The following is a 72,089-nucleotide window of genomic DNA, read 5'->3' as shown; positions in this document are numbered from 1 at the left end:
GAAGACCACATTCAATCTTCAGCGCAGGCATATAAATGAGATCCCAGCACCCTCTGTTGCTGATTTGCAAATGCAGTGGCCTAACCTATTTACTCAAAAGGGAATCTATTCTCATTTTGAGTTACTGATTGATGTGCCTGTCCTCCGTGCCTTGGAGTTGGCGATTTGAGAAATGCAATTGTGGAATATTTCCAAACAAAAGTGAAGAGAAATGATATCCAGGCTGTCTTGCAGAGAGAAAATGGTGATTTGACACTGCATGTCATTCAACTCTTGGTGGCCCACTTCAAGGAGTCACCTGAGGGACTGATACTCAGTGCCGATGTAAGTTAATTGCTAAAGTATTTATAACTTTTTTCTATTATGATTATATGCACAGTGCTTCTCTAATGTTGAATGCCATTGTATATGCTTAATAGGAGTTTGCCACTGCAGCAGACATTGAAGCCACCCTGACTTTGCCAGCCAGCCCTCGTCAGATACTGCGTAAGTGAAGAATGGAGTAGGAAGGTATTAGCCTAAGTGTTGCAGAATATTCATGCACATGTTGTAGTCATGGACTCTGATGGAGTACATAATAGATCCTTCATTTGAATGTTATTTGTGATTACACAGAAGAGAAGACCTGAAAAAATATATACATTGTTCCAGTGAGGAATTTTTTGGAAAAAGTAGAAAGTTTACTTATGTATACTAAAGACAATTATTGTGTCCATAAAAAACGTGTTATATGTGTACAATACAAGATACCTATGTGTTTTAACTAAACTATCTCTGTTTGCAACAGGCGGCACTGAGCAAGTCATCACTGGATGGATGGTTAGCACTGAATGCAAAATTATCTGTGAGGGGGTCCAGCCAACCTTTATCACAGGGCTTGCTGCAGTGTTTGCCACTTTTTATATTTTCAACCTACAGTACCAAGATGAGGCGGCTCAGACACTGGAGTTCATTCAGAGGTAAGGCCTCTGGAATATATATTCCTATGATGGGATTCCAAACTAACCTGAATATGAATATAACCTGAATATAATGCTCATGAGCATGTTTTATTGCGCTCACGACTTTTGACATAAATCTGACGCCATACCTGAAGAGTAATTTTAAAAGTAGTTGTCAATAGATAACAAGTCTGTTTATGATTTATTCATTAGGCCTAAGTGTCAGCTATTCAGGTACCTTTAAAGTTTTTAAATTTACATTCTACTAAAATGTAAATTGTATTCAAAGGATTTATTGTTTTGAACTAAAATGACATTCTGTGCGTTCTTGCATTCCCTGATCTTGGGTTTGTTTGTTTTAGGCGCTTCATTGGGATTAACCCAGAGAGGGGAACAAAGGCCAGCCGTGGAAAGATAATGTCTAAAAAGACAGGCAAGATGGTCCAAACGAAGACACAGACAGTAAATCAACATGTTGCCACTCTATTAAAAAACCTGATGGATTTTGAGTGGCACTTCATTAAGGTTAGTATAAGTGTCCCTTCGTGTTTGAAATGTTTCTCTGCCCTTCAATTGTTTCATTTCTCTTGCACTCTCTCTCTCTCTCTCTCGCCTATATCTCATGCAATAAGCAGTCAGCTGGGACACCCGTTTACCAATCAACACACTGAAGCCATTCATTTTGATATTACTGTATAATTTTTTGGGTTTTGTTTTATTTAACAAAAGGCACAGTTTACATTGACACGAGACATTTTCATAATGTTTTTTAACTTTAAAGTGACAATTTTCTCTTTGTTTCAAAAACATATTTTGCTACCTTTTAATAAATGTTCCATGCAATAAAAATATCACTTGCCTTATCCTCTTTTGTGTTAGTTTTAGTGGTTATGCATTTTTAAGACCGCAGAGCTGATCATTTTTAAATCTCAACATGTTATTTACAGTAGATGTCTGTAATTCACAGTAGTTATTATACATTAATACAAAGAGAACCTTTAAGTAGTTTACAGTAAACTACAGTTAGAAACTGTTATGTGTTATTATCTATGACTGTTGTGTACGGTCATATTACTGGAAAATCTACATTATTTAATGGTACACCTCATAATCTACTGTAAAGTACTGTAATACATTTTACAGTAATTAACTGTTGATATAAATTACAGTAGTGACACTGTAAAAATACAGTAAAATGCTGGCGACCACAGCTGCCAGTACTTTACTGTAATTTTACAGGATTTTTTTTTACAGTGTAGGATGTTTTGATGTCTGTGACATGCCATTTTTCAACTTTGACAGAAACACAGCTTGGTCTCTGTCGGCTCTATCATCTCCAGAGTGTTCTTGATAGGCTTGGTAGGCTGTGAATGTTCTTTTGGCATAATCTATTACTGACTCGCCTTGATTTTGTTTAATGCCTACTACTATTCCCCAATTCCCCTTACTTTGTCCTAGGGCTTGCTTTACGTCCTCGCCAAATGTCTCGATCAAAGCTGCGCATTCTTGCAGATCTTTTGTTTCCACACAAGCCCAGTCCCCAGCCCTATGTCTGAGTTTTTCTAATTGAAGCCATACATTGGAAGGGCTTAGGCTTTCACTATGACGTGAACATCTCTCAGGTGAAGAAGATGAATCAACCTCATTTCATTCAGGTTTTCCCAAAATTCTGTATTACCTTGTTTTATTTTCAATTTAGGTAATGAAGCGCAAATCATTTACTTTTCCCCTGGGTAAGGGAGTATGTACTCGGGAGGTATATTCTGTGGTTTTACCGTCCTTGTCTCTTTTAGTGCGGGTTTTAACCTGTATCGGAGCGGCAGGCACTGTTTTCACATCTGGCCGGGTTGGAAATTCGACAGGTCTGGATATAATCCCGAATGACCTGGTGGGGGTGCCGCGCCAAACCCTCCGCTATTATTATTTCACTCATATTCCCATGCTTTGCGTTCTAAATCTGAATCTAGGGATTAAAAAAACTCTTCATTGTGGAACTCATAGCTACCAAATGACCACATTTTAATTTCCTAGAGTATTTGGTTTTCTATGTATTCCTATCTTCACCACATTTTCTGAAAGACTATAATATGTCACTAAACAGGTAACATTCTCCTGCTTGGATTTTACATCAGGCTGTCTGTCTCATGTGTAGCCTTTTGTTTCCTTTAAATTGACTTTAGAGGACTTGTCCATAACATGATGTTTAACAAACAAATTCTGGTTCTTCTGAGGGGACACCATGACTATATATGTATTATTATTATTATTGATCTGTTTATTCATAATACATTTGGTATTAACATTTTTCTTGTAGAATCATATTATTTATTTCTTATTTCTGATGCCTGAGACACTGTATATAGTTAAAAGTCCTCATGGTGAGATCCTCATGAATCTGATAAATCTGTTGTGGCATTTTTAAATATAATTCTAAAGTACTGGTTACTTCAGTTGTTAGCCTTATTCTGGACTATGGACAATATTAAAAATACAACACATACAAAATGTAGACATTTACTTTATATCACCTTCAAAATATACAAATATATATAAACACATAAAGTACATACACATTGATATCCAAAGATAATTCAGATATCCGATCTGTGGCATGTTTTATTGACCCTGCAGTGTCTCAAACAGCCCTTTAACCTCTTTATGATGGTATTTGTTTATTTATGAAGCTTCTTATTATTTAGAATAAAATGTCAAATAATCCCACTTGATTATTTAATTATTTCACTGCCTCAGTTTTCTTGATCCATTGTGATCAAGTTAGTCTCTAAATTCTTATTATTCTGACAAAGGCTTTTGAAAACTTTGTCGGTTTTATCTTGTATTTCCTTGATTTCACCAGTCTCTATGATTCTGGGGGACCAGTCCTGTGACTGCATGCATTATCTAACATCTGTTTCTCTACCTTCTAATGTTTTCCCCTCAAAAATTCAATCTCACTTTCGTCAGACATGATTTGAAATAGTCCAGTCCGAATGTTTAAGCCAGTATTCTCCTGCAGAGACTCACCCGGGCCAACCAAGTGTCAGAATTCGGAAAGTCAATACAAATATGTCAATCAATCATCCAGTATGAGACAGTCTGCACAGACCTGCCCAGGGCAACCGGGTGCAAAACACACAAATATCTATGCAAACTAATCCAAGCTGCACAGACCCGCCCGGGGCAACCGGGCGCAAAACACACAAATATCTGCGCCACCTAATCCAAGCTGCACAGACCCGCTCGGGGGAATGCCCAAAACCGAATGCACACAATATCTGCGGCAGACACTCAGGCTGCGCAGACCCGCTCGGGGGAATGCCCAAAACCGAACGCACACAATATCTGCGCCAGACACTCAGGCTGCGCAGATCCGCTCGGGGGAATGCCCAAAACCGAATGCACAAAACACAATATCTCGAGATCACAACCAGTTCTGTATAAAACAATCACTACAACAGCCTGTCTGATGTTTTGGTTTCGTTTTGATATCGCGTCTGTGCGGATTCTCTGGGTCTCCCCAACTACGTCTCTCTTAATCTATATAGGTGGTAAATTAACCTACTCGCCCATTTGGAGACGGTTTTCCAGCGATATCCTGTTCATGATGCCAACTGAAGAATCCCCTTTTTGCTTTCAGAAAATCAGACTGTAGAGTAGATTGAATCAAACAGAGTCTTTATTCAAGCTGCTTGGAGAAAAGTAATACACACAGACATGCAGGTCTCTGGCCTTACTTCCATAAAATCATAGAGCTTACATGATGTTATATACATACTGCGATATACTGGACAGGGTGAGTTTGAACCAATAAGGGGGAGACAACTCCCTATCTTATGATATCCTCACTATCTTCCTGATTAAGCTTAAACACAATGTTTTCTATTTTATGCCCAAATATGGAGACATATGTAGCCATTTCATTATTTATATTCCACACGTATCAAACGCATGTCTAGATAGGCAAAGGGGGGCTGTGTGCCCACAACGTACGTTCTGTACTAAATTTGTATTGTGTGTCTGCAGAGGGAGGCATCTGATACAAACTGGTAGAAGCTGGTCTCATTATGTGCTCTTTGGTAACCTCATGTACGGATGAGGTATTTGGGGCCCCTTCACTGCCATGTTAAAAGACTTGTTTGACTGAATTCTTGGTATGCGCTATGAATGAATAAAATAAAATAAAATGACTGGAGGAGGAGCACAAGCACTCCAATGGTCTCGAAACACTCACGAGACATGTTCGCCCCTCACTCGCGAGCTCTTCATGCTTAACTGTCTCCCCGCATAAGGTTTAAGTTTATTTTTTCTTAAAGTATGTCTCCTTTGCCTGCAATGTAAAACCAATATTTTTTGGTAGACCATGATTCACGATTGACAGAAAATATCTGTATTTTGCCCCCTCAGATAGTTTTTTGTGTGTGTTTGTCAGACAAAAGTAAGTGTCACTAGCGATTTCATTTTTTTTTGTTTTGTTTAGATGGTGTACTGTATAAGCCTGTGTGCCCTATTGTAAAAGACATTTTTTTTGTCGATTATGATTCATGACTGACAGAGAATATCTTTAATTTGCCCTCCTCAGATTGTCTTTTCTATTCAGACAAGATAGACCTCACACAAAAGTGTCACTGCATAGCCTTTTTAGTTTATTAATCTCCATAAGTTGTGGTTTGAAATATCAAGCATTTCATGACAGGTTACAGGTGTACATTGATATTGTAGTAATGCACTGTTTTCACAAATTACTTTTGTGTAACAATTCACAACCAATACAGCTAATTTAAAAACGAGTATGAAACCTACTTAGGTATAAGAGGAACATTAGGTCTTGTTGAAAATATATTATCTGATGGGAAATATGTACATTGTTTTCAAACAATTTAAACATTTGGAATCCCTAAACAGACACTCAATAGATTCCGCAACAATTGGCATTTTTAAAGCAAGGGAACTTGAGCAAAAGCACACAAACTACAAAGTTTCTGAAATTGAAAAGAAATATATTTTAATACCTTGTGGTAACGTGAGTAGTAATATATGGTACTTTTTCGGAAGGGGGGGTGCGGGGTATTTGACCTTTGACCTGAACTTGAGTTGAACTTGAGTTGAACTTGGGGGGGGGCCTTCCTAGGTTGGGCGGGGGTGCTTGTACCGCGTCACATAATAATTACCATATTGATGAGTTGACAGAGCACCGAAGGAATGTACAGGGTGGTGGGGGTCTTCAACTGTTTTTCAAACCCTCCAAAAGATTTGTCTTTAAGCCAGACTGATTCTTTAGTAAAATAGCTATTTTTCTCTATATGTGTGAAGCTCCAAAAGAGCGCTATGTATACCCTTCAGATTCTTTAGAAAACATAGATATTTTTCCCTACGCTAGTGAAGCTCCAAAAGAGTTGTATTTAAGTCCTCCTGATTTATTTAGTAGAATAGCTATTTTTCCCTATGCGAGTGAAGCTCCAAAAGAGCTCTATTAAAGCCCTCCTGATTCTTTAGTAACATAGATATTTCTACTTAAGTGAGATCCGCAAGGCTGTCTCTTCAACAGGGCCAAAGGGGTTACCTCTTTCAAATGGACAAGGGTTATGTCAGTCTGGAGCTTTTTGAGCTAGTGGGGGTGGCGAGGAGATGTCTACCTCTTTAGTAACCTCGGATCGGTGAAGAATTCGTATATTTGGGGGCGGAGTTGACAGGACACTGAAGAAATAGCCTATCACGTTAGAGTTTGTTTTGAATAATTTAAATATTTGGAGGCGTGGTTAACAGGGCACTGATGACAGGTGGGGTCTGTTTTCAATTTAAGAAGCGGCTCTGTTTACATTTGAGGTGATGTGACTGGGCCCCCCCCTAACTCCCGGATATTGGAATGTGGCAAGAGATAGCGATCTGTAGAAGCGGTGGGGGCTGTGGGTAGACACAAGATGGACTGAACTTTAGAAAATCCTTAATATGAGCAAAATTTAAATAAATGTAATACAGACTTTCAGTAATCAGCATAATCTCAGTAAATACTACACCTACCCAAGACCAATATTTTCTTGCATTTCAGAATATATCAAACATATTATTTAAAGAACAGATACAATGTAAAGATTGAATAAATACAATTATTAAGTTTTAAAGGTGTATGTGTGTGTGTGTGTGTATTCACAACAGCGTGCAATGTAAATGAAATGTAACGTTACTAAATTAAGTTAAGAAATCCTTCAATATAGAAGAATTATAGAATATATATGTTATATAAGAAGCATAGACTATATATGTAGAAACTGGGAAATTTCAATACAACTCAATAAAATCAGCATTTGTAATAATATTAGTAACAAAACATCAAATTACTTTAAATAAATATGTAATATAATCCATTCATGCATTAAGATTAAGTAAATACACTCAATACGATCTAAGCACAAACCTATGTGTGTATGTATATTTATATAATTTACACATTACAATAGCTTGGGGGTGCAGTCTGAAGACCTTAATGGTCTTGGTTGTATTGACAGTAAGACATTTGAACAACCTTCAGTACAACTAACTAGTAACATTCTACCAGACATAAAGAACGAAAACACAATTTTAATGACAGTAAGTAAATGAAACTAAACCACACTTATTTAACTTAAGAAATACAGTATATAACTGACATTTAACTGAGCACAGCTCTCTTTGCTAGTTAGATAACTCAAACAGAAGCCTTATAGTAGTAACTTTCTTACAGAAATAAAGAATATATAAATAAAAAATACTAAAGTAACTTTAGACATATTAAATATGTATCATTCATTAAGTATGTGTCTATTAAAACAGTAGATTTATACTTTTTCTAGAAAAATAATCTCCAGTCTCAGCATCTCAGCGAGTGAGACCTACCTAGCAGCACATAAACAGAATACAGACAGAGGCAAGAAGGAGCAGCAACCTTAGAGACCACAGCGAAAGAAAAGCGCAGGGAGACACAGTCACACTAGAGTCACACCGGATCATGCGTGAATCAAGCAGGTCTGTAGTGAGATAGGGTTAACACAAAACAATCAGACACAGAAAAAGAGAGATTGGCTAGAAATAGAGAAAACCGATAAAAAATAAAAAAATACATATATAAATAAATAAATAACCATAATAACAAGGTGAGTTATAAAGACCAAACCGACACATTTGAATATTTGAACGTTTTATTAAGAATTTGCTTCACCAAAACAGTTTACACAGTCATTCCACTGAGGCCCCTGACAGGATCACACTGCAGTGGAGGGGCTTCACAAGCAAGCACGTCCTGCTCTCAGCACCGCAGTGGGGGTTTGCAGGGAGCGGCACGGTTCCATCAACAACACAAAACTAGACCCCCTAACGACTGAGAATTTATCACCAGAAATCCTGTACAAATCCAGCGGTCACGCATTTCTACCCTGTCTGAGTAGTGATTCAGTAACATCTCTAAATTATATTCTGTATAAATTCTATGAAGTTCTTATCTGGGTGTCTGATTTTAAGTCTTCCTTTTTATGCAAAATTTATGCACATCAACCCGTTCGATGTGTCCCTGTATACAAATTAAAGAAGTATTGTTTTAATTACCTCCTTGACTCCTGTACACTCTGAGTCATCCAACGTTTTACTAAAAAGGGCTGATCTGACCGCACTGGGGAGAAATTGGTTGGGGAGGAGAGTCCAGCTAAAAAAAAAATGCTCCGGCCTCTGTGGAGAGCCGCCTGAAAAGCTGCGAGGAATGCGGCCCGTACATTCACAGCCCCTCTCTTATCTTAACCCCCTGACACAGATCCTCCAGAGCAGACCAGACAGCACAATGTAACATTACAAATTGCATTGCAAATGCAGGGTGTCTGTCTAGTTAGTTAGATAGTTGTATGAATTATCAGCATTGACACTGTTAAGGCTGTACAGAAACGCATGAGAACTGCAAGGTCTTGATGTTTTTATTTTTCCTTACTAAGGTATTATCATTTCCAGACAGGATCAGTAAACTAAAGGAAAATAAAATTAAATGTTTGTGCTTTAAAAGATTAATCTCACTTTACATTTGTATTGATTTGTATTACAAATAACTTCAAAAATAACTAAACTGACCACCCACCACCGCCTGTCTGTGAGCGCACTAAAGACAAATTAAACTTTCCAAATAGTGACATTAAAAATACACTAACTTGAAAGTGTAAAGATTGCATCTAAGAGGGGTTTAAAATTAAATGATTGAGATTTAACAGATTAGTAATTGTAAGAATAAGTAGCATCTTAATGGTTACCTTGAATTCAGGGCAACACATTTAATGAACGGGCAGGGCTATTAAGCCTGGTTGAACATTATTCAAAAAACAACACTAGTGATCGTCTGGAGCGTTACACAAATTGGGGGACAGGATTTCTCAGGCTTTAAGGGGATTGAACCACCGTCACACGTTCCACAGCGTAGGACACTGACTCTTGTACCCTGTCATCTGTCTGCATTACCCCTGAAATGAAAAGTAGAGCCTCAACCACATCAGTTTTTCTGGTCTGTCAAGAAGTATGGTGCCATGTGTATCACCTTTTAGCAGCATGTTTAATAAAATCGTATTGATTTGTTGTTTTATTCAGCACATGTATTTTAAATCATATGAACACAGTTTTTATACTGGTGGACATATTTGGCTTTTGGGCCCGATGTAAAAGCAATTTTTAAGCGGGGTTTGACTTAAATACAGTAAAATACAGGCTAAAGACAAAGGTTCATTTTAACAAAGATCAAGATTTTTTTTTTTTAATTTATTCAACCTTAATCAAATGCGTTATTATAAATCACAATGCTGAATACAAACAGGGAGCCTATAACACATACTCAGGGGGAATCTGCTTTAGATTAGTATGTAATTTCAAATAACTAGACCAAATACCTCAAACACATCAGAAATAACTGTTTACAAAGACTTTCTGTCTTTATGACATTAGTCGGCTGAAAAAGGTTTTCAAAGTAAGATAAAAGAAACAAATGTGTAACTTTAAATAAAAAAAACAACATTTTACTCATTTGTGACAATAAAGAAAACTAAGTTGAGGCCCTAAAACAGAGACCTAATAAATGTTTAGAAACAACAACACATTTGTGTCGTTCAAATAAGAAAACTGAATAGCGGGTGACCACAGCCCGGGTGGAAGGGATCTAACTGTGTCTGTGTGTTAAAAAGTCACGAAACATGATTGTGAAAACTCTGACTCATTACATAAGTTTGAATTACTATTCATGTATTTGTTTTCTTTACAGTTTTCTTTCTGGTTGAACATCCTGAAAAGAACTGCACATTTATATCAGGGGTTTGAAATGAGAGAGCTCTGAACACAGCGATCGGTAATAAGCATCAGTCACAGGCAAGGGGACACTCGATATCCGTAAAAGAAAATTAGGTATATACCTAGGTCCACAGTCTGTGCTACCAACCAGAGGAGCTCTTAGAGGCGCCTGCTCTGCCCCTGCAGGGGTTTTGGTAAGTGGCTCCACCCCGGGCTGGGGCCCCTAGCCTGTGACTGATGGGTATACATAGCACTCTTTTGGAGCTTCACACGTATAGAGAAAAATAGCTATTTTACTAAAGAATCAGTCTGGCTTAAAGACAAATCTTTTGGAGGGTTTGAAAAACAGTTGAAGACCTCCACCACCCTGTACATTCCTTCGGTGCCCTGTCAACTCCACCCATCAATATGGTAATTATTATGTGACGCGGTACAAGCACCCCCGCCCTCCTAGGAAGGGCCCACCCCCTAGGAAGGGGCCCTCCCGAGTTCAACTCAAGTTCAAGGTCAAAAGGTCAAATCCCCCCTTAACCCCCCTAGGAAGGCCCCCCCCTGAGTTCAACTCAAGTTCAGGTCAAAGGTCAAATCCCCCGCAGCCCCCCTTCCAAAAAAGTTCCCTATATTATATACTATATACCATATACTACTCACGTTACCACAAGGTATTAAAATATATTTCTTTTCAATTTCAGAAACTTTGTAGTTTGTGTGCTTTTGCTCAAGTTCCCTTGCTTTAAAAATGCCAATTGTTGCTGAATCTATTGGGTGTCTGTATAGGGATTACAAATGTTTAAATTGTTTGAAAACAATGTACGAATCTTTCCCATCAGATAATATATTTTCAACAAGACCTAATGCTTCTCTTATCATGACACAATTATCTCCTATTGAAGTCTTAACACAAAAGTCAGGTAAAAATAGTTCTTTGTACTGTGACATCATAGGAATATTTGGACCCCCAGAGTGTTCACGTCTCAATCCCTGATGATTTCTTTTACTTCTTTTCCGACCAATAAAGTGCCTTTCTTTAGAAAGACACTGAATGAGTTGCTGTAGAATAAATTGTGGTTTTCACACCAATTTTTTTAGCTGTTTCATGTAGTTTTCAAAAGGGAAAGCAGAAACCGAATCCAAAGCACCACATTTTCTGACATCATCTGCTAGGTGTGTTAAAGAGTGAACATTGTACACAAGTTGGTGTGCTCCAAACACTGTCATGAATTGATTCACAAAAAAATGTATAAAACTGTCTGCATAATCACAATAATAAGCGCAGATTTCCGGGCAAAGCATTAAATAAATGGCTAATGACAAGCAAAGAAAGTTTTCATAATAAGGGGAAGCAAGATGATCTTTTAATGCAACTGGTCCTGTATATAACAAAAACTGTCTAAACTCGGTAGCTTTCCATCTATCAACTTCTGACAGACCTCTTGGCTTCCTTGCAAATTCCACAGGTATATATTGCCTATAGCTTGTTAAGCATTGGGAAATGGCTGTAACTGAATGTGAACCTAACCAACATAAGAAAGGACCTTTCAACCATAACATCAGCAGACGCCTTATTACCCCTAGACAAGATGCATGTAATCCAAAACAAACTGGGTTACTAAACCCATGTTTAAACCATGTAATGGAGAGCAACCATGGTGATTTTCTTCATTACGCATTTCATCAAAGTGTTCATTGGTGCATGGTTGGGCATTTAACTCAGGAAAGGTCATACGTCGATTGACATATGTACCTTCCTGCATGCATCGGTCACATTCATAGTAGCCTGAATGGCCCTTGGTTCTCTTTAAGAAGGACCGAGCTGGGGCATCACATACAAAGCACGATATGCACAGTTTCAATCTTTTCCCATTGACCTCAAAACCATGTTCCAGTCCTTTAGTTTCCTCCACAAAATCCAACATATATTCGTCTACATCTTTTGGTTTGCCCTCACCACAGAATAGACCAATCACAAATGGCTCTTTTTCCACAGAAATCCTCCCTAAAATTGGCCACAGTTGTAAATTTGAACTTTTAGAAAGTGGCAGGCCATCCACATTGACCAAAACTGCAATGCAATACCCAGCTGTCATGCTTGTGACTCGTTACAGTCTGCATTGAGCTGTATTCGATGGAATCGGTTCAGAACGCTCGCCAGCCATTTGTACAGCATCTGATGCATAAAACATGAAACATTAAAAGATTATAAAGAAACATTACACAATTATTACATTCATTATAAAGCACTTCTATGATGAGCGGTGGTTCCTGAAGTGTAGTTGGGAGTGAACACGTCCACTGCCCCTGAAGCAGTGGAAGTGGCAGAAGGTTGAAAAGCTGTCCTTCCATGGGCATTAAGATGTGTTCACAATAGTACTGGCTGGGACCCAGGCATGGACACATAACTGCAGGCAAAAAGGTGAACGGGATTGGGGTGTGTATTTTGCTAGGAATTCATTGGGAAGAGGTTGCTAGCACTTAATTCCCTTCAAGACTTCTCAGTGGTCTTTTTCCCTATACAAATTCAAAATGATTGATGATCTTCGCGCTGGTGTGCACCAACCTGAAAATAAAAGTGTTAATGGAGGGGTATGACTAGTCACCAGGGGCACCGTCCCACTATCAAAAATTAAAGAGTGCAATAAGTCCACAGAGATTTCTATGTTTCCAAGTCAGAAGGTCCCGGGTTTGTAGGGCTTTATGCCTTGGGTCGCCAAAATCCTGCGGGAATCGGTGAGGTCAAGTTGCGGACATTCTGCTGCCGTATGTGGTTAGGGCACTGCAGTTGGGATACAGAAACTGCAGTGTGGTTGCAGGTGCCCAAGTCTGCAATCCAGAGCTATAATAATTGCATGTTATACTGACCCGGCGCATGCCACTGACGTGCAAGTATTTTTTTGTTTTCCTTGCAGTATGACTACAGTACTGTAGCTGGTACAGGGTGTAGTGTATTGATTTAATATGCATATTATATCAACGAAGTGTTACTTGGATAATTAGGGTCTGCAAGTTGGGTGTTAGGGTAGTTACAGCTGTCATTGTTAAATCACTGAGGTGTTACTCGTATAGCATGGGTCTGAGGTGGATTGCATATTTTGCAGTTGGGTTGACCATCCGATGTGGACAGCCATAGGACAACACCGAAGTATAAAACTAGAACACCTGAAAGTTTAAAAGGAAGTGGTTATATACTTCAGGTCACAGGTCTGTGGGAAGAAGAGATAGGGTTAACATTCTTGTCATATAGCTTTACTTGAGACCAGTGTTTCCAGCCGGCCCCACCCCCCACATCCAGCCATGCAGACAGATGAGGTGGAAGTGAAAAGGACAGTGTGAGGGCCTGGACGCGGAGGAAGAGATTTAATCATAACAAGACACCCAGGGGGTAAGGAGGGTGGGTGAAGAAGAAAGAGAGGATTCTAGATCTTGAATACATTTGTTGGTCCCGAGCATCATGAAGGAGTGAAGAGAGATGCGTAGAGGGGGCACGGGCATAGTCAGGGAGGTAGACTTTAAACAGGGCAGAGTCGGCAGGGCCCAAAAGATCAGCAGGAAGTTGCATCGCATGGCCCTAAGGTACACTTATACATTTCGGTTAAAGAAGTGAATTTAAGTATCACCTTATCAAGAATCCTAGAATCTTGTAGAACTCAATTTCTGCAATGATTGGACACAGACACCAATTCCAAACATATACATTCTCAAATTTATTAAAAACAAAGATAAAATGTAACACTACACTAGTTATACAAAAAGGGGAAAACTAATTAAAATTCACTCAAGATCAACAAATCAAAGACATATCACTTCTGTGACCAAATCAAAGAACATGGAATCGCATATGATAACACACAAATCATTAAACAAAATTACAAACACATTGATTACAATATCGGTTAGTAAGACGAAGGTGAGTCTCTCATTAGTATTATTAGTCGGACATCAAAATAACTATGCAGGTTAGTATTTATGTCAAATAACTTCTCGTTATATATATCAGTCTCATTTACGTTTGGGTGCCGAGAAAGATTCTATCATTTCTTGTTACCACAATTCTCCCTAATTGATTACTGTTCAATGATTAAGGATAGGCAGGGCCACCTATAATCTAGTGTCTATTAACATGTGTCAATTTCAGACTAAACTGTTAAACAGGAATGAGAAGATATATTTCTTGGCGTTGACAGATTTTATTTTTAAAATTGTCAAACAAAACAGTTTAATGCAGCACTCATTTATATTAAAGAAAATACTAAATGATATTACTCATTCTAAAGTTTATGACTCACAGAATAACATTTCTAATTGATTTCTCAAATGTCATGAATAATAAACTCCAACTGTTAAACTTATCTGAACTTCATCGCAGAGAGGCCTCTCTGCCTTCGGGATCATATAAAAGCACACGGCACGAGGTTCCACAGGGTGGGATGAGAGGTCCGTGTGGTTTGGAACAAAGGCAGTCCGGTTTGGCTTTGTCCAATAACTTCCTAAGTCGATGCCCCTGGAAGTTGGGGTTTCGCGAAAGTACAGTCTTTTCCAAACTGGTTTGAATGCTCCAAGGTTGTGGAGGAGGGGGAGGGGGGGCAAGGAGGGAGGAGAAGGTGGAGAAGAGTTTGTGAGGGTTGTTGATAGTGGATTCGAAGAGAGATTGGAAGTAAGACTTCTTGGCTGAGGTGAGAGAGGACGAGAATGTGGACAGTAGGGAGCGGTAGAGTTCGAGGGTGGCTGGGAGTTTGGTCCTTTCCTCAGGAGGGATTTTGTCCCACTCCTCTTTGCAGATCCTCTCCAAGTCATTAAGGTTTCGGGGCTGACGTTTGACAACTCGAACCTTCAGCTCCCTCCACAGATTTTCTATGGGATTAAGGTCTGGAGACTGGCTAGGCCACTCCAGGACCTTAATGTGCTTCTTCTTGAGCCACTCCTTTGTTGCCTTGGCTGTGTGTTTTGGGTCATTGTCATGCTGGAATACCCATCCACGACCCATTTTCAATGCCCTGGCTGAGGGAAGGAGGTTCTCACCCAAGATTTGACGGTACATGGCCCCGTCCATCGTCCCTTTGATGCGGTGCAGTTGTCCTGTCCCCTTAGCAGAAAAACACCCCCAAAGCATAATGTTTCCACCTCCATGTTTGACGGTGGGGATGGTGTTCTTGGGGTCATTCCTCCTCCTCCAAACACGGCGAGTTGAGTTGATGCCAAAGAGCTCGATTTTGGTTTCATCTGACCACAACACTTTCACCCAGGTCTCCTCTGAATCATTCAGATGTTCATTGGCAAACTTCAGGCCTGTACATGTGCTTTCTTGAGCAGGGGGACCTTGCGGGAGCTGCAGGATTTCAGTCCTTCACGGCGTAGTGTGTTACCAATTGTTTTCTTGGTGACTATGGTCCCAGCTGCCTTGAGATCATTAACAAGATCCTCCCGTGTAGTTCTGGGCTGATTCCTCACCGTTCTCATGATCATTGAAACTCCACGAGGTGAGATCTTGCATGGAGCCCCAGACCGAGGGAGACTGACAGTTATTTTGTGTTTCTTCCATTTGCGAATAATCGCACCAACTGTTGTTACCTTCTCACCAAGCTGCTTGGCGATGGTCTTGTAGCCCATTACAGCCTTGTGTAGGTCTACAATCTTGTCCCTGACATCCTCGGACAGCTCTTTGGTCTTGGCCATGGTGGAGAGTTTGGAATCTGATTGATTGATTGCTTCTGTGGACAGGCGTGTTTTATACAGGTAACGAGCTGAGATTAGGAGCACTCCCTTTAAGAGAGTGCTCCTAATCTCAGCTCGTTACCTGTATAAAAGACACCTGGGAGCCAGAAATCTTGCTGATTGATAGGGGATCAAATACTTATTTCCCTCATTAACATGCAAATTAATTTATAACTTTTTTGAAATGCGTTTTTCTGGATTTGTTTGTTGTTATTCTGTCTCTCACTGTTAAAATACACCTACCATTAAAATTATAGACTGATCATTTCTTTGTCAGTGGGCAAACGCACAAAATCAGCAGGGGATCAAATACTTTTTTCCCTCACTGTACATGTGATCAACATCAGAACTCAGGTGAATTGAATGAGGTATTCAGGTGTGGAATCCAAACATAAATTAAATGAACATTGACATTAATGTCACTGAATTATTCAATGGAAATTGTCCAGCTCAGTAACACTCTGTGTGTGATATTGCATCAAATTCAATGTGTTCCTATGACAAAGCTTTTTCAGAAGCTATTGCTCAATACATTTAAATATTTAAGATTACCAGAGCAGACTGACTGGTTCTTCTTCTTTTTTACTTCGGTATGTGTATATAGCTGTGTTGGTTACCATTCTGTGCAAGGTGATTTAGTGCTGTTTATTTTGTATAGCTGTGAAACTGATGAAGATTACCTACCTCCTCATATTAAAGTATGTTTGCCTTTTTCACCTTTTAGTCTCTTTCAGACATGGATTGATGTGTAGCTTGGTCTTCATATAGACTAATTAAGCTTGCCAGTTGTTTGTGGCTTGTAAAGGTTTTACCTTGTGAGAGCGTGGAAGTCTCCAAAATGATAGATGTATTCATGGTCCCACTTGCCTTTACCTTTAACATATTTGCACAAGCATCTCCATCTGGACAAGGCGGTGATCTAATTCAGAACATTGTAAGAGCTGTTTTGTTTAGTGTAATCTGGTTATTTCTGAAAGAACAAAGTTTGTGTGCTCTCGAAAGAAGACCAACTTGAGTCTCTTAATCTTTGAGCTCGAGTGAAATAATGCAGATAAATGCTTTGGAATCATAATACTAACAAGGACATGAGAAGGGTAGGATTGTTGTTTTTATATTTTATAAAACACCCTTTGTGCATTTGTGATAAATGCTGGTTCTCATCAGTTTTATGCAGTTTCTCATTATTTGTTATTTTATTTTCTCAGCACTTCAGAAAAAAACATGTAATTTGGATCTGAGCTTTGTTTCTGATAGCAAGTGAAACTACTATGTTGTACAGATTTTAAAAAAGGAAGAAAAAATCAGCACATGCGAAGGATAATAGCACAGCATGATGTTATTTTACGGCTACAACCCTGGTTTTCTGAAAGAAAATACATCTATTTTTCAATCCACTCAAATCTATACAAAAATTGTATACATTTGTTGCTAAAGTTTTACACAATTCGTGTTTTGTGATAAACAATATTGAAATATATAAAATAGGCTGCATGTATTAATCTGTCAATCATGATACAAGGGTGGGTTGTAAAAACATATCTCCATTTAAATCTAATACCCCATTAACGACACAGTGTCAGTGTTTTTTGGCTTTTTCACATTCTGGGAGGTTACACTGTGTAAGGAATAATGTAACTGCTGAAGCTGGGGGAATTCCACCATGATAAAATTCCAGTTTAAAGTCGACTCCCCAAATGTTCTTGGGTATTGTCCTAATTCACAGAAGGTAAACGCAGATGGCTGAGCAAAGGTGGGGTCCCTGGTATCAATAGGAACAGAAGGTTGATAAGGAGTAAGGAGACAGTCTGTCTCTGTTGGGAGAAGTGAGTTAATCTTCTCAGAGAAAGGTACGAGTGAGGGGAACGAGTGAGCCGTTACCCTGGAATGTGGGAGAGCAGGGTGAGGGCTTCATTGTCACTTGATATGCTCTGCCATTGGATACTCTGGTGGGTGGGGTGGTCACTCTGGAAGGTGGAGTTGGACAGGGGTTCAACTCCATAAAGTCTTTGTATCAGTTTTGCCTTGCTGTACCAAGTGTACTTGTATACTGTGATCTATATTCTGGACTCTGTACTAAATCACATTGAACCTGAACTGTCTTAATTCCAGTCACTTGTACAGGAGGTTTCATTTTCTTACAACTGCCTAAACTACAAAGCATGAACCTTAATTCTGAAAAATGTATGTGTCACCATGTAACCATGTAAGGTGTCCCCCATAAATAGAACCCATGAGGCTTAACAAAATGCAGAGTAATTAGAAACATGTGTTTTTTCTTCTTCTTCTTCTTCTGATTATTATTATTATTATTATTATTATTATTATTATTATTATTATTATTATTATTATTATTATTATTTTGCAACTATACAGCACATGCAGTGAAGAACAAAATATTTTCCAAAAGGGATTATGGAATATTACCTCCCGATTAGGAAATGCTGAAGACTTATAACAGAGCTGTGTGCTGTAACGAGCTCGGCCCTCTCCTTCCACAGCTCATGTTCACTGCACACAGGCTGCACCCTCCTCTGCCCATGGACACTTAGGCCTGCAGAGCAATCTTGCACACTTAGGAACACAATAATCTGCAACCTAACATTTTTATTCAAGTAAAAAATTGTTATATTATTCAAAAGTGTATTGTTATGAGGGACGACTAATGGCAGACATGCTCGTAAGAGAACACACCATGGAGAAAAACCAAAGCCAGAGGACACAAGGCCTCCAGGGCAGACTCAGCCTCTGGTCAGAAAATAACACACAGCCAGCAGTTCAGAGGGGCCCGGCAGCCCAAAGACCCCAAGGCTGGTGCAGAGCTCACAACTTCCAGCCTAAAAAATGGCATGAATGTATGTGGTTTAGCTTAGCTTGCCGCAGCACACACCACAGACAAAAAATGCCTTTGGTAGAATATGTCAGCAGTCACTCAGACAAGGGAAGCTTGAGATCATTTATTTCCGACTCTACACATCAACCGTTCAAGACAAGACTCTTAGGAGACTGCAGCAGGAAAATGTGTCACGTGAGTGACTAGGGGAGCATTTTATTTACTTGTTTTCTTTGAATCTGGGTGTGTATTATATTGTATCACTACTATCATTTTTATTATTATTATTATTATTATTATTATTATTATTATTATTATTTGTAGTAGTAGTAGTATCAATTATCACTTATTTAATGTTATCACTATCATGTTGTTGGAACTTATTTTTCACCCGGGACTGGTTTCCTCACAGATGGATTTCGAGGTGATACCATTTGCAGCATGGCTGCTGGACAAACAAACAATTGCTGGCGGGGGGGGGGGGGGGGGGCTCAGTGTGGCACTTTCCCCCATGGAAAGTTAAGTGATTGTGCATGTGACAGGGTGAACTGTCTAGTTTGCTTTCGTTTTGTATAATTAACCTTTTTTCTCCAAATATTTCCCTAACTTCCCTTCTTGTGTGACAATGTGTGAATGTGATACGAATGAAGCTTGAATGAGGACTTACCTTTCTTTCCCAAAAATCACTGCAGTGTTTCCCCCATATTTGGAGATTAGTTTCTATTGATGAACAGGGGTTGAGTAAACTTATGAATTGCAAGATGGCCGCCTGGGCTTATCTAGAATACCACATCAGCATTCTGAGGTCAAATGAGTGTTTGATAAAAGAAATGGTGAATGTTTTTATGTTTTAGTTTGTGTGTTATTCAAATACATAATGGATATTGTCATTGTAATATTACATTGCAGTAATCTTAGAAGCCTGATGTATTAACCTTAACTGCAGGTGCAGAGAATTATGGGTAAATGGGCTATAAAAGGAGCTGGGTCTCCTCAGATGCAAGGAGAGGGAGGGCCTGCAGACAGCTTGATGCAGAAACTGATAAAGATACCCCAATCATTTAGATTTTTTGGGGATCCTGTTTGATTATTTACACAAAATCAAGTTGATCGGGACATCCTTGTTTTGCCACACCCTGCTGACAAGGGACTGCTACAGTGCACTTGCCAGATTTTTAGAAGACTCATTTGTGTTATGCTCGCCTTGTATATCTATGAGAATACTACAAAGCACACGCCCTATGGATACAGTTTTAAATGAATGTCTGTCAAGTTAGAGTACATGTCTCTAACCATGGTGTAAGAAACGTGCCTTTTAGATTTAGCTTTAAATGTGTATTGGTTTTTAGTTTAAACCCTAGCAGTGGGCTCTTGTTTTTAATTTAGCATTTTATTATTCTATATTCTACTTGTCTATTTAAGACTACAATTACTATTTGATTGCTATAGATATTGGCCTTTCTTTTTATGTACAGCTCTGTATTCTTAACTTAACACTCTGTAACCAGCTCTGTCTTTTAAAGGTTTTACATTCTAGTTTTAACTTATTTTAGATTTCTTAATGGGAAAATGAGAGTCAGTGTATAGAGCTTCATAAACTGGACTTGGGGAATCCAGGCTTCATTTATTCTAGCCTATTTGGGGAAATGTTTTATCGGGACACCTCTTTGTATGATGAACATGGGTTGTGTATTTAAGTTGGTGTTGGGTTTTGTGACTAGTTATTGAATTGATTGGTGCACGTTACTGAAGGTTACAGGCCTAGACTGTAATATAGGATATCAAAGCGCATTTACTGGCACTTGTTCTATTTTCCCCCATAGTCATCCTGGGTTCTGTCCTCTCCACTTCGAAGTCAAGGAGGACTCTAACTCACTAAGGACTGCTGGGTGCTTGGCATTAGCATGGACTCTAGTCCCCCAGGACTCTCCTGTTTTATTATTTTAGTGTTTTTTCCCTTTGTATTAATACATTGGTGTCCATTCTGTGCATGGTGTTGTATGGTGGTCCTGGTTCAAGAGTTGCAACTAGGGATACTCGAAACAGAGGTGTGGAAGAGCAATAAAAAGAAGCAAAAGTTGCTTTCTGGGTCCTAGTGTCCTAAATCTAAGGTGGCCCTGAAGTGCAACTGCTAAAAAAATAAAGCAGGGTCTGCGAGATTTGCAGTAAGTGCTGAAAAAATAAAGCAACTGCTGCAGCATTTTCAGAAGCGATTACGGAAAGGGAGGTACATTGTGAATATATTTGACTGATGCCATTGGACAGCAAGCAAGTCACGTCGGCCGAGCAGCTTCTCAGAAGAGACAACAGAGTCTGAGCAACGGGCGCCAACTGCGCAGAGCGCGAAGTATCATATTAATATTGTTGTATCTTCTGCTCTCTATCCACTGTGCTGACATATTAATAGTTATAGGGCTGTCCTAAAATGTAATATAAATTAATTAAAGCTTAGGTGTGAGACAGAATGGGGTTTAAAGTAGCTAGATTTACTAAATTAACAACTGTACTTAATTATTACAATTATTATTCTTTAGCACTAACAGAAAACATCCGTTAACAATTCCATCAGAAGGAGCAGTTTACTGATATAATAGACAAGAGCATGAGCTAATTTGGGAAATGCAAAATTAGAGAGACGGCTTTAACAAATATGAATGACTCCAAAAAATGTAAGAAACAATAATAAATAACACATTAGTATAAAATAGTATTTTTATTTTAGGGGCAGCACGGTGGCGCTGGGTTCGGGTCTCGGCTCGGTGTCTGCGCGGTTTCCCCGGGTCTCCCGCTTCTTCAAACCGTCCGCCAGGTAGATCGGCAAACCTAAATTGCCCGGCAATGGGCTGCGTCCTGTCCTGGGTGTATTCCTGCCGATCCCCCTTGCCTGCCGGGATCGGCTCCGGCTTCCCCGCGACCCCGACTTTTACATTGTCTTTTACATTGTGCTTGTATTATAAAGCAAACAAAACAAAATAAATACATTATATATATATATATACACTCACCTAAAGGATTATTAGGAACACCATACTAATACTGTGTTTGACCCCCTTTCGCCTTCAGAACTGCCTTAATTCTACGTGGCATTGATTCAGCAAGGTGCTTAAAGCATTCTTTAGAAATGTTGGCCCATATTGATAGGATAGCATCTTGCAGTTGATGGAGATTTGTGGGATGCACATCCAGGGCACGAAGCTCTCGTTCCACCACATCCCAAAGATGCTCTATTGGGTTGAGATCTGGTGACTGTGGGGGCCAGTTTAGTACAGTGAACTCATTGTCATGTTCAAGAAACCAATTTGAAATGATTCGACCTTTGTGACATGGTGCATTATCCTGCTGGAAGTAGCCATCAGAGGATGGGTACATGGTGGTCATAAAGGGATGGACATGGTCAGAAACAATGCTCAGGTAGGCCGTGGCATTTAAACGATGCCAAATTGGCACTAAGGGGCCTAAAGTGTGCCAAGAAAACATCCCCCACACCATTACACCACCACCACCAGCCTGCACAGTGGTAACAAGGCATGATGGATCCATGTTCTCATTCTGTTTACGCCAAATTCTGACTCTACCATCTGAATGTCTCAACAGAAATCGAGACTCATCAGACCAGGCAACATTTTTCCAGTCTTCAACTGTCCAATTTTGGTGAGCATGTACAAATTGTAGCCTCTTTTTCCTATTTGTAGTGGAGATGAGTGGTACCCGGTGGGGTCTTCTGCTGTTGTAGCCCATCCGCCTCAAGGTTGTACGTGTTGTGGCTTCACAAATGCTTTGCTGCATACCTCGGTTGTAACGAGTGGTTATTTCAGTCAAAGTTGCTCTTCTATCAGCTTGAATCAGTCGGCCCATTCTCCTCTGACCTCTAGCATCAACAAGGCATTTTCGCCCACAGGACTGCCGCATACTGGAGTTTTTCCCTTTTCACACCATTCTTTGTAAACCCTAGAAATGGTTGTGCGTGAAAATCCCAGTAACTGAGCAGATTGTGAAATACTCAGACCGGCCCGTCTGGCACCAACAACCATGCCACGCTCAAAATTGCTTAAATCACCTTTCTTTCCCAATCAGACATTCAGTTTGGAGTTCAGGAGATTGTCTTGACCAGGACCACACCCCTAAATGCATTGAAGCAACTGCCATGTGATTGGTTGGTTAGATAATTGCATTAATGAGAAATTGAACAGGTGTTCCTAATAATCCTTTAGGTGAGTGTATATATATATATATATATATATATATATATATATGAACCCATTTACACAATAAAATGGTAAGAAAAGTATATTTAATGTATAAACAGCAACATATTTAATAATAATAATAATTATTATTAATAATAATAATAATAATAATAATAATAATAATAATAATAATAATAATAATAATGAGTGTTATTCTATCTTTTGGAATTGCTCTCAAATTAGCCTGCCCCACTTATGCATGACCAGACATTGTAATTTACATTGGATCAGGACTACTTTACTTTTTAAACGTAAAATCTTTCATATACAGTTAACAGAAAATAAAGCTTCTACAGTAAATTACTAACTGTAACAGAAAAACACTAACCGAGTACATACTACAGTCTAAAAATTGAAGATTCTTAAGCGGTTCTATTTAGAACCTTTGGGTTCTTCGTGAGTTAAAATGTCGTTTAAGAACCGTGAGGTCCGTGGTAACACAAGGGAGCATTTAAGAGCCCTTTTCATCATGATCGCGATTGATTTAACACACATGTAAGGTTCTTTAAGGATCCGTGTTTGCAGGGAACCTTGGTTAAAGGTTCTAATAAAAACCTTAAGGGTTCATCCACATCCAAAAATGTTCTTATTAGAACCTTCACTTCTTAGAGTTTACATATAGGCTGAGTACTGTAATTGTATATGAAAATATACATGTTTAGTTAAATTAGTGATGCCATAAGCTTTAATTAATTCTAATACATTTTAGGACAGCCCTATAACTATTAATATGTCAGCACAGTGGATAGAGAGCAGAAGATACAACAATATTAATATGATACTTCGCGCTCTGCGCAGTTGGCGCCCGTTGCTCAGACTCTGTTGTCTCTTCTGAGAAGCTGCTCGGCCGACGTGACTTGCTTGCTGTCCAATGGCATCAGTCAAATATATTCACAATGTACCTCCCTTTCCGTAATCGCTTCTGAAAATGCTGCAGCAGCTGCTTTATTTTTTCAGCACTTACTGCAAATCTCGCAGACCCTGCTTTATTTTTTCAGCAGCTGTTTTATTTTTTCAGCAGTTGCACTTCAGGGCCACCGTATAATCCACTAGGTGGCGTAGCCACAACTACAATCAGTTATTTATTTGGGTAAGGCTCCACTCTTCTTACGATAGTACTCACCTCACCCCCATCACAAATGCATTGGACATTAGTTAGCATTCTCGCAAATCTGTGAAGAAATACAAAAATTCCCAAACACTGTGTCCATGATCCAGTGGGACAGGCCTTGTTTAATTTGTTTAGTCTACCGAATGCCCCGAGTCCTATCAATAAAGCATTGCGTGCTTGGCTGACGCAATAGCCTAGAGAAAAGCTGTTTTCTCTGGTAATTTTAAGTCACAGATTAACTATTTAATTTAAGGAAGTTAACTTGTAATTTAGCTCTGGATGAATATAAACCATTACAGTTGAGGAAAACCAAATACAAGCAAGCATGTAAAAAATACAGACAACAATAAATTGACCAAATATTAAAAATTCAGAACTTGATTTTTCACAAGTTTAATGTTAATACCAATTTCAGATTTTGGAATTAATCCTGTTAAAATAGAATTACAAATTAAAACAAAATAATAAATGCAAGTACTGTATCTTAATATATTTTACACTTAAGTATTCTTTACATTCCTTAAGAATATAATGGTGTTATTTTAAAGTGCTGCATTCTTTGGATCTCACCTCTTGATCTTTGTACCGTATGGTGGTGTGGAGGCAGATTAGCATGTGAGTTCATATCATGTGAATAAACCACTTTCGCCACTTCACAAGATTTGGGGCTGTTATTCATTATATTAGTGGTTTGTTAATGTGAAATCTGAATCCCTTCAGATTAACCATTATTTTAGTAACCCCAACAAAATAGAAACCTTTAAAAAAAATTCTCAGAAACATGTCTGTATATATTCATGTCTCATGCAGATTAGAGCAGTGACGGCCACCACCCTGCAGGTTTCCTAGGCAACGTTTCAATAACTGGTTTTACTAAGTTATTAAGAGCTGGGATAGCGCTTAAATTGGCCCTCCTGGACCAGGAGAAGAATCACTGGTGTAGAACGTGTTGCAATAAATAACAGAAAGGACAGATTGATGTATGAACTAGAATCCACTGACATGTACTATGAGGTGCAAAGTTTAACTGAAATTAACTGTAAACTAAAACTAAATTGAATATGTTTTTGTGACTTAATAAGAACCCCCCTCTTTTTCATACTGCAATATAATTCACATAGTTGTGTAATAAAAGATGATGTTACAGATTAACACTTATGTGCATCAACATTTTAACTTCAAATATTTCACTTTTTTCTTGGGTGAATTCTCACCATAATAATAATAAGACACTTTATTTTATTTTATAAGAATATTTCAGCCGACTTCTACATTTTTAAATATTTTGCAAATCTTCAAGTAGGGAGATCAAGTGGCTGTTTAGGCAAACTGAAAGCCATCTATTATTATTGACATATCAGACACCCTTATCCAGGGCAACTTAAATTGTTACAATATATCACATTATTTTTACATACAATTACCCATTTACACAGCTGAGTTTTTAATGGAGCATGCTGGGTACATGGCCTTGCTCAAGGCAGTGTCCTCTAAGTGGCATTGAGCCCACAACTCTCTAATCAGGAGTCCAGAGCCCTAACCGCTAATCCACACAGCTGCCTACTGATGTGACATTTATAGGATCTGGAGATCTATACATATGGGAAGGAAAACTATATGTATGTCATTAGAATATATAAACTGTTGATATATATTTAAAAAAAAATGATTACAAACATTTAATTTCATACTTTTCATTTTTCTTTAATTTCTATTGCTGATTAATTTTACGTTTGCTTTCAGTGATCAAAGTAGCTTTCCCTTCAGTTTACTTCATTTTTCAGTTTATAATTGTATGTAATTTTTCAAAGGAAACATGCATTTTAGGGAGACATATCATTATTGAATGCTATTAATAGTTTTGCTTTTGTAAGTGGTATTTGTAGGAAAGATCAAAGTTTTAAGAGTTCTAGGAATTTCCCCAGCTTCTCCATTTGCTGGAATTAAATGAACTGACTCAGCTTTGGATATATATACATTGTTTTTGTATTTTTTTATGTGGGAAGGAAGACTCCCTTTTTCTGAAACTCTTGAAATTATTATCCAGCTGTGAGACCACAGTATCAGGATTTCTACAGTCTAATTATTATGTGAAAGTGATCTAGTTCGACTGACACCAAACACATGGTAGCACAACTCTCTGTCTTATACCAGGGAACAGAAACACTTGGTAATGCAGATTAGGATGTGAGTATTTCATATTTTATCTTTATCTAATAATACTTACAGCAGTAGAAAAGTATATTGGAAAAAATCCAGTCAATTATAAGTTTGATTAAAAGACAGAGCTAATAGACCAAAATGGAGAGATTTGATTTCTCCTACATTTTTAATACTTGGGAATATCCTTAAGTGTAATAAATGAAACTGACTTTGGAAGTGGAAACAAGATTTAATATTTTATAGGCCTTATGTTTACCTTCTGTGTGCTTCTTCATTTACCTTCGACTTGTGAAGAACATTTATGTTTCCTTACCCTTTTAATTTAATTAATAACACAATGACTGCAGTGCTCTAAGATGTGTGTATATATATATATGTGTGTGTGTGTGTGTACTCAAACTAAACCAAATAGCAAATAGTTTAAAATAAGTTATATATTAGTAGTGTTAAATGAGTCTGAAACATACTAGAATAGTCTACTTATTTTTATTTTATTTTCTTTCTTCTATAATTGTGATAAAAAAAATGGAATTAATTGGTGGAATAAGATTTCAGAGGCATTTTCAATCGTGATGTAATCTTTTTAGCTTCATCCTTAAAAGCTGGCTGTCCTGAACAGCTTTCCGAGACTTCAGATCCTGCTTGACATTAAATCACACATTGATTGAGTGTTTAGTGGGTCACTTGAATGCCTGCAGGCGAGCAGAAAACATTGCAGGTCACCATAGTGTTTCCCTCGCTCTCTATGGCAACTTCTGAGTGCTAACATGCTTCTCATCCCTCAGGTTTTAAGCAAGGACACAATGCTCAGGTGGTGGATACTCGCGTTCTTTGGCTCTTTTGTCATCTGTAAAGGTAAGGCTCAATGTATCTTACTTCACAACAGACCTACCAGTGTTTGAATATTTATGAATGGCAGTATCCAGAAGCAATAAACGAGGGGTTTCAGTGTGTTCAGACTGAAACCATTCTGATTAGTAATCACAATCAACTTTTTTTTAAGTGTACATTTGTGTAACTTTGTGTAAATTCTCAATGGGGTAAAGGGGCAAAACAAAATACACAAAGAGACTTAAGAATATATACAGCTCTGGAAAAAATTAAGAGACCAAAATATGTATTAAAACAACAACTAATATTTTGATATTTTCACATTTCATTTGTTCCTTAAATAAAGTGATCTTAGATGGGAAGCTAAAGCATTTTTCTGGATACTGAAGTTTTTAATGTTTCTTCCATAGTAGAGATTTTCTTACATTAATTGATCATAGATTTAGATTCAAGATTACATTAACAAAAAGGAATAACAAACAATTAACTGGTAAAACAATATCCTCTAGGTCACCTAAAAAGGAAACTCAGATTAGGTGAGATTAGGGTCAATTTAATGCCGTCCGCAAAGTCTAGTATAATTGAATTCCGTGCAATTTCTTGGGTAGAGCTCTGAATCCTAAGAATGGTAAGGAAGTTCACGACTTGCTGCTTAATTTAGCAGCATGATCCAATATTGAGAAGTATGAGTGGGCTAATTAAAGCTCTCACAGACAACCGCTAAAGCTCTGGCCTGTTTTGTTTAAATGTCAATCTTTTCATAAATACTTGACAAGTCTATTGTACAAAACAGTTTGGGAAATGTTATGTCAAAGGAAGAGAAGGAAAACAGATGATCTAATTTGTAGCATAATGAATTAATTAGAATAAGTACATACACTGAATCTGGGACACGAGTCTAAGAATCTGTTAAAAAGGAAAGTAAATAAGTCAACAAAATAAAATAAGTCACAAAGCCACTGATGTTAATATTAATTTAAAACAAATATTCCAATATAATTAAACTAATAAACCTTCAGGGATTTAAACAGTAACATTATACATTCATCATTTATACAGAAATGAATGGGGGTGCACTCATAAATCTTAACTCAGTTAAATTATCTGTAATCATTATCATTTTCTCTAGGCTGAATCGGTATTCCTCAAACTCTGAAAATACATCATGGAAAAATACTGAAAAATATTGATTAAACAACAAAGCGCTGAATCCCATTGTTTCGAGTGATGTGTGTCAATACTTTCGACTTCAACTGTTCACTGGTGGTAGGCCTTGCACATCCACAGACTTATAAGTAAAGAGCAGTGCAAAAATTGTACATTATCATAGTGAAACAGGTTATTGAAGAAGTGTTGTATAGTTACCTAATGAGTGTTCATGAATTTCATCTTTCAAAAAAATTGAGGCCTGTAGTTACAATGGAGGAAAAAGATAACTATGGGAAACCATTCCTCCTTCAGATTAGTTTCTTTACATTAGCTGGTGCTTTTTATATGATCAGATTAGAACATTTATGACATCAATATGAAAATCGCATTAAATGCATGCCTGTAAGGATGCCTGCCTTGTTTCCCGTTCGTGTACTGTTAGACACAGTGCATCCGGAAAGTATTCACAGCGCTTCACTTTTTCCACATTTTGTTATGTTACAGCCTTATTCCAAAATGGATTAAATTAGTTATTTTCCTCAAAATTCTACAAACAATACCCCATAATGACAACATGAAAGAAGTTTGTTTGAAATCTTTGCAAATTTGATAAAAATAAAAAACATAAAAAGCACATGTACATAAGTATTCACAGCTTTCCGGATGCACTGTAATAAGACTCAACATTGACAGTTTGTTTCTTTATAATTTTGTGACTGAAAATGTGTTTTTGTCTGAGCTTTATACCTCTTTGACCTTTTTTTATTGTGATCACAACCATGAAATGTAGTGTTTTTTGTGAAATTAGTTACTTTCCTGTGACTTTTTGAATATAAGCTGTGTACCAGTTTTGAGTTGCATTGTAATGTACATAATGCTTTAGTAATTAACATGAAAGAAGCAAAAAATGTCCTACTGCAATGTAATTATCTAATTGTCTCTAATTGATACATTCTCACGTTTGTAATTAAAATATTAAACTAATATCATGAATGAAGCTGAAACAATTATAATTAATTTCAATGATCTAATTGGTGTCAAAGATACATTCTTACGCGAGTGATTATTTTACAGCTGTGACTAAATATGTAAACTTTAAAAGCGTGTGTTGTGTTCCCTTACTCTCATCCTGATGAAGGTGTTTTGGCTGAACTCATGGGAACTCGTAATGGAAATTTTTAAGTCGAGGCGTTTCTTTTGTTTGTTTATTTATTTATTGTCATCTACATTAACAAATACAGCCAAGTACATTGAAATGCAATAAAATGCTTCTTCCATGGCTCTCCCAGCCTTATTAACATAGAAGAAACACACCACAACACAACACAGAAAAAAAACAACTAACCACATAATGTGCGAGTGTGTGTGTGTATGTGCTTATGAAGTTCATTCTGCACAATGCCTATTCATCACCCTGACCGCTTGAGGATAAACACTTTACAACAGGCAATCCTAGTCCTAGTGCTTTTCCAGGTGGCAATTGAGAATAGGTCATGAGCTGGATGAGTGACATCCTCGATAATGTTTGGGCCTTCCTCCTGCAGCTGGTGGGAATGTCCTTGAGCTGAAGTAGTTCTTACAGTCATTTTCAATAGTTTATGGTCCTGTTCAGTCAGGTTGCTAAACTAGACTATAATGCCTCCAGTGAGGATGCTCTCTATAGTAGAGCGATAAAAGTTCACCAAAGTTTTGTCTTTTGTCTTATCAACATAAAGAAACAGATTGTTCTCTGGACACCATAAAGAAAGGTCCCTCACCTCACCACCTTATTAGACCAATCACTGTAGAATCATATGCATATTTAATTATAATATTATTTGTATGTAAACATACTGTAGAGTAAAGGACTGAGACAATAACCGTGGGGTGCTCCTGTGTTAAGAACCAGATTAGATTAATTGTTGTTGCCTAATCGTACAGTCTGAGGTTGGCGTGTTAGAAAGTCAAATAGCCAGTCACAGAAAGAATTGCAAAGTCTAAGGCTTCTGAGCTTTAACACCAAGTTTGTTGGTACAACTGTTACCAATAAACAACATTCTAACACAAGTGTAACTCTTCTAACGGTGGTTTAAGGCAGTGTGCAGGGCAAATGAGACAGCATCATCTACAGATCTTTTTGACCAATAAACAAACTGTATTGGATCAATATCTGGAATATTAAGATTTATATCAAACTTTACAGAAAACAGTTTTTCTAAGCACTTAATTATCACTGAGGTTAAAGCAACTGGTCTGTAATCATTAAAACAAGATACTGGAGATTATGTGGGTACAGGTACAATATCAATATACAGTACAAGTCTTCTTGGAACATGTTGGAACCTCAGGATGTAAGACCTCATATATTGTGTACATTTATTATTTGTAAAATGTATTATGGTTTGAATTGCACTGTATTATGTGAATTGGAATTTGTAATATGTTATGCCTTGTACTGAACTGTATTTTTGTACTTTGCATTGCGCTTGTATTCACCCTGGATAAGAGCGTCAGCTAAGAAATAAATAAATAAATAAATAAATAAATAAATAATAACCTCACACAGTGACAATGTTAATGCTAATACGGCAGTCTAGATAATTATTTCCAATATATTGGACGTTGGCTAGCAAAATACTGGGTACAGGGGGTCGAATAGGATGTCGCTGTAGCCTAGCCAGAACACCAATTTGCCTTCAGCATCTCTGGCTACTCTGTTGTTGGCGCCGATGAAAACTGTTCCATTTTAACGGTGTATTACAAACAATGTCCTATAGTATCTCTGGTGACTTTCAGGAATCTGGCACATTTAGTCCTATAGCCAATAAAATCTGATGATCATAATGGATCTTGGAAAAAAATGAATAATTAACTTACAGAGCGAGAGTAGTGTGTCGCCATAGATCAGCACCATCTTGCTATTTCACACACATACTCAACTTGTTTAAGATAGAAGCAAAGACTTCGAAGTGTTGTGGTCTTCAGGGAGTAATGGCGTACAGTGACTTGCATAAGAATTCACCCCCTAAGAACTTTTTCAAATTGTGTTATGTTACAATCTGGAATGAAAATTGATTTAATTAGGATTATTTCCCTTTGATTACCACTACATACACAACACCTTGGTGCAAAATATGTTTTTATTGTTAAACAAAAGTTAATTAAACATCAAAAAAATGTTTAGTGGCATAAGTATTCACCCCCCTGAGTCTTGGTAAAATCACCTTACAGGTGCGAATCTTACCAACTTTGCAATTCTGGTTCCTGTAATTTTGCCCATTCTTCTTAGCACAATTGTTCAAGCTCTCTCAGGTTGGATGGGCACTGTTGGTTAACAGCAACTTTCAAGTCTTGCCACAGATTCTCAATTGTGTTGAGGTCTGGGCTTTGACTAGGACACTTGTTTTTAAACCACTCCAATGGCTGTGTGTTTAGGATCATTGTCTTTCTGAAAGGTCAACCTCCGCCCCAGTGCAAGGTCTCTTGCAGACTGAAGCAGGTTTTCATCTAGGATTTTTATATATCTGTCTCCATCCATCTTGCCCTCAACCCTGACAAGTTTCCCAGTCTCTGCCGATGAACAACATCCCCATAACATGATGCTGCCACAACAATGCTTCACAGGAAGCATTGTGTAACCTGTGTGATGTGCTGTGTTGGGTTTGCAGCAGACATAACGCTTTACATTTAGGCCATATAGTTCAATTTTTTATGCATTGGACAACAGAATCTTTTTACATGGTCCTTTTTCAGAAATGGCTTCCTTCTTGCCAGTTTTCCATATAGCCCAGCTTTGTGGAGCACCCGAGAAATAATTAACATGTAATCAGATCTGCTCCCTTCTCCTCACCTTCTGCTGATCTCTCCATCTCAATCCCCTTGGAATCTATGACATTCTCTCCTTCTTCTTCCACTAAAAATCTAGGAGTCAACCTCGATCCTGTGCTATCCTACACCCAGCACATCACCACGCTGACACACACCTGCAGATTACTCCCGAGCAACATACGCCGAATCCGTCCCTTCCTCACCAACTACTCGACTCAGTTGCTCATCCACTATTATGATAGGAAGGACACTTTTTTGGGTTCCAACGCTTTGATAATGTGATCGGACTATTACTAATAATAGTATTAGGCTACCAATTAAGAATTGTTTTTAAAACAAAGTGAAACATTGCAGCTCTGATGTGATCATCGTTAGCCGGACAAACTAAACATGTTGGTAATTTTGTCAGAGAACCTCCACACGTTGCAAAAACAAACAAACAAAAAAAAACATTGGAACATTACACAACAAAACAAAACATTGAGTAATTTAAACAGTGTTCTTTTAAATATTAATTTGAACCTAAAATGTGTATTTCAAATGCTACTTTTAAAGTCAGAATTTTAAGAAAACTTCAAAACATGCAAAAAAAAATATTTCCAATGGAGTCATTTGCACATCTTTCTTTTATTATTTTGTGTGTATTTGTTTATAATATTTTTATTTGAATTTGTGTATTTCTATGTTGATTGAACAATAAAACTGAATTGGAAAGTGAATGTGAAGTCTTCCTACTTCTTAACTTTGGAATAGTGACAGATCAGTGACAGAAAATCACAATTAAATCCGCTTTAGTTCCAGATTGTAACAATACAAAATGTCCAGAAGTCCTTGGGGGCTGAATACTTATGCAATCCACTATATATATATATATATATATATTTGTTTGTTTGTTTATTTAACTTATTTATTTATTTATTCATGGAGGAAATTAACTACCAGAAAAACTGGCACGTACATCCTACAAACAAGAAAAATCGAAACAGATGAGCATATCTATAATGTTTTTGTTGTATTTTCAATTTGCTGGTTTTGTTTCTACACGGGTAAGGAAAACTAAGGTAGCCTTCTTGGTGACAGTGAAAGCGTGTACACAGGCAGAAAGAAAAACCTCACTCCTATGAATACCTTCACTCCCAACTCTTTTAGAACCCACCATCAAAAGGGTTAAATGTGAAACAATTTTTCTGTGACAGTATCCAAGATTAATGCCCCATGTACGTGGTAGCAGTCTTAAGTAAGTGGTTAAGCTTACTCCTAAGACCTTTTATGCAATGACCTGTGTGACATTACAGTAATCCACTTAAAGAAGATTTCCTCATTGCAGGGTCACTTTTCATAAACAAATACTGACCTTGAGGTTTAACATACGGTAACCTCCAGCAGAAATGTGACAATATGTACGTGCAGGCAAGTAGCAGTTTTACACTATGGCCAGATCACGCTGTTGCTGTTGATGCTTCATGCGACCACTGTGAGAATTGCTAGTATTGATCAGCAATTATACTGAACTTATCCAAATCATTCAATTTGGCATATACAGGGCCTATGAGTATCTACATTTCTTTCTTTGTCTTCAGATGTCTGTAGCAGACAGAAACACTCGGTTCCCAAAACATTTAATGCTCCTTTTGTTGACACTTTCAGTGTCAGAAAGTCTTTAATTTGTGGCTAAATGCTGCCACCTTATGTTCAGAATTCGTTACTATTCGGTTTGTACACGTCATGTCAGTGAGACGCTTTCCTTATGATTCATCATAGTTAGACGTTCCTTTGTATTATCCCAGACAGCAGAGAGTAAGGTCGCTGTGTATTTCTGTCCTTCAACATACCGTGCGTCAGTGCAGAAAAGTTATAATTATGAATAACTTGTTTTATGTTTAATCTAATGCTCCTTAGTAATGTTTATGTTGAATATTGTAAACATAGCAAAGTATCCTTATACAGTCTAATCGTCATATTCTGTTTGTTTACTTAAGTTCTTGTGATCAGCACAGTAAGCTTAAAAGTATTGTTATTTCTTTGTTTATTTACAGACCACGGATAAACACAGATACATCAAATTTTCATTACTAAGGATATAAATACTATTATTTAAACACTCTCAGGCTGCTATCGATACATTACTATTGTTATTTGGATTATCTGCTGGCTGAACCTGAATAAATTCACCCCTTCTGGAATTCTTCTGTCTCTCGCCTCCAGTCATCTGATCATGACTCCTATCCTTGGTCATCTGTTTAACTTCAAACAAACGAGCTAGCTTAGCCTAACGAGGTCCCTGCCCTCTCTTACATGGTCCTTCGAGCCGGAGTGCCAAACAGACTGACTACAGGATAAAATGGATGACAAGCCAAATACTGATGTCCCCCACGATGCCAGTGCACACAGTATGGATAACTCCAGTGCTGCTTATCCGGTTAACCCTTTCACCACCAGCCTACCTGATCCTGCTGTTGCTGTTACTAGCGTCGTGGACACCCCGACTGTCTGCACCGTGACAACATCCCAAACATTGGGCCCAGCCGTCAATACAGACAGCCAGCCTTCAGTACGTGTGCGTCTTCCAAGGGAGCGACAGATTCCACGCCACCTTTCTGATTTCCATTTGGAGTACCCCCTCTCACGAGAGCTGCAACTCCCCATCGCTCAGCCAGCAGTGCCCCAGAGTGAAGCATACCCCCATGCCAGATCATGCAGGAGCAGAAGCCATGCTCATACATCTCAGCCAAGCAGCCGTAGCTCACAGCACAGCTCACAGCGCAGCTCACACAGCTCACGAACAGCACGCAGCTATTCATCGAATGCATCACTCACCGAATCACAATCAGCCATTCTAAGGGCAGAGCAGAAGTGTGCAGAGCTACAAGAACTCAAACACCAGATGGCAGAAGAGAGCTGAGCTGATGATCACTGCCGACAGCTGGACTTCCAAGCCCGCAAAGCCCTCAGGCAGAGAGAGATGATTACACAGCAACTTTCAAGGCAGCGGCGCCTCCGGCAGGCAGAAAGAGAACTCCAAGAAGCTGAGATGATTTCATAATTTATTAGTGCAAATGAAAAACGTGATGGCATGATGCCTCCTACTGGTAACCCAGCTGTAATGCTACCTGCTACTGCAACACAGCCTATAATTACTTCAGCAAACTATGCTGCAACGCTCTCTACAGGTAACATGCACAATGTGCTCAACGCCGCACCGTACACACAAGCTGTTCAACAGCATGCTGCAGGCTCAACACTGCAATTGGATAGTGCTGCGGATGTAACTGCAGCCACACAAGCCTTCCCACCTCTTCCAGTGATTTCAACACCCACCATAGAGACTGACTTGTGTCACAATGCACACCCTGTACGACCTGCCCCACCAGTTCAAGCAGGAAGCTCTACTAACACTAAGGGGGTGAACACTGCCTCCCACGGGGCGGCCAGGTCTATTCCTGCTTACCAGAGCATGCAGGCTCATGTTGGCAACTCAACACCTGCTGTCTCCCACACAGCCACACAGCCTTCGCTTGGAGCAGCCAGCCTCCAACACCCTTACCCAGGTAACGTACTCTTTCACCCTCCAGTAGGTGCAGCACCCTATCAACCAGTAGCCTTCCAGGCATCACCAGCAGCAACACCATTCATGCAACCTGGGATACCTCCAACACCCAACATGATGGACCTGCTGATTGCCTCCACTCACAGCATACCGAAGCCTGTACTGCCCTACTTTGAGAATGGCAAAGAGAGTGACTTTGCTCTCCTCAAGATGGCACTGGACAGTCTTATGAATAATCACAGTCACCTCACTGAACAGTACAAGTATCAAGTTCTATTAGGCCGTCTTAAACTGCCCAGCGCACACAAACTACCCAAGGCTTATATGCATGACCCTAGGCCATACACTGCTGCACTCCAGGCTTTGAAGGATAAGTATGGACAGCCACGGCAACTTGTTCAGTGTGAGATAGGCACCATTATGAATGCTCCTCCCATCAAGTTTGGGGACCCTGAAGCCTTTGATGACTTTGCTCTGTCTGTGCACTCCCTGGTCGGTATGCTGCAATCTCTCGAAGGAGAAAACGGTTACGAACTTAAGTGCGGCTCACATGTTGATCGGCTTATCAGTAAGCTACCGCCAAGCTATCGTGACGGATTTGTGGAGTACTGCATCAACCGCGGCATTCTGAAAGCTGATGCAGACCAGACCTATACACTCCATGACCTGTCAACCTGGCTGCAAACCAAGTCGCGTGCCAAACGGATCTCTAACCGCGCAGCAGTCCTGTACGAGGGAGAAACCCTGAAGCCAGATAGAAAGGAGCAACGTTTTACATCTAGGAGGAAGGAGCCACCAACCTCTGTCTACTATAATGCAGAGTCATCTTCAACCAACACAGGGTCATGTCCCACCAGTCGACAAACACCTACAAAGGCGAAGGACAAACTGAAGCCATACTGTCCTCACTGCAATAATAGCGAGCACTATCTTAATGCGTGCACTGAATTCAAGAAGCTTTCTACAGAACAGATTACCAAGTGGCTCAAAGAGATAGAGCGCTGTTGGAGATGTGGATGATCACATGCACCAGAATCTTGCACACTTAAGAAGCCTTGCAACACATGTAAGGAGCAGCATCTCACCATCCTACACGATGCTGTACAGACAGAATGCAAGAGTGTTCTCATGACCACTGTTGAGCTTGAAACCACCTACTTGGACAGACCAAACCGCCCTCACAAGGTAATGCTGAAGGTGGTGAAAGTACTTCTACACAGTGCAGGTCACACTGTTGAAACCTATGCAGTTCAGGATGATGGATCGGAGAGGACGGTCATCTTGACTTCAGCAGTTCAGCAACTGAAGTTGGAGAAACAACCTGAAATGATGACGCTTTGGACAGTGAGACAAGACATTGTACAAGTCCATGGTGCTTCTGTCAGGTTGGAAGTATCCCCTGCTGACAATCCCAATGTGAGGTACCAAATCGAACATGTTTTCACTGCCGATACTCTCGCCCTCTCAGAGTATTCTTATCCCATTAAGGCCTTGCAGAAGCACTATCCTCATCTACGTGGGCTCCCAAGGCTCACCCATTGGTTCTGATCGGCTCAGACTTCCTACACCTGGTGATTCCTATAAAACCTGTGAATATAGGCCCATTGGGAGCTCCAGTTGCAGTCTGCACAAACTTAGGCTGGGCATTGCAGGGTCCGGCCAGCTTCCTCATGCCGCAAACCAACCAGCAGCAATGCTTGCTGACCACCATTATGCCTCCAACATCTGACTTATTGAAGAACGTTGAGAGACTGTGGCAGGTGGACACCTTGCCATACCTTAATGAGAAATATGTGACCCGGTCAAAGCAAGATCAGAGAGCTGTAGAGCTGCTAGAAGCAAAGACCATCAGAGTGGACATAGGCAGGATACAGCGCTTCGCTACACCACTGCTTCGAACCCAGGGCAGCCCTCACTTCCATGCGACCAAGGAGGCAGTACTCCCTAACCTGAGAAGCACAGAACGACGTCTTTCTAAGAACCCTGAACTCGCTGAAGTTCACAACCAGCAGATTCAGAAGTTAGTGGATGCAGGTTATGTAAAAAAAGTCCAGGAGAAGCTGAATCTACTGAAGAATCCCGGTATTTCCCACATCACATTGTGCAGCACAATGGTAAGACTCGACTGGTGTTCAACTGCTCATTCCAACATGACGGCTTAGTTCTGAATAACCATCTACTCCCAGGGCCTACCCTTGGTCCATCCCTGTTAGGAGTACTGCTCAGATTCAGACAACACACTGTTGCTATCTGTGGTGACATAAAGGCTATGTTTCACCAAATGCATCTACTGCCTCAAGACAAGCAGCTCCGTTTCATCTGGAGAAATATGGAACGGGACCGACACCCAGATTTTTGGCACCACCTGCAGCCCCTACTGTGCTACTTTTGCCTTACGCAAGCATGTGCAGGACAACATAGAAGGAAATGAAGAAGTCCTGAACTCCATAGACAAGGCCTTCTATGTGGACAACTGTCTACAGACCTTGGCTACAGCAGTGGATGCTAAACAGCTCATTCACAAGATGCATGAGCAGCTGTCATCTGGTGGCTTTGAAATCAGACAATGGGCCAGCAATCTACCTTCAGTAATTGAACACTTACTCCCTGAAGTGAGATCTGAAAACTCAGAACTGTGGCTCTCAGAGTAGTGGGGACCCTCAAGAACCTACCCTTGGATTATGCTGGAACTGCAGTACAGATGAAATAGGATATAAGCATCGATCAACAGAACCCAGAACCAACTATGAGGAAGATCCTCGCTAGCCAATATGACCCCCTTGGCTATATACTGTATCTCCATATACAGCCAGAGCCAAGGTCCTAATCCAAGACCTATGGAAGATAGAAAGAGGCTGGGATGATCCTATCAAACCTGGGAGCCTGCTAGAGTGTTGGCTTGCTTGGGAGAGTGAGCTCTGTGACCTACCTAGAGTTATGATACAGAAGTGTTACACCCCACCCTGTGCTGATGTGTCAACCTCCAAGAGAGACCTCCACATCTTCTGCGACACTTCTGAACGCATATACGGCTCAGTCGCCTACCTTAGCACAGAGGACAAGCATGACCATATCCACACCAGCTTTGTCATGGCTAGATCCCATGTAGCTCCCAAACGTCAGCTCTCCAAGCCACGCCTGGAACTCTGTGCAGCCCTCACTGGAGCCCAGCTCACCCAAGTACTATGCACAGAACATACGCTGCCTATCAGAAAGGTAATTCTATGGAGCGACTCCAGCACTCTCCACAACGAACAATCCTGCAGATGACATTACGCGAGGCAAGTCCCTGCAAGAATTAAGCCAGCACAACCGCTGGAGACATGGTCCTCCCTTCCTGGCTCAGTCAAAGGAGACATGGCCATCAATGCCATCAGCTGAGCAGGGAGAGGACTCTGCTGAATTAAAGAAAACGGTGTTCTGTGGGAATGTCTCCATAGAACAGTCCATCTGCATTCCAGACCCTGGTCAGTTCAACACATGGCACGACCTCATCGTAGCCACCCATCAGTCCCTTGATGGGGCGGCCAACATTGATGCCAGCTCCAGATGGACAGCTGAACGCCAGACAGAGCTGGAGAACCTCCTTCTACAGAGAACCCAATTGGATAGCTTTACAGAAGAAGTAAAGGCACTTGGAGCAGGTAAAGACATACCAGCAAACAGCCGTCTGCTAGTACTTAGTCCAGAGTATGACCCAAGGGAGGTTGCGCTGAGCAGAAGATTTGAACCTAGATAACATCCACCCCATTGTGTAGGAACTGAGTCATCCCATAACCAAGCTCCTCATCCAAGATTTTGATGAGAGGCTACTCCACCCTGGACCAGAGCGAGTCCTTGCAGAACATAAGTACTGGATACTGCGTGGCCGAGAGGCCATCCGTCGACACCAATACAATATCTGCCCACAGTGCCGTAAATGGCGTGCCAACCCTGAAGTACCAAAGATGGCAGATTTGCCTTCTTCACGTTTACGCCTGTACAAGCCTCCTTTCTGGTCTACAGGAGTAGACTGCTTTGGCCCGTTTACTATCAATATTGGCCGGGGGTCAGAGAAACGCTGCAGCATTATATTCAAATGTTTAACAACCCGTTGTGTGCACCTTGACCTACTAGAGAGTCTGGACACAGATGCCTTCCTGATGGCATTCCGACGTTTCACCTCCCGTCGGAGCAAGCCCTCTGAGATCTTCTCCATACATCCCCTCCAGACCACTGCGCTCCTCCAGTGCCAGAAGACTAACTCTGCCTCCTCTCCACTCTCCTTCCTCCAGAGCCGCTCCTTCTCATCCCTGAACCCTAAATGGTGGAACGACCTGCCCACCGAAGTCAAAACAGCAGAATCCTTGACCTCATTCCGGCGCTTACTCAAGATGCATCTCTTCCGACAGCACTTGTAATATTAGGCCTCTATCCCTGCTAGATAGCACTTCACAGTTTTATTATGCTCCTCGCGTTCTTGATTGTTTTCCTCCTTGCTCCCTTTCCCGTAGCCCTCGTCTGTAACCCTACATCTTGACAGCACTTAGCTTTCACCGTCCAGGATGTAGGAAGTCTCTTACTGTACTTGTGTAAATTGTAAATTGGAATTTGTAAAATGTATTATTTTGAATTGCTAGGTTTTAGCTAAGTTGAATTTGTAATTGATGCCTTGTACTTCTCTGTATTTTTGCACTTTGTTTGCACTTATGTTGTAAGTCGCCCTGGATAAGGGCGTCTGCCAAGAAATAAAAAAATAAATAATAATAATACTTGTGTACTTTTGTATGCTGAACTATCCCCGTACAAACCAGCTGTGCAATACATTGGCTTTATCATGTTTTGTTTTCAGTTGGACATTGGCATCTGCTCATAACCAATCAAATACACAGAGTAGTTTGTTATATCAGCAAACACTGAAAAAAGCAAACTGGAGACACTATTAACAAAGGAATACTGTAGTTGTTTAGACCTCCACATAGTTTACTTACTTTATATGCCTATCATTCTATTTCTGTTCATCTCTATTTTATTTTCCTTTTTTAAATATTATATTCTGCCACAATGTGACAGCACTGAATTGTGAAAATGTGGATATACCCACCAAACTGCAGCCACCGAACCTGTATCATGTGTAAATGGTCTATATAGACATGATACCACATTTTCCAATGTATTATCTACTGAAGTGGACTGAATTCAACAGGTATTGTATATATCACAATACAAAGCTAGATTGTTTTCACAAAACAGTTCTAGCCTGTTAATTCCAATTTAATCATACAAGCATTTCTGATTGATATTTCATTCATCAAAAAATACATCTGATATGTAAGCATTGAATAAAATAGGTTCTTCACAAAAGTGTCGGTGTACTAAAATATGTTAATTATACACATGCATACATATAGGCATAATTAAAGATATGGAGACACAATTCTTAAATCTATGCAGATTGGAAACCCTCTTTGTCTTTATCAGATATTTATTTTTTATAATGGTCCATAATAATAAAATATGTTTTGGAATTTGGCAATACTTCCCTTAGGCAGTAATTGAACATGGTTTTTCTAGCGTGGGGAATGAGATACTTCTATGATGCTGACTTCAATGACCAATCAATTTCGATTCTGCAGTGTGCTAATAGGCATATGGCTTTTCCAGGATATTCTAAGAAAGCTGAATACCTTTGATGTTTCTTAATGTATGTGTGTCTGTATGTAAGTATGTGTGTGTGTAAGTGACACACACATTTTTAACAATACACAGTTCATGCTCTCGGATTGTCAGGGGCTATTAAATGGGCATCACGATTCAGGCCCAGCTTTTATTGTGGAGCCAATACAGATTTTCAGGTTCAGACACCTGCTCAGATGTTGCACACAGGGGCGGGATGCTGTCATTCTAACCGATGCTACTTTTTCCAATTCAATGCATTTCAGATTTCTGCAAAAGAGGTGTTGTTCACATCCTTAATTGCATCTTCCGGGGCAAAGCAGGCTTGCTAACTAGCAGTTCTGCCCTGCTGAACTTCTTTAAAAATTAGTATCCTGTTGAAGTGACAGTTGACAGTATTTAAAGCTAAAATGTAGGCTAATAAAATCTAAATGTCTATTTTAACACCAGGGCCACAAAGTGCAACCAACATATTAAGCCAGCAAGAGTCTTAAATAGATCTTAAATTAATTCGATTGAGAATACTTCTAGAAAATAACCTGGTTTCTGATTTTAGGTTGTAAAGTACTGATTTTGGATTAAAAAAAATATATACACACTGCAAGTGTATCCCTTGGGTTGCATATTTACATCAAATGAAAACAGTTTGGTACTGCTGGGATCAGTATTTAGACCAGGCATGTGGTGCATTAACACATAATTGGTCCATTTAAGAAACATCTTTAAAGCTGACATTCATTAACTGAATCATCAACCCACTTTAATGAACCTTTAAATCTGAGATATAAAATAGTTTGTTTAGCTTTTTTTATTTCTTTACAGTACTAAAAACATGCCATTGATAACAGCAGTTTAGAAAAATAAAAAACACATTTGATTAAAGTGCTGCCAGAGATTCCAGGACTCATTCGATATTCATAGATAGATTGTTTACCCTTCAACAGGCTGGATCTGTCAATACAGTTTTTTGAGAGTTTGCTACATTGTCACAGAAATTAATGAACTAATGAAAGCATTCTTATCAAACCAATCAACACATGCCATTCAAATTGCAGATGAGCACTTCAAGTTTTTCCTCTGCTGAGACCTGATTCAATTACAAACCTTACCTGTCAGAACACCTTTGGAATTCCAGTCTGGTTACTGATGTGTTTCAACTAAAACAAAAAATGGTAAAGGAAAGGTGCTGTGGGAAAAAACAATATATATATATATATATATATATATATATATATATATATATATATATATATATATTAACTCCTTAACTCAAGGGACTTTTCCTCGTTTTCAGAAGTGACACTGTGGAGCAGTCTGTGGAGCAGTCCCACTATCGCTTTTCATTTTGAATAAGGAAGTGCAAAATACAACTCCTCCCCTTCACATTCCTCCCACGCCTCTCCAGAGGACAGACACAGGCGCACACATTGCCTGTCCTGGGTCTGATCTGCTTTTCCAGTGAAAAATAACAGAACATGTGGGAAGGTCTTCATTATCCTTATCAGTTTTGCAAGTGTGTGGGTTTGTGTGTAACGTGCTGCAATGTAAAGCCTTAGCTGATAATCACAGGAAATGAGAAACCGTCAAAATATTTCCTTTGTGAAACCTATCACATTATGTTTTGATTTAAACCCAGAACATTTTTCCCAGAGAATAATAAAAACAAAAAACAAAAACGACCTAACTTGCACACAATAGTAATTAATACAAGAAAATACAAGTCATATTTGTAAGGAATATTTTCTTCCCAGATTAATCAGGTTCAGCAAGTTCAAAGAAAAGATTTCTCACTACAGAATCAATTTAATTTAATATAAAGGTGTACAGAGCTCACATACATACTCAGGGCAATAGCAGAGTGAACTGGGCAATCCAGTTCTGATATCCTCCAATATGAATACATTTCTTACAAGCAATACGGCATTCGTACCTTGTGTCGATGCTGACCATGTTGCTGAAGCCTAGACAAATGATAACTCCAGGCCAATGTTAATGCTAGTTGTTTACATGATTAAAATCAAAACATAAAGTTCCCTAAAGTAACTACTGTTTTAGGAACATCTTGTAATGAGTATCAGTGGCCTTCAAGACCTGTTCTAAGCTTTCCCAGCATGCTGTACAAAGGTTTCCCATCCTGAGACACTATAGAGACACACAATAAACAAGATTATATTGAAGCACTGAAAGTTTCAGTTTTACAGCAACAGAAGGTATTAAATGATTATGCATTAGGGTTTTATCTTTACATATTGACTAAGATGATTCCTAGAGATATTTCAAGAAATAGCTGAATTAAATTCCTAGACAGATTAACTACTAAAGTTAAAGAAGCAAAAATAATAAACCAGAAAACTGATTTGATTTTACGCACATGTGTATTGTGCTAATATCTCCCTAAATATATACATATTTAAACCTTAAAATCTAGTATTCCAGCATGTTGTTGTTTAATGAATGCAAGTATTAATGAATGACTGGTGTGTTCAGTAACACTTTATATTATGGTATCAATAATAAATTATTGGTAAATAGTTTATAAAATAGTTTGTTTCCATTAAAATAAGCATTGGTTCAACTGCAGAAATATCTTCAATAACACAGAACCACAGGACGAAAACTGACATCTCAGACATACTGAGTGCAATTAAATTAAAGTGCAATTAAGGTGTCTTTAATTTCAAACCATTCTTGTAAGCCGATTCAGGGTGCTTTCCCTTAAACATAAAAAATGACAATTGTACAAATTGGACTACAATTACTATAGCTTTTTTTGGTATGGAAAAAGCTTCTTAAATAATAAACTTAAAAGATAGAGGCTTCCCCAAATATCTATACTAATACATACGCAGATTGTGCATATGCAAGTCCTTATTCAGCAATTGGACTTATTGCAGACTGGCCCCTGACTCTGCTTATGTCAGGCATATCAGTTATTAACGGGAAAACAAATATATATATATATTAGTGAATGGACTAGTTACTGCTGCTTCACAATCAGCAAGATGTAAAACTGATCAGCAGATAAGGTTGAAGGTGCGGCCACCTTGTGTAAAAGGTGCTCTCTAACTAAGAACTACTTTGTTTAGCTGTTGATTTTAAAAGTTGAATTAAAAGTTCTTTGGAGGGTTAATGTGAGTTGAAGGGCGATCTGAAGTGAAAGGAATTTTAAGTGCATATAGACCCCAAGTGTACTGCTCAAGAACGGGTATTTAAACAGTCCCGCTTACCTACAAACTCAATTTCCCTGCCCAGTCTTTTTTCTAGGTCCACACCGTGGGGCTTTGAACAGAAGCAGCAAAGACAGCCAGTTTGGACTTTTTAAAATAAGGGAAAAGTATGCTCAATGATATGTGCAGTTCTTAACTACAATATCTTCTGTAGTTGTATGCAGATTAGTTAATTTCTTACTAAAATTTCAATAAGAGAGGCAATATACGTTGTGGCTTGTAATAGGTAGCTATTTCTTAATACTGATATACAATCCACAGTATGCTGTTTGTTTGTTGCTGGTGTTGTTTAAACGTAAACCATTCCTCACGTGCAGTTTGTCTTTTATCTTGATCTTATCAAACACATTCTCATTCACATTTTATATTAATCACAAACTTGATTTGTTGATTTAATGTTTGTGGAGTAACTTGTGATGACTTGGTGAAATGTACTATGCCCAATAAAAATTGATTGATTGATCATGATGTCAAAATGTATTGTTAAAAACAAGTAATAGCAGGGGAAAAGTTAAAAAAGTTTTCCTGCAGTACTTTAATTGTACCACTAGATGACACTCTTATAATTTCTAGTGGGAAAGGGTTAGGGCTTTTTATTGTAATATAAGTAATTGAAGTACCTCAGCTATGTGTGTGTGAAACACTATTAAACAGTGAGGTTGTTGAAGTGCCATGTTATTAACTAGTTGATCAAGTTAATTTCATTCTGAAATTGTAAAAATGTTATTCTTCTTAGTACCACCAGCACCTCTTATTTTCCAGACCATATTTCTAATGAGGTTATATGCCTGTCAACCACAAGATGAAAAAACTGTATTAGCTATGTAGTGGTTTCAGTAAATCTCAGGATACACTGATGAAGAAGTAACAAGTTTATTATACAAAACATAAATACAGGTTAACCTGGCACTCTCCTCTCACATTGAAGTGAAGAAAAGAACTAGAGATGTGAGCTGGAAGAAGCCCTTTTGTATCTTTGACAAACAATAGGTTACAGCAAATCCAGCTCAATCCAGCTGTATGAGTTCAATTTACCCCATGCATACTGATAGTTGTTGATCAGGTATTCAAAAGGCAATAGCTGTAGACCTATATATTCTAGAAACAGTGAGCCTTAAGGCAGAGGCAGAGTGACTTGGAGACAATTGTTTTGTATACAACCCAAGAAACGATTAACCTTGAGGGGGAGGCAGGGTAAAATTACTTTGGTAGATTTCTGTAGCATTCTTGCATGAAAAGTAATAATTAAAGTAGTTCCCACGAAGGGGTCAATACAAACAAATGATTGCTTCATAGACAAAACTAAAAAACAATTAATACTATAACAACATGAAACAATAATATAGAAATAATATACAGAAAATAATTAAAGTAAATAATTTCCCCACTACAGCTACATATTAGCCTGATATCGAAGACTTGCAGTGGGCATATATATACAAAAAGTGTGATATTTCTCAATACAAAAGTCTGACTGAGACTGAGGGCCGGATTAAATCAAATCTTTGATCACCCGCTAATAGAAAACTGAACTCCGTTGCTCCGTCTACACTATATCTACACTAGTGTTCTTCTAATCATAAATGTAACCGCTATGATGTACAGGTTTGTAGTTTCCTATTAGCGGGTGGGTCAAAGTTTTGATTTAATCTGGCCCTGAGTTAGACTGACACACACTCAAGATTGTGTTTATGATGATTTCCTTGTCTAAGAATTATAGTCCTGTAAGAAAAAATATCTTGGGTTAAAGATACAATACGATGCTTTATTCAAAACCAAAGCAAATATACAGATAACGATAGTTCATTTATGAAACTTATTGTATATTATATATTATTTAACAAACTGCCATAACATATTTATAGAAGAATTTACATATATGAACACAACAACCTCATTCAATTTGGATAACACGCGGTTTGAAAAGTCAAAACCTTACTAACAAACGTTTATTCAGTGCAATTATATTAGTTTTCTGCCTCTCAATGAGTAAACAATACATCTGAAGGATTTTTGTCTCCCTCTATTTCCCAGTTGTTGTTTTTTTGACTCCTTCCCATTTTGTTCCTTCCCATTTCAGAAATCTGAAGCATCAGAGTATTACTTTTCCATAGTCCTGTTGTGTTTGATTGCCATAGGCAAACAGATTATGTTCTGAACGACTCGTACATGTGATATGTTGAAAAGTCTGTGCATACAAACACGCCAAGTGACTTATTTGCATTCAATTGATGAAAGAGAAGTCCAGTCATGTGAAAAAGGAACTTGTGTTCTTTTATCCATTACCATCCCAGGTAATTTCTTCTTAATTTATTGTTAAATAATCAGATTTAAATAATCCTCAGTGTTACAGAGGGCACGTAGTGATTCCAAGCTCATTTATTCTTCATGAAGGCGGCCATCAGATCAATAGGAAGGGGGAATATGATGGTGGAGTTCTTCTCAGAGGCGATCTCTGACAGGGTCTGCAGGTACCGGAGCTGCAGGGCAGAAGGCGACTCGGACATGACGATGGCAGCTTCTTTCAGAGCCCGAGAGGCATTCATCTCCCCCTCTGCTGCGATCACCTGGAACGAGTCAGGCCTCGAGTTTAATGCTATACTCCAGATACACAGATGTTACATACAGGTGGGAATACACAAGCTCAAGGAAACAAGACCTCAAAAGCAAACACGTAGAGGTTAGATTCACCCTACTGCCCTTTATCTCCTACAAATAATGATTCTTCCCAAACCATTCCCAAATAAGGTTCTCAAAAATCCAGACAGGACAAAGTGGAATGCACATTCTTTAAAAAAAGACACTTCTTTACTTAGAGTTGTGGAATCTGGAACAAGTTCCCCTGCCATTTAATTGAAAAAGTATATTTTTCCTGTAGTGTTTTGAGTGATTCGCATGGAACCATATGGGCTAGATGTGCTGATGGGCCAACAGCCTCTTCTCATTTGTATTCTATCCTGGAGAGAGACTGCTGGTACCCTGCTCATGGTTAACACTAAATAACAAAGACAAGATGTGTTAATGGTTTTCTTTATCACATTCTGTAGCTCAGCTTTTAATGATTAAGAAATAAAAAATGTCTGACCCAAAGAAGTCTCATTGAGTTGCACAGAGCTGGGAAGTTTGTGAGACCTCAAAATCAATGCAATGTTGTTTATACTTTTAATAATCTATTTTATATTTTAGAAATATATAATTTAAAGCCCTGCTAGGTGGCTCTTTAACCTCATCTTTGATCAGTTAAAACACCAAATGGGATTGATATCCTAGAGTTGGGAACTTCTGCATTTGTATGCACTTCAATGAACTGCTGAGACATAGCATTTGCACTAGACATATTGATTTGTTGATGGCTGGGTTTCCTTGCATGTTGAAAAAAAATATTGACAAGAAAACAGAACTCTGCCTAATCACTGACATTGACAACGGGTGGGGTGGCAATAGAAACACGTCTTATACTTATTTTTGTATTAAGGTTTAAGGTTCTCTTTTCAGTTGATCCAAAAAACCAGTTGGTGTGTACACACTAGGAGCTACTCTGGGAGCATCTGCACATGAAGAGCTACTGCAACGACAAACACACCATCTTACTTTGGCACGGGCTTCACGGGAGGCCTCTGCTTCGGCAGCCATGGCTCTCTGCAGAGATATCGGGAGCTTGACATCCTTCAGCTCCACTCTCTCCACCTTGATGCCCCACTCCTTTGATGCATCATATAGAACATGCTGGAAAGAAAAAGTGTCAAAGTGATGATTCTGACAGAAATCACTAGATCATTCCCTATGTGCATATATATATAGATTTGTGTGTGGAGATGTTGTACACACAAATATTACAAATACAAGCCAAACAATGTTATAAAAGGGGATTCCTAGTTAATTATATTAACAAACATTCATCTGTAATATGAACTACACTGAGTTGAAACTCGACACAGCACTACTGCCTTTTGCCTATGATCTATTGCCCATTATTGCACTATTGCCAATTTAAATCCAGTCCTCACCTCCATCTGGTCTGCCATCTCCTCCCGGTCAGTGAGGATTTCAGATAAGTTCTTGGTCCCCAGCATGTTCCTCAGTGTGGTCTGAGCCAGCATCTGAGTGGCCTGGTCTGCATTTTCCACCTTCGTGACAACCACGGTGGGACTGAAAATACAAAAAGTCCAGACTGCTCTAGTGTTACACTTGCCAGCATAACAGGACATTTTGGTGAAGTGGTAACATGTACAGGTGTGGTGTGAGGGATTAGAAGCCCCCTCCACCGTTACAATAAAATTACTTACACTCTAAAAAAACAACAAAAATACAAAATATTTCTCAAAGGAAAATGTATATAACTGGTTTACAAAGTCCAATGGGATGTGCGTTTCCTTTTCAACCAGGTTTCATATTTAATTTCCTCCGGGAAGATGTCGTCCCGAAGTCTCCCACATGTTTAAAACTGCATGTCCTGACAAGGGATAGGTCTGAATGATACCTCAGTGTTTTCTTCAAGGATGAGATCATATCGGCAGAGCAATGGTCTGCAATACAGGAAAACATTGATTAAAACAGGTATTAATGCTATTCTAAAATTCCTCATGCAAATAAAGTAAGGCACAAATACACAATGTAATATAGTGCTAGTAGGAGCACAAAATGGCCAAATGGAAAGCGCTACATTGCTCAGAAGTCCTGAGGGATGAATCAGCACTGGGGAGCACCTGACCTGCAGGGCTCCCATGTTTGGCCAGTGCCTGCATAAGCAGGATAGAGGCAAGCCCTAGTCGTTGGTGACTGGGAGCTGGAGAGTGAAAGACAGACAGGCAAACAAGCACGCACACACACACACACAATATGGGATCTGCTCCCTTATGATAGGTAGCAGTCCATCTCTTAATGCGGGACAGTGCCCTGTCTAAATGTAAAAAATATTATATTTGCACCACTGTTGCAGCAAGATTGTGTAACCTACGTGAAGAGTGGAAAGCATGCAATGCAGTGCAGTGCTTCTATAGTGCATGCACAGGCACAATATGAGGGAGTGGGGATTTCATTTTCACATACTTTAAAATGCATGATGAATCTGTGATTCTTTCTTTTTTTTTTCCTGGCAGAGGTGGAGGCAGGAGAGACCCAGTGCTGGGACGTTGGCAAGGATCAGACCTGGCTCTTCTGCCAGCAATACACTGAGAACATAAATGGCCTGAATGAATCATTGAAGGAGCTGGAAGAAGAGATAAAAATCTGAATTCTGGCCCAAACTGGGCCAGACTTGCTCCTGGGGCTGCCACAGAACTGACCTCATCCTGTCCACCATCAGGACTTAGAGGCTGGTGGCATTGCTGTGTCAGGACTATAAGATCCTGCTCAAACCCTGCAGACACTTGCACAGATTCTGTCCAAGGCTCTGGCTAAGTGTTTCAGGGAGATCATGCCGTTGGCAGTGCCCGCAGACCAGTCTTAATGCAGGTCTACCTCGGATAATGTCTTTTTGATTTGGGATATAGTGGCTGCTTCTAAACTCTTCGATTTGGTGCTGTGGAATAGTTTTCCCAGGCTCTTACACAGCGCTGTTGGCCCCAGGATCCTGTTTTTCACCCCTGTGTATCTGTCTCTCTTGCCCCCATCCCCTCGGGGAGAAAGGGAAACCTACTACCTATCCCCCACTACTAGTCTACTAAGCCTAATATCTACTACACCATTTTTATTTTATTTTATACAATTGAGTCTTGTTATTGGTATCACACAGCATTGTGTGTTCTTATTGTACCATTTTAGTGTTGTTTTATTGTTAGCATTGAATTTGCACATGACCATGGTTTTTATTGTTTTGTTTTTGCAGGGCTTTATTGGGATGAGAGTGGTGTTTATTGAGTGTTTTAGGGTGTGTGATATTTATATGTATATTATGGATTGTGGGTTGTTGTTGTTTTTAGAGTGGGTGCTGGTTTTGTTTTGTGTGTGGGGGGGATTTGGTACAGTTTTAGTGGGGTTAATGGTTTTAGGGAAGGAAAGGAAATTCTGATGTTTGTTTTTCTGTGCAAAACAGCTACATATAGTTTTCTTATTTGTTCCTTTTTTATTCTGTTAGTAGTAAATAAGGATTTTATTTAAGACCAGGATAAACAGTTTTTTTTTAAAATCTCGCTATGTCTGAAAGCCATTCTGTAATAACTTACTAATCTTCTCAACAAACAAACACAACAAATGTGGAAATGTTTTATACCTATGCCAAACTCGGGCTTGCGGGGTTGAGAAATTGTCCTGGTGCCCCGGATCCCCGGGTTGGAAACACTGTTTGGCATGGACTTTATTAGGTGTTCAAATTACAGACTGGTGCACATTTGTCAGCAGTTATACAGTTATACTAATATTAGTATATTGGGGGGGGCGCCTTAAGACAGCACTTGTCCCCTGGCCAAGTTGGAGTACTGTACTGTCCAGAGCGACAAATATAAAACCTAAACTTTTAAAACTGAAACTAAACTTTGTCGATCATTTCAAAGAGGATTTAAAAAGTAGAAATAATAGTGTTCTAAAATACCTGTTACTCTTTTCTAGTGCTGTGAGTTTGAATCTGATTACTCTTAGCTTGTATCTGGGCCCAATCACATTTCCAGTGGAGAACTTCACAGAGATCTTCTGAATATTCTCCAGGTCCTCATCAAACTGGGCGAGCAAGTGGGACTCTGTGTACTGTTCAAATTTGGTTGCTTTACTGAAAAACAAACAAATACAATTGATGCACAACAATGTTTACATTTAGGTTTAGTGTATTTGAGTATACGTTGAGTGTTGACAATTTAAAATGAACACATAATTACTTCAGCTCTCGCCGACACTAAATATTATGCTGCAAACAACTTTCACAGTCGAATACTTGTTACTGGATTGTACTGGGACATGATTATAAGCACAAGTCCTTTCCAGTTTAATCATTCCTCCTGGGAAACACGAAAACTGATATTTTATGCTCATCTACATTGAATCAATCAAATTGAATGTATAATTGTATAATGTATAACTCCTTTTTCACAGTTCACAGTCTGATATCGATGGTAATGCATCAAGGGTTTCCATGGCAAAATAGAGCCCTTTTGTTACCCAGACTGAGTCCCAAAGTGCTCTCTTACTCCCTTGTTACCTTCCCTTGCTGGGTGAATGTACTATGATCGCCATTTTAATGGGTGTCCCAATTCCTTAGTGCTGAAGTCCCAGAATTCCTTGTGAAATGTGGAGAACAGGCAGACACACAAATTGTAGATATGGTTAGGTTGTTTAACAAACCAATTATTTGTAAAATGTATATTGTATGGAGTTGAACAGCTAATAAAATGTATCTAATCTATTATTTCCATATATGCATTTCAGTACCTATTCATAACTATGTATTTACAGTGTCTGTCAAAAGTATTCACCCCCCTTGGACTTTTCCACATATCACTGTGTTATCACAACATGAAATCAGAATGGATTTAATCAGGAGTTTTTGTCAAAGTGTAAAATATGATCTGCAAATTATTATTATTTGTATTTATGTATGTAATGTATTGATTTATTAGCAGTATAAATAAGTACAAAACTGGAAAAAATGCTTTCAGTGGATTCATTAATAAAGCAGCTATCTAATTACATGATATACAGTAAGTGATATATTATTTTATGAAAAACAGGGACAGAGGTATAAACTGTAACATTTATCCAGCTGTGTGCAGCAAACTGCCCTGTTCATGGAGGAAAACAAATGCCACAAAGCTGGGGTGGGATTGAGTGTTAAAGGGTATCCCGTTGAGTGCTTTTTACTCCTTCCTGTACCCTACTCCCTCGCTGAAGTGTACACGTACCAAAGGGAGTAGGGGGCGAGGTTATAGTTTAATATGCAGCACCACTGTGCGAGTAGCTGGGATTAAGCAAGACAAGAAAAGAATAGTGACAGAGAATGGTGAATATTTGTACTCAACTAGTTGCTTAATATCATGATTTAAATGGACAGCTATTTCAATAACCTCAGACAATGTATTGTAACGACCCAGGGGTTCTGGCTGCAACAGGGACTCAAACCCTAGTCTCCTGCACCACAATGCAATGATCTTACCACATCTCTAAAGGGCCCAGACCTCTTAGCAAGGCTCAAGATCGCTACAGTATATTATCGCTGAATCACCAGTGGCACATTACACTTGTTTTGAAATTATTACCATTTGTAGTGTAGAATGGTTATGTAGGTATAATGGCTACACTGCAGGTTGTCAGCTTACATGACAGTATATTCTGTACCGCGTTAATATTTAAAATACAACTGTTTGATCAGCCCTATTGTATTAAGACTATATACGTGAAATTCAGCAAACATTTCAGAACAGGAGGTATGCACAACATCTTCACACAAAGGTCAAGTGTTTAGTGCAGGGTATATTCTTTTACCAGAACAACAAATTCTTATCATGCTGGATGTAACTGTTCAGAAAATGTTATTTGATTAATAATGATAATTATAATAACATCTGTAGGCTAATAATTGTGCCAGTTCCATTTTCTTTAGTAGTTTAGATGCCTGCAAGAATCAATTGCGTTCAACTACTGTCAGGTATTGGGAACACAGCCAGCTGGATTCTGGCACAGTGGGAGCAGAAATGGTGCTGAATAAAGATCACATGATTTTCTTTTAGCAGAAACTTATTTCCAGTAGTATTGTGATGAACAAATAAATTGGTACAATTAATAATATCCCTAAGTGCGAAACACAATTGAACACAAAATAAATACATTCAGAATGTAAAGATCTTCTGAATGTGACCATTTGCTTTCACTTTTATTATAGTCAAGTCATCCATTGAAATTAATCATAAACCATTAAAAATATGGTTATTTAATATGACAGAGTTTCTGTTTTGTGATCTCGGGTATCCAAAGGCATTATCAAAAAGAGAAACTGATGTAAATAAATATAAATCAAGCATAGTCTAAAAATGACTATAGATATTAAATGTACATATTAATTCAGCAGACTGACACTAAAAACATTAAAAAAAACAAAGCTAAAAGTAAAACAGTCTTGGTTCAAATAAATTCAAATAAGTATCAGAACTTACTGGTCTATTTTGGCTTCTGTGACATTTCTACCACTGAACAATTTTATTGTAACAAAACCCCATCGTGTGTTCTGGTTCCAAGTGACAATATCCACAAGGTAACTATGTCCTTAAGAGAAATAAAAAATAAAAAATAAATGAATGACCCTTAAAGACACAACACACACAAGTTATTTATTGGTAATAACACATTTGGTATAAATGTGTTTTTAGTTTGCCATTTGAAGCTCATACTTTTCCTAAAACTTAAAATATTTCATATATATTCAATTGAATTTAAGTTAGAAGACTGGGGAGATCAAACATAACCATAAATAGCCTTGGTGTAAGGGACTGAGCAGAATATCAGAAGCAAATTTGTGTTTTATGATCGCTTCAACTGCACCTTTGGCTCCCAGATTAATATACAGTGCAACCAGAAAGTAAGGCTGTGAATACTTATGTACATGTGCTTTTGTTGTTTTTTATTTTTATTAAATTTGCAAAGATTTCAAACAAACTTCTTTCACATTGTCATTATGGGGTATTGTTTGTAGAATTTTGAGGAAAATAATTAATTTAATCCATTTTGGAATAAGGCTGTAACATAACAAAATGTGGAAAAAGTGAAGCGCTGTGAATACTTTCCGGATACACTGTACATAATTATCAGGAGAACACTTTTTTTTCTTAAGATATTTCTTATTTTTGAATCCCCCTTTATTTAGGCATAGACCAAATCAAAACTTTGAGTTTCCCACAAATTGCAAAGTACAACCTTGCACCCTATTGTGTTTGTATTTATATATAGTACAATGCAGCTTCTGTGCAATAAATTAAACAGTTGTAGGGAATAAGTATGTAATTTGCGATTTGTGTGTGGAACAAAGTTTTGAGTTTAACAATTTCATATGACACAGGATTTCCAGTGCTTTCACTAGTACACTAAAGTATATTATATAGAAAAGTTTTTACCACTGCACTGTTTGCTGGCATAGAATTGTCTATTTAAACAGTTTTCTTGGTTATTTGGAACTAGGTTACCATCTGGCCTAATAATCCTGCAACACTTTTATACAGGACAGGTTTTTAAGATAATTTGAAAGAAATAAGCATGTACATTGAACTCTAAACACTTTGAACTGAATTATTGTTTGGCAGGATTTCAATACAATAGTATATTCAAATGTCCATAGATTTTCTACACAAAACGTTATATTGAGACTTAGAATTCTGGTTTGGGCTGTTTGTCTATCTATCTGTTTATCTACCTACATATCCATCTGTCTCCATCTCTCTCTCTCTTCCTGCTCAGTTTAAATGCATTTACAGTCCTTACTTACTGCAATATGGTGGTTCTGGTGTGGTAGAAAAATATGTTTTTGTCTGTCCAAGTCGTAAAAGAACATCTTTCCACATGTTGATATAATAACCTGTGTATGGCAAACATATATATATAAAGTAAAAAACCTTTGGTACATTGGTGATGTTACTTATGAAACTTCAGTTAATTTAATTTTGATAGTTTTTTTTACATAACAAATAAAAAAATAAAAAAAACTTTTAGCACAGCATGGATGTAAAACTGCCACAAAAGAGAGCATTAGAAATATACTGCAAGTTAGAAATTCCTATGCCCTATACACAACATTTTCCTGAATTATCAGATGTGAATGGATTGAAATAATTCAGTAGCTGTTTGTTCTGCCGCAACTTTTAGAAGTAAGCATAAACAATAGCATCTACTAGCCTTTTTATTAAAGTGTACAGATTTACAAAGTAAATCTTACCGAATAATGGGCAGGGCGCTGGCTTAAAAGCTTCACATCCAACACATTTGCCATCCAGGAAATCTTGATATGACGCACACGGATAGGCTGTGATGTTACAGGTCTTATTTAATGAGCAGAGATACAGGAACACTGATCTCTGATGGTCACAAATAAAGTATCTTTTACCTGAAACAGAAAAAAATTGTAAATAAGGTGTTAGTAATTATGTTAAAAACATAACAAAGTGTTGATTCAGTTTTCCACAGGTGACTTTAAAGGACAACTATCGCAGTTCACAATGTATTGTTTTTATGTTCTTGTGTGTTGGTAGAAGTAAAGTATTTGATTTTTCTGTTTAATTCTATCATCTTAGCAGCTATTAACTCTGAAAGCTATACCCCTCACCAAAACCATGGAGGAGGTTTAAAGCCCACATAGGTGCTGCTTTTGGGTTTCAGGATGTGACGTTTAATTTCTTACCAGATAGCCAACATATGGGATTTGTCTTCCACATGGCAACTCCAGTAATAATTGCGTTCAGTGATGTTCAAGGTTGTATAATCCTTGAGAATGGTCACACTTGGGGAGCATAGCAAGGCATTGATTTAAGTGTGTGTTCTGCTGCATAAGGCAAAACAACGTGCATAGATGCTCCCTATTTCGTTATACAGTGACTAGATCATTACACTATACGTATTCATCAAATTTATATTTTCAGAATTCTTTGGACACTGATTCATCCCAGAGAATACTGTAAAGATTCAAGTTGTTTGATTTTGGACTGCGACTTCACGGAAATCAATGTGAGTCATGTTGCTTTTAATTAGTTGTTAATTTCACATATGAAATCCACAACTATGAGTGCGTGGACAAATGCTAGTGGTTGGGAATACATTTCTTGTGTTCTGATTGTATCAGAATCAATATGTGCAATGCCCCATGCTGCTGCAATGACACATGGAAAACTCACCAGAGAAAATGGTTTTGGGACAGCCTGGCTGATCTGCTCCACCATTAGCATAGAAATCGATGTGTCCCAGTGGAGCTCTGAACCCTAGGGCTAAATCAAACAAAGCATTGCACCATCAGGACCCACAGAGAGAGAGCAGGAATGATTGCAACTCTGCTTTTAACTCTCAGGCATTATTATTATTTATTAATTGGCAGAAGATACATTTTCTTTAAAAAAATAGAAGGAATTAATCCATAATATATAATGTAGACCTGTTTTAAGAAAAGTTCAATTTCTATTTTAAAAACATATTTATTTACTTTTTACGAAGCTATTGTTAGAGGAAAGGTGGAGAATCAATATTTGATCTTGGAAGGCAACATAAAACTAAACTAAAGTAAAAATAATACAGTGTGTTTTGGAAAGGATAGAGGTTTATACCCACAACTGTCTTAAAAACAGACGCTGACAAAAACATGACCAATTAATAATAATAATAAAACAACTACTACTACTATTCACTTCTAAGCAGATGCCCCTTACCCAGGGAAATCTTTGTCATTGAACATAGACATTTCATGAAATACAATACAGTTAGAGCAAGAAAATACAACATACAATTTTAGTCCTAATTGCAGAGTACATCCAACTACATACAATGTCAGTAATATAAACAAAAGAGAGAAAATATGCATAATCAAATATGTGTATCCATTTGAATCAATCTCAAATAACTCAAATAACTATTTAAAAGCAGATTGTTCAAAACATTGGGCAATGCTGAATAACTACTACTTTGATAGAATTATACAATTCTGTAATGCAACAACAACAATGTGGTTGGGCTTTCTCTCCTTTTTTTGTACTGTGCAAATTATCATATTGTGCTTAATAGCATTTCTTGACACAATTCATTGTAATAGCAATTGTATTGCCAGTTTGGTTTAAAAAAAAAAAAAAAAAAAAATTAAATAAATATACATAAAATAAAACTGAAATGAAGACCAAAAGCTTAAGAAGGTCCGGTGATAGCTGCCTCCTGATTTGCCATTACAAACACAAGGAAATCCTACCAAGCAAGGTAGTGCAAGTTATAACATCATCCACTAACAAAAATGTGTTAGTTTTCATCTACAGAATAATAAAAAGCCATACCATCCATATCAGTATGTAGGACGTCAACAAACACAGCATCCGTAGGGTCCAGTCTTTCATCTGGGGATGTACCAGTGAAGGTTGGACCAGCTGGGTCAAGCCCTGCATAAGAGCACAGAAGTGTTTTTTGTTTTGTTTATAAGTAGATTGTTTGTATTATATAAAAGCATATATAGATATGATATTATTTTGCTCACATTTATAAAATGCATAAAGTTGACCCTGGCTAATAACTAAGCCTGGCTAACAAAATAAAAGGCAGCAGACTTGTACTTTATTTTGACAATATACCCCCTGAGGGAAATAGTTATTGCCTTCTATATTACGTGCTGAATTAACTCTGGGTCACACAAGGAGTGTATCAAGTGTACTGAGCTATATTAAGGGAAATGAAGCAGCACTACATTCTTCGACTGTTCAACGATTAGCAAGGCACACATCTAAATCCAAATCCTTTTAGTTTTCATACATTCTACCTCCTCACCCAACAGAACATCTTCTGTAGCTCTTGTAACAGATTAAAACCACTTATCATTAAGTAAGATACACTAATTAATGAAACAGCACTTGATTGTACCTGCTTGCTAATCAGGCAAAATAATTCAGCTTTGAAAGGGAGAGTCCCATGGTTATAGTTCTGTTTTACTTTTTACTTTTGAAGCCCACACACCCATGCTCCACCAGATGATTTTTCACTATGCCTAAACCATTGAAAATTAAGGAATAATTGAATTTGTTTGCTTCAATACACAAGCACTTGCATCAATACACTCAGAAAAAGGATTTATATGAAATTACAATTTATATATTTTTATAATGCATGTTTTTTTCTTTAATCTTACCAGTTATCCTTCCAATTTTCCCATTCAACATGCTCCCAACAAATCCAGACAAATGAGCTCCAAGGCTGACTCCAATCATGTGGATGGAGTGTAGAGAAGCACCTCCATCCTGAATCAACAGACCAAGAAATAGAAAAAAAGGCTTTATTACCATTCTCAATTTTAATTCTGAGAAGCTCAGTTTGCTCTCCTCCAGTATACCAAGGATTCCGTCAAATTAAGTTTTGGTTTGCTTTGGTGTTCATGAACTCCCAAGTCAGACAGAAGCAGAAGAGCTTTTCATCTGGTAGAAATGGCATGTCTTATTTGCAAGAAAGCCAAGATACACGACTTGGTTTCCACTTCTCTTACCTGCATCTTTACAATGAACTCGGTCAGGTTTTCTGCTGCTTTCTTGGTGTTGGTGACGGCTGCAAAGTAGTTTAGAGTAGCAGCTCCCCGGTTCCAGTCCACAACGATCACATTCATATCCTCCACGGCGAGCAGAAGCTTGACAAGTTGGTTGATCCAAATTGGGGGGGCCCCAGTTGGCCTGTATCCATGCACAACGAATGTTGTCTTTCTTGACAAATCAAAGTTTTTAGCATTTGAAAAGTTCCCATGATCCTCAAATTTATTAAAAACAAAGATAAAATGTAACACTACACTAGTTATACAAAAAGGGGAAAACTAATTAAAATTCACTCAAGATCAACAAATCAAAGACAAATCACTTCTGTGACCAAATCAAAGAACATGGAATCGCATATGATAACACACAAATCATTAAACAAAATTACAAACACATTGATTACAATATCGGTTAGTAAGACGAAGGTGAGTCTCTCATTAGTATTATTAGTCGGACATCAAAATAACTATGCAGGTTAGTATTTATGTCAAATAACTTCTCGTTATATATATCAGTCTCATTTACGTTTGGGTGCCGAGAAAGATTCTATCATTTCTTGTTACCACAATTCTCCCTAATTGATTACTGTTCAATGATTAAGGATAGGCAGGGCCACCTATAATCTAGTGTCTATTAACATGTGTCAATTTCAGACTAAACTGTTAAACAGGAATGAGAAGATATATTTCTTGGCGTTGACAGATTTTATTTTTAAAATTGTCAAACAAAACAGTTTAATGCAGCACTCATTTATATTAAAGAAAATACTAAATGATATTACTCATTCTAAAGTTTATGACTCACAGAATAACATTTCTAATTGATTTCTCAAATGTCATGAATAATAAACTCCAACTGTTAAACTTATCTGAACTTCATCGCAGAGAGGCCTCTCTGCCTTCGGGATCATATAAAAGCACACGGCACGAGGTTCCACAGGGTGGGATGAGAGGTCCGTGTGGTTTGGAACAAAGGCAGTCCGGTTTGGCTTTGTCCAATAACTTCCTAAGTCGATGCCCCTGGAAGTTGGGGTTTCGCGAAAGTACAGTCTTTTCCAAACTGGTTTGAATGCTCCAAGGTTGTGCACAGGATTTTTCATTGCAAGCAGGGTTTTCCACTGTAGTTACGTGAAGACAAAGTCTTTGAGGAAAGCAGGGCCCTGTAATTTCCAAGGGTCAAGTTTCTTAAGACTCAATAGCTATTTAAATGACTGAACAGTTCTGTATTACAGTCGACTTAGTCAATTGTCCAGCTGTATGAACTCCACTGATCAGGTGGGCAATGGCGGGCAGGCGCAGTTTCTAAAGTTCTTTACTTAATAAAGTTATTTAAATAATTCTTTGTACGGCTCAATCTCCTTCTCCCAGTTAACGCTACTGTTGCCGGCAAAGACTTAGTTGGTTTCCGGGTTCCGGTTCTGGCAACAGAGCTACAAGTTGAGTTGTGGCAGCGAGTTACCAGTTCAGGCGAGAGAGAGAGAAAGTGCTGTGCGTTACCTTTTTATGCCCTTTTAGATCATAGGCGATTGGTTCTTGAGTGTGCGAGGTCGGAATCTGGTTTCAGCCCCCAGTCTTCTGTTGGAGGAGGCTAGATTTATGCCTGATGTCAATCCATGCCGTCTTTTGGAAATGCCAGTTGGCCTGGGTTCATAGCTCTGTTTCGGGATTTCGGCTCTCACCTGCTTCAAAGGGTTTTATTACCTCCATGCCATATTCCCCAGACAGCAGGCATTCCAAGCCATTTGGCCCATTCTAGGTGAGCCGACTCCCAAAACTATCACTTTGACGTAGAACAGTTCATGGTCCGATGAGCTCAGGAATTCTGGTAACTTTGGGGGAGAAGTCTTCTTTAGATCAGAGCTCCAGCTCAGGGCTAGAATGCTCTTATCACAATACACCCCCCCCACCCCCCTTAACGCTACAGCCCGTCATGAGCTCATAAGGAGAGAGCTGAGTCTGAAGTGATGGGGAGGCATGCAGTTTATAAAGGACAGCGGGGAGAGCGACAATCCAGCCATTCCCAATGGAGAGGAGAGGTCAGGCTTCCCTTAAGAGTGCGATTGGCATGCCCTGGTCAGAGTCGAGTTGCTGGCAGCCGTGGTGGCAGAACAGTCAGGGAAGGCAGGAAAAGTGGTCAATGATGACCAGACAGCCATGACACTTAAGAAGAAGGCCGGTGAAATCGATTTGGAGGTGTCCCCAGGGTATGGTGAGCATAGTATGCCTCCACCATCCCCCTCCCTCCTGTCCATCCTCACACACACTGGCATCAGTGGCCAGGAGGACGGATTATGGGCTGCACCACTAAGAGCGGAGGCCAATGCGAGAGTGGAGAATATGCACTTTGATGTGTCATGGCATGAGAAATGTGAAAGATATTCAGCGTTGCTGGCTCCTGTTAAGACAGATAATAGTAGTTATTTGTCTGTTAATCTGTATCAACATCAATATTATTAGCATAAGTAATGTAACTCTCGATTCCTTATGTACTGTCTGCACCGAGCAGGGGAAACTGAGGCCACACACAGGTTCGTTCCACCCCAATACCTGCCCCCCCCTTCCTGGGGGGTTGTTCCTTCCTCTCTCTGACTAATAAAAGCATTCCAGTTTGAGAAAATACTACATTCATAGAGCGTCAGGACATAAGCTTGCCTTGACTATGTCTCATTCAATTATTTATTTATTTTACAGGAAGTTATCTTCAGCAACTTCCTTATTTTCCCTTATGTTCCATTCAAGCACCATCGGAAGCTTTCTGTGCTAAAAGTGGCATCACATGTGTCTCATACATATCAAACTCACCTTTTCCAGCTTCCCAAGCCTTATCAACTCTCAAACTCTCGGCAACTTTGGTTAGCATTGCTCTGCATCCTATTTCCTATTTCTCCTATTCTGAATTTCTTACAAGAAATGTATTCAGGTTTTTGATCAATATGTTTTATTTAATGATACCCATATGTCTAGGAAACCTTCTCCAAATTATTACAGTCTCCTCAGATTCATAAGGTTTCAATTTTGTTGTTACACAATTTTCTTCCTTTTTTTTTAATTTGGGTTGTCTAAAAACTAATCTAAAATGATTGGTTTCTCTTCATTTCCATTTTTACTTTTCTCCTTTAAAGTATTTTATATTACTTGAGCTCACTTATTCTATACTTAATCTTATACTTCTGTGGGACCTTTAAAATTCTTACCCTTTTCCTACATCACTCATCTTAAAACCAGGGTCTACTTTTTTATCAGGTATTACAGTGAGGGAAAAAAGTATTTGATCCCCTGCTGATTTTGTACGTTTGCCCACTGACAAAGAAATGATCAGTCTATAATTTCAATGGTAGGTGTATTTTAACAGTGAGAGACAGAATAACAACAAAAAAATAAAAAATAAAGCATTTCAAAAAAGTTATAAATTGATTTGCATGTTAATGATTGAAATAAGTATTTGACCCCTTCGACTTCACTCCACTCCAGGACCTTAATGTGCTTCTTCTTGAGCCACTCCTTTGTTGCCTTGGCTGTGTGTTTTGGGTCATTGTAATGCTGGAATACCCCTCCATGACCCATTTTCAATGCCCTGGCTGAGGGAAGGAGGTTCTCACCCAAGATTTGATGGTACATGGCCCCGTCCATCATCCCTTTGATGCAGTGCAGTTGTCCTGTCCCCTTAGCAGAAAAACACCCCCAAAGCATAATGTTTCCACCTCCATGTTTGATGGTGGGGATGGTGTTCTTGGGGTCATTCCTCCTCCTCCAAACACGGCGAGTTGAGTTGATGCCAAAGAGCTCGATTTTGGTCTCATCTGACCACAACACTTTCACCCAGTTCTCCTCTGAATCATTCAGATGTTCATTGGCAGACTTCAGACAGGCCTGTACATGTGCTTTCTTGAGCAGGGGGACCTTGCGGGCGCTGCAGGATTCCAGTCCTTCACGGCATAGTGTGTTACCACTTGTTTTCTTGGTGACTATGGTCCCAGCTGCCTTGAGATCATGAACAAGATCCTCCCGTGTAGTTCTGGGCTGATTCCTCACCGTTCTCATGATCATTGAAACTCCACGAGGTGAGATCTTGCATGGAGCCCCAGACCGAGGGAGACTGACAGTTATTTTGTGTTTCTTCCATTTGCGAATAATCGCACCAACTGTTGTCACCTTCTCACCAAGCTGCTTGGCGATGGTCTTGTAGCCCATTCCAGCCTTGTGTAGGTCTACAATCTTGTCCCTGACATCCTTGGACAGCTCTTTGGTCTTGGCCATGGTGGAGAGTTTGGAATCTGATTGATTGATTGCTTCTGTGGACAGGTGTCTTTTATACAGGTAACGAGCTGAGATTAGGAGCACTCCCTTTAAGAGAGTGCTCCTAATCTCAGCTCGTTACTTGTATAAAAGACACCTGGGAGCCAGAAATCTTGCTGATTGATAGGGGATCAAATACTTATTTCCCTCAATAACATGCAAATCAATTTATAACTTTTTTGAAATGCGATTTTCTGGATTTTTGTGTTGTTATTCTGTCTCTCACTGTTAAAATACACATACCATTACAATTATAGACTGATCATTTCTTTGTCAGTGGACAAACGTACAAAATCAGCAGGGGATCAAATACTTTTTTCCCTCACTGTAGGTTACATTTTATTGGTTGAACCGGAAAGAATGAGTCGTTCACAAACTGCATGCCACAAATGCAAGGAAAATTCTATATTTGACTGGGTTAAATTAAATACAATACAAATAAACAGTTCGGTCCATAAATATTTGGACAAAGACAAAATTTTCATCATTATGGCTCTGTATCCACAATGGATTTGAGGAGAGGGAAGATCAAAATGTGCTTTAAGTGAAGACTTTCATCTTTAATTTGAGGGTAGTTACATCCAAATTGGGTGAACCATGTAGGAATTACACTAATTTTTACATGTGGTCCCCACAATTATAGGGGCTCAAAAGTATTTGGACAAACTAACATAATCATGAATTAAATTGTTAGTTTCAATACTTGGTGGCAAATCCTTTGCAGTCAATGACCCATAGACATGACCAGATGCTGGGTTTCTTCGGTGATGCTCTGCCAGGCCTGTACTGCAGCTGTCTTTAGTTCCTGCTTGTTCTTGGGGTATTTTGCCTTCAGTTTTGTTTGTGGCTTGTTTGTGGCTGTTCCTCACCCAGTTTTATTCCTCCTATACAGCTGTTTCTGTTTAAGTTAATGATTGTGTTTCAACCTAATATGAAACTGATGATCATTAGCACCTGTTTGGTATAACTGTTTAATCATACACCTGACTATATACCTACAAAATCCCTTACTTTGTGCAAGTGTACCTAGAAGAATTGAGGCAAAGGGTGGTCACACCAAATATTGGAAGTGCTGTAGCAGCTGTTTTATTTTTTCAGCAGTTGCACTTCAGGGCCACCGTACTCCTGGCTTCTGTACGAGACCACAGACTATACCCCAATTTCCCTGTCCTGCTCCGAGAGCTGTCTTTACATGAGGAAATTAGTGATCCTTAGATTATTATTATCATTTCCAACTGTTGTCCAGGTACCATCCTGCTGGGCTGGGCTTAACCCGTCCCAGATCAGCCTTGGACATTTAGTTTTAATTATTATGTGTATGTCTTTAGCGTGCATTTGGTGTACATCGAACATCTCATTTAGTTTTTCCCAAAACTCTAGATTCCCATGATTGGGTTTTGGAAGCTAGCTCAATATTGTGTGTTTCTCTCCGGGTGTAAAGGGGCGATGCACCGATGTTGTTAATGCGTGTAAATTTCCGTCTGCATCGCGGTGTTGCCTAGTGCGTGTCTCTATGGGTGCTAATTTCACTTTCTGTGACTTGAATGAACTCAAATCTGGGTAAAGTTTAGACTCTGTTCTATTATCAGTGGGGTTGTCTGAATGTTTATATGGTGGAGGGGCAGAAGCACCAAATCCACATCCCCCATATTTTTCGCATTCATGTTCCCAGGCTTTTCGGTCCAAATCGTCCCAGTCGGGTTCATCGCCTTCTATATGTGCCCGCAAGGTGCTTGCGCATCGTTTCCCTATATTATTAGTTCGTTCTTTATTTTTCTCTTCCTCATTTCTAATTATTTTCTTATTATCTATCTCTGTTTGCATCTCAGCGACTTTCTCTTTTAATTATTTTATTGTTGCTGTATTTTCCTCATCCATTGCGATTAGTTTCTTCTCTAATTTCGCACTATATTGACAAAGAATTATGGAAGTTTTATTGTTTTCCTGTCTCTTTTCCTTATTCCACCATTCTCTATGCTGTTTGGGAACCCAGTTAAGATCCCATCCTGCCTTTTCCATCTTAAGTTGAAGTTTTTTAAACTTCTCTTGTAGGTATTCACATATAGACACGTCTTGTAATGCCATAATGCTAACCCTATCTTTGCCAACGATGGGGCTATATCGTTGGACTTTACAGTACCTCCGGTTCCGTCTGGTTATTGACTGCCACTAACTCTGGCCCTAGCGTACAAGGATTTCCTTGCTTAACTTGGGGCTCAGTAGGCCTCGTCGTACCTTTAGGTTCCTTTGGTATCTCTCCCCGCAGATCTGTCTTACTTGGAGTTCACCCTACTGTGAACCCCCGCTGTACAGTCAACCTTTCTATTTGTTTTACCTCTACCTCTCCACAGGTTCTCTTTAAATTACAATCTGATAGCCTCACACAATCCCGAGATCAAATTTAAATATACAGGGTGGTAATTTTTTAAAGATACTCACCCTTGTTTTGGTCCCGGGAGTGGAGGCAAGTTCAGATCCTCATTCGTGACACCAAGTTGTAGAACCGTCTCGGAAATAAGTGGAGAAGTCGTCGAGATAAAGCAAATAGAACTTTAATCAAGCCGGTTCGGAAGCTCCACGTCAGGAATAATTCCTTCAGTGAGGACTTAATGTTTACAAACATGAGTACAACTTTATAGGAAAACTATGTAACATCTTATGGCCATTCATCCAATCAGAAGATACAGGTCTGGGTCCGTTTTACGATCTGTCCTCCCGTGAAGAGGTGATGGATCCAAAGCAGATGTCCATCTTTGATGTGCACTAGGAAGATGCGATCCCACGGTCGTCATTTACCTAGTGTCAATCGCTCGTTAACAGAAACAATTCCTGCCTATCTAGAGAAACGATTAAGTCATAAACAAATTTTCAGCAGACAGCTGTAGGCTATTTCGGCACTGTGTAATCTTTCATTACTGACAGGAATTTCTAACAAATCAACCTTGTTGACCCTTTACTTGGCCTGCTAAATTTAATCTGCTCAGTCTGTATACAAGCTACTTCTAATGCTAGTATTAATATAAAACATTATATAATTATCACAAAACACTTTCTTCAACTTCCTATACAGAGTCTTCACACAGCGTGGCAGCAGAAACATTCATGCTGCCTCTGCGCAACACTGGAAAATCACATTCACTGAATGGTACAAAGCATCCAGCTCCACTGTGCTGTCATAACAACTAAACACATTGCGGGGTGCAGGAAGCAAATCATGCACCACCACGTGCCTAGGGAGCAGTTGTCACCTATTAGCGCTGCTAATGCAGGACAACAGCAGGCTCTACCATGACCATCAAACCATAACATTGTGGTGTGCAGGAAACCATTCATGCACTCTTCGCATAACATGGGAGCATTGGCCGCTTGCTCCACTAGCCCAGCTAGGAGTGAGGCCACACCAGTTCTACAATGTTGTACAAATGAACAACAATATATATCGTATGTCAGCAGGAGCATTCATGGCGCCTGCGCACAGCACAGGAGCATCCAACTCAACTGAATAGTACAGAGTGGAAGAACTCCACTGTGCTGACAAGTAGAGCCTGTTCATGTGCCACACGTGGGACATCAGAGCGGTGGCCGCTTGCTACACTAGCACAGCTAGAAGCAAGGCCAAACCAGCCTGACTATGTCGTGACAAACGAACTCTATACATCAAGGGGCGCAGTTGACACCTGCCGAATAGCGCCGCTAGCACAGGGCAACTACAGCTCTTACCGTGTGAAAAAATGAATTATGTACACAGCAGGGCACTGGAGATACTCAAGCGCCCTCCGCTAGAAGACAACAGCAGCGGTCCCCTTGCCCCTTGAACAGCTGGGAACAGCGGCAGTGAGCTCCATGCTGCACAGGTCAGACGGAGCCACAGTCCTGCTGTTTAATACATTTTATATATATATATACAGAGCGGGGTACAGGCCAGACGCATGCACTACCGCGACACAATGCATAATGAACGAACTATATACAGGGCGGCCTCGTAAGGCAATGTGCCTGTAGGCCGCATGACAGACCCTGGGAACACATCGACATGGCTGTCAGTAAATCCAGGAGCAGCTCGCGTGGGTGCTCGAATGGAAGGCATAGTCCGGTGGAAGGGAAGACACGGTTCACTAGCTCCCTCAGGATGCACTTAACAGGGGCAGACTGGGAGAGGAAAAGGCAGGAGCCAGAGCCCGTAGGATACTGGGCCTTGACTGCAGCCAACACCGGGTTCCCAATGGAAGGGAACGGTCACGTCCAACCTGTAGAACCGGGCAAATGTAAGCAGCGAGGCCCAAGCTGCAGCCACACAAATGTCTGCCAAGGGGGCGCCTTGAAAAAGGGCCCAAGATGTGGCAACGCCTCGAGTCCAGTGGGCCACCAGGTTTTCAGGCACCGGTGTCCCGGTGGACTCGTAGGCCATGGTAATAGTGTCCACAATCCAATGCGAGAGGCGCTGCTTTGAAAGCGCATGGCCCTGTGTCCGCACTCCATAAGACACAAACGGTTGGTCTGAGCGCCGAATGTCCTTAGTGCATTCCAAATAGCACCTGAGGGCCCACACAGGGCAGAGCAGGTGAAGCCAACTCTCTTGCTCTGAAGCGATGGGAGGAGGATGAAAAGCCATCAACTCAATAGGCCTGTTGACATGGAATGGAGACAGCACTTTCGGGGGGAACGCAGGGTTAAGCCATAGCGTGACCCTGGAGCCATCTCCCGCAAAACGGACACACGATGGGTGTGCGGACAGGGCGTGTATCTCGCTCACGCGTTTTGCAGTCTTAAGTGACACTACATCAAGATGCCATGCGGGCAGTGAAGGGGTGCGAGGAGGCCGCAGCTGTCGAGCTCCCTTTAAGAACTGCACAGCCAGGAAATGAGACCCAGGGGGCTCACCATCAATCCGGACATGACATGCGGAGATGGCCACCACATACACTTTGAGTGTGGAGGGGGACTTGCCCTGGTCCAATAGCTCTTGTAGAAACTGTAATATGACCCCAATGGGACAATGAATTGGGTTTTGACCGCCGTCTTGGCACCAGGTGCTAAACATTCACCAGCGGTAGGAATACTGCGACCTTGTAGAGGCAGCTCTAAATAGTGGCTACTACCGCGTCTGACAGACCCCAGGCAATCAGTCGCTCCTGCTCAGGGGCCGGGCCCAGAGCTGGAGGAGGCCCGGATTGGGGTGCCAAAGCGTGCCCTGCACCTGAGACAACAAGTCCGCTCTCACTGGGAGCTGCCAACGCTCTCCGTGGAGGAATGCGATCAGGTCTTGGAACCAGAATCTGCGAGGCCAACGCGGGGCTATCAGTAGAACTGTTGCTCGCTCTCTCCTGACCTTTTTCAGGACCACCGGGAGAAGGGGGAACAGTGGGAATGCGTAAAGGAGACAGCACATGTGGGCTAGGGTGTCGATCCGGTTCCTGAGTGGTCTTGGACGGAAAACCATAGTGGGCAGTGTGTGGACTCTGCCGAGGCAAAAAGATCCACGTCTGCCCTGCCGAACCGGCTCCACTGTTGCTGTACCACAGATGGGTGGAGGCGCCATTCCGAGACCAGGGAGCCTCCCCGAGAGGGGAGGTCCGTTGCCGTGTTGGCTAGGCCTGAGACGTGAACTGCTCTGATGGAACGGAACCATGGCTGAGCCCACAGAAGCAGACAGCGTGGTAGACAGTACAGTCTGCGCGACCGGAGACCTCCTTGCCTGTTGATATAGGTGACCACCGCTGTGTTGTCCGTCTGAACCAGCACATGTCTGTCCCGCAGGACTGGCAGGAAATGAGACAGTCCAAGGAGTACTGCTTGTAACTCCAGGACGTTGATATGGAGGGCCTGTGTTGGCTCCGTCCACCGGCCTCTGGCAAGGGGACACCTTGACGCGAGTTCTCAGTCAGAAGAGGGAGAGACACGAATGTATAGAGACAACTCTTAATAATTGAAGACGTGGAGCCCCTGGCCGAACACAACGTCCATGCATTTGGAAAAAGTGCGTGGGGCTAGTGACAGGCCGAAGGGGGGAACAGCAAACTCGAATACTCAGCCCTCTTAGGCAAAGTGGAGGAAAGTGTGCACCTGCGCAATAGGGATGTGAAAGTAAGCAACTTTCAGATCCACTGAAATGAACCAGTCGCTGGGCCTGAGGTGGCGGTTCAGGCGTCTCCAATCCAAAACGGGGCGGAAACCGCTACTTTCCGTGGGAACTAGGAAGTGTGGGGATGAGAATCCCCCGTGCTGCCCCAGTGGGGGCGCCTCGCAAATTGCTCGTTTCTCCAGGAGAGAGGTGATCTTGACACAAAGTGCCACACACTGCCACGGGTCCCTCACTCACGGCCACACTATGCCTCAGAAAGGGGGTGGACGGGCCTGAAACTACGGGGAGTAGACAACTGTTATAGTTTGCAACTGTTATAGTTTGAAGTTGCTGGAAGGTGTACAGGTGGGCCAGAGACCGCTGGAATATCACAGGGTCGAGGCGCAGGAGGGGGAGGGGGCAGAGGTCCGCCAGCCGTCCTCCTGATGCATGTCATGCTGGACCGCCGGGGGTCAGGACGTAAGGCCTGTATTGTAAAATGGCTTTTAAAAACTCAGTTTGTAAGCTAAGATTGAAGGAAATTTTGAGGAAAAACTGGGCAATTGGGCGGCATGGTGGCACAGTGGTTAGTGCTGGTGCCTCACAGCTCCAGGGTCCCGCATCCGAGTCCCGGCTTGGGGATGCCTGGAGTTTGCATGTTCTCCCTGTGTCCGGGCACTCTGGTTTCCTCCCACCATCCAAAGACATGTGGGTTAGGTTGATTGGTCTCTCTAAACTGCACTGTCTGTGTGTGTTGCCCAGTGATGCACTGTCGTCCTGTCCTGGGTGTATTACTGACTTGTGCCTTATGACTTCTGGGATCAGCTCTGGCTTCCCTGCAACCCTCACCAGGGTAAGTGAGGTTGTGAAGATGGATGGATGGAACTGGGCAATTCATAAAAATGTGCTACCATTTGCTAGTGACAAAATTATGTTTAAACTGACATAACACAATAGACAACAGTGATACTGTGACCTGACCAAACAATGTTCAGGATGGCAGGCTGAGGGTGAATCTATTTTCAGGGGTTGTGACCTGAGTTCAGAGTTAAGTCCCCTTACTTGCTCTGATCCCCTCCTTCACTGTCTTTGCACTCAAACATAGGCCCAAAACAAAACACTCCCCATTGTTCTCTTCACTGTGGTTATATATGTTAGGCCCCTCCTTCAACAGGTGCACTAACTTTGAAAATAACTTGGGATGTCTTTAAGGGTCGTGCGTGCCCTTTTCTGTGGTCACAACCTACTGTAAAGCAGCAATTCTGTACACTTTCCTGCTCAACTAGGTTTTGGGGTGCACACTATCTCTCTAATGGAATGATTGACTAATTCTTCCATATCATATAGCGCAGATCAACAAGCTGAACCTCAAGATCATGGACCTTGATCTCTAGGATTTCAACAGTCAGCTGTATTTAGTGTATGTGTGTATGTTATATAATACTTTACTATAATAAAATACCTGTATACCTGTATGACAGTGTTTCCAACCCTGGTTCTGGGGGTGTTTTTTAGTTTTTTGTTGCAGCAAAAAGTCTTCAAGGAGCAGAGTGCTGCTTTGGGCTGGGGGGCTTTGAATCAGCCAGGGTCTCTTTAGCTTACTACACCTCTGTCCCCATTATTTCACTGGGTACCTGTGAGCTCTGTAGTGTTCTTCATACAGTGCTTATGTTTGTGCTGTGGACTTCCAGTATCCAGCATGGTCTGAAAGAGGGAAGTGTGTATCTCTGTATCTCTCTCATGTTAGTAAAAGAGGATTGGAGTGAGATTGGCACTGCTAATAAGGCTCATGCTGCAGGCCAAACTTTTCCCAGATATGTCCTTCAAAAGCCAAGTTTCTCCTGATAGATGTGTAACATTAAAGCACAATGTTCATTCTTGATTTCTATTCACTTATTGTTCTTCTAATTGTTTTCAGGTAAAGCTGGATATCATTGAACAGACATAAATGGATACAACAGATGGAGGTGAACCTGAACTTGGAACAAAAGAAGTGCCATGTCAATGTTAGTATACATCCTAGTGTTACTTCCTTTAGTGCCACATATCTCTGAAATGAAATGCAGAAGGAATACTAAGGGCAGTTATATGCTATGACATTTAAATCGCCTACTTTGCAGAAGGGCCATTGTAGTTTCATTTTCTTGTGATCACAGAAACCTTGAGTATGAAAATACTTCAGAACAACTTTATTATTTGCAAAAATCGGCAAACCAAAGTCAGTAATCAGAATTCTGAAACAGCTCCTCAGTGAGAATTTTACCCATGTATTGATAAACAGACTTGTAAAGTTGGCTTTCAATAGTTCTATTTCTCAGTCTGTGGTATCCTGTTTACTCATGCAACTGTCACTGTGTGGCTTTTGGTTATAGCATGTCTAATACTGCTCAGCAGGTGAAGAGTCTCAGCACATGAACTCTACTAATAATCTCTTCCTCAACCCATTGACAATTTCAAAGTGGAAAATGATGACCTACATTATTTATCGTCTACTGCGTACACATTGAAAATGGATCAGCAAGTAAGTGTTACAAAAGCTATTATATTTTAATAAAGCAACCAATGCAAGTTTTCTCTACACTAAAACTGGGCTATGGATGAATGAAGGCAGTGTGCTGGACAGAGGCGTGTGCCATGTTTCCCCACTCATTTGTTATGTTTTAAATGCTCTATTATTTGTACATTAATATATATATATATATATAATGAGAGAACGGCATGATTACATGTGTGCTTCCCAGCACATACATATATGGGGGGAAGCTCATACCAGCTACATCTGGTATCAGCCTGTGCAGTGCATTCAAATCTGGACACATCCCAAATGCATACCTCCTTGGTAATATAGTGTACACTGTCATTCTCCTGACAGGGCATTCAGCAAGGCTCATACACAAAGTATTGCAGTACAAACCCAATATTGTGAACATAGTAGTAAATATTGTGAATGCTGTGTGTCCAACATTAATGTGTCTAGCACCTACTGCAGTTGTGTGCAGCCACTATATCCTTGGTGATTTACGTAAGTAAGAGATTATTTTTCTCTTTTGAAAATACAATCCTTCT

The 72,089-nt window shown here is 39.7% G+C and overlaps 2 protein-coding genes and 2 long non-coding RNA genes across 5 annotated transcripts in view; 2 read left to right on the top strand and 2 right to left on the bottom strand.

Annotated features, from left to right (window-relative positions):
* The first annotated feature begins 26,795 nt into the window (after positions 1-26,795).
* LOC136746995 (uncharacterized) lies at positions 26,796-32,789 on the top strand. Its single transcript, XR_010816448.1, has 2 exons — positions 26,796-27,138; positions 32,168-32,789. It is a non-coding gene; the product is annotated as an uncharacterized LOC136746995 (long non-coding RNA).
* Positions 32,790-45,358: 12,569 nt separating this feature from the next.
* LOC136746994 (stomatin) lies at positions 45,359-48,707 on the bottom strand. The gene is made up of 3 exons (XM_066699931.1): positions 48,507-48,707; positions 48,091-48,225; positions 45,359-47,066 (listed from the first exon to the last, which is right to left on the bottom strand). Exons 1-3 carry the CDS (start codon positions 48,705-48,707, stop codon positions 46,875-46,877), a joined length of 528 nt encoding a protein of 175 aa, XP_066556028.1. The 3' UTR covers positions 45,359-46,874.
* A 182-nt stretch (positions 48,708-48,889) lies between these two features.
* LOC136746993 (lipase member H) lies at positions 48,890-58,868 on the bottom strand. Its single transcript, XM_066699929.1, has 9 exons — positions 58,628-58,868; positions 58,277-58,385; positions 57,435-57,536; positions 56,298-56,387; positions 55,346-55,513; positions 54,899-54,988; positions 53,577-53,685; positions 51,029-51,202; positions 48,890-49,025 (listed from the first exon to the last, which is right to left on the bottom strand). Exons 1-9 carry the CDS (start codon positions 58,742-58,744, stop codon positions 48,938-48,940), a joined length of 1,047 nt encoding a protein of 348 aa, XP_066556026.1. The 5' UTR covers positions 58,745-58,868; the 3' UTR covers positions 48,890-48,937.
* Positions 58,869-71,434: 12,566 nt separating this feature from the next.
* LOC136747363 (uncharacterized) overlaps positions 71,435-72,089 on the top strand; it is a 20,853-nt gene continuing 20,198 nt past the window's right edge. For both annotated transcript variants that reach the window (XR_010816481.1, XR_010816480.1), the window contains exon 1: positions 71,435-71,544. This is a non-coding gene — a long non-coding RNA (uncharacterized LOC136747363). The remainder of the gene's footprint in view (positions 71,545-72,089) is intronic.

This window comes from Amia ocellicauda, chromosome 3, assembly GCF_036373705.1.
Source record: "Amia ocellicauda isolate fAmiCal2 chromosome 3, fAmiCal2.hap1, whole genome shotgun sequence".
Classification (NCBI taxonomy): domain Eukaryota; kingdom Metazoa; phylum Chordata; class Actinopteri; order Amiiformes; family Amiidae; genus Amia; species Amia ocellicauda.
Note: the sequence above shows the minus strand (reverse complement) of the source record. Positions and strands in the feature narration are given on the sequence as shown.

Coding starts and splice junctions, on each gene's coding strand:
- LOC136746994 (XM_066699931.1), bottom strand. CDS start 48,707: ATGTCCTGTTATGCTGGCAAGTGTAACACTAGAGCAGTCTGGACTTTT. Junction 48,226..48,506: donor AGATGGCAGACCAGATGGAG/GTGAGGACTGGA, acceptor TTTTCTTTCCAG/CATGTTCTATATGATGCATC. Junction 47,067..48,090: donor CCCGTGAAGCCCGTGCCAAA/GTAAGATGGTGT, acceptor GACTCGTTCCAG/GTGATCGCAGCAGAGGGGGA.
- LOC136746993 (XM_066699929.1), bottom strand. CDS start 58,744: ATGAATGTGATCGTTGTGGACTGGAACCGGGGAGCTGCTACTCTAAAC. Junction 55,514..56,297: donor TCCCAAAACCATTTTCTCTG/GTGAGTTTTCCA, acceptor TTTCTGTTTCAG/GTAAAAGATACTTTATTTGT. Junction 49,026..51,028: donor GCACTAGAAAAGAGTAACAG/GTATTTTAGAAC, acceptor CCTGTATTGCAG/ACCATTGCTCTGCCGATATG.